Raw genomic sequence first — 72,089 nt, 5'->3', positions numbered from 1 at the left:
GCTACACTTCAAAAAGAAGTCTGCACTAAATAGCCTGCCTGCACACTATGTTCCTGCCACCTAAGCTAACCCCTATAAAGGAGTTCCTGAGACTTTCCCCATCTAATTGGAGTCATGCAGCTATATCCTCATTAGCATATCCACTGACAAATCAGAACAGCTCCATCCTGACCAAACAAGACATTGTTTTTTGGACCAATTAAAATGTGATGATTTGGAGTCCTAATTTGCATGAAATGGTCCAGTCAGGAACCTGAAACATGGAAGACGTATCACCAGACCAAAGCGGAATGTTCCTGTCTCAGTGGGGTGGAACAGAGCAGAGCAGAGGATAAAAAATATGGCCAAGGGAGAGACCTAGATGCCTCATGCTCAGAGGTGCCTCATAACTCTGCTATTCCACAGTCATGCTATCTCATAATTGAGCTATAACACTATTGAGCTGTTCCATAGCTGTGCTATATCACAATTGAGCTGTTTGCACTGAATAAATTCTCCTTCACCACACCTCAAATTGCTGATCCCTGTTGATGTTAAATTTGTGCCAGTGACTGCTGGTTTACAGAAGGTACTAAGAGGGAAGCAGCTACCTTTGAGTGGAGGAATTAGGGGAGGCCTCAGAAAAGAGGTGACAATTGCTTGAACCTTGAAGGATAAATGAGATTTCAACAGACAGAGGAGGTGGACAGATAATTTCTGGCAGTGGGAGAAGCCTGCACAAAGAAATAAAGGCAAGGTAGTTCAGAGCATGTTTGAGAGGAAAGGAGAGCAAAGTTTGGGGTGGGAACAGTATTTGAAAAATCATACAGTCCGACTATGAGGAGGCCTTGAATGCCTAGCTAAGAAGTTTTATCTTCATTCGTTCTGTTGGAAATGGAGAATTACTGAAGGCTTTTAGGTAGAAGAGACCAATGTTTTAAGTAACTTTCTGGAAGCAGTATGAACAGAGAAGGAGGCCATAACATCAGGGCTTTTCTAACAGTGTAACAACACCTATACGTGGCTGGCAATAGAGATTAAGAACCACCCAAAAGAGGTCTAGATCTAATGACACCTTGGGGGAAAAGGATACTTTTTGTGACTGTGATGGTCTAGTTTGGAGAAATAGGGGGTGGTTTCTAAATAATAAAATATAGTGATAAGAACACAGTCTATTCCATATTGGTGCATGAATGACGAGGTCAGAGAGACTAGAGAGAGAATGAGTCTTATTTTACCTAGTGTCACAAAAAAGAATAATCTGCTTGACTTTTCACATGGACATCTGCCCTGGCTGGGAGATGGGGCTAGATGATCTCAAAGGAGAATCTCCCAAATTCAGGATTCTTAGAATGTGAAATGGGCAGTGAGACCAGCAATATCAGAGTACAGAAAATGCTGAAAAAAAGAGAGGAACTTAAGCCAGGCTCTTCCAACAATTGAGCTGAACCAACACAGTCCTTATGCAGGAGAGAGGAGAGTTGGTAGTGAGGAAGCCAACTCCCAAAGGTACCAAAGATAGGTGCGTCCTACCCAGCATACCTGAGAGGAACCCACAAGCTCATATGTGGCCAGGAGAACTGATCGAGGGAGGCCTGCAGGGCTCCTCCTATCAGAGACACTCTCTTGGTCCTCCCAGGCCTCCAGACCAGTCAAGCACAAGAGAACCACTGGCTAGCCTTCTTTTCAAAGATGGTTCCCTGTAGCATAGAACTTGACTATTTCCAAGTATTAGCCTAACCTTATTAAGCTCACCTAATGGTTAGGAGTCTAGGTTTGAAAATCCTCTCCAATTTTCTAGTTTCTTTAGAGACGTGATGATTCCTTCAATGGAGCAATTGTTGATTCCTATGGCAGTCAGCATGTAGGGTGGAAGTGTGAGCCCTCTTCAGTGTAAGAAGATAGCAGAGGAAATTAACCTGGAGGATAATGTGGTCTCAACCAGAGCCCCACAAAAGTGCAGTACAACATCCCCAGATTCCTGTTAGCCCTGGGCTTCCGGATAGTCACTAGTAGCCTTCCTTTTTGGCGATCTCTTAGTATTTGCAGAAATCCAGTCAACATGTATCTACTTACCATTAGGTTATTTTTTATTTGTGTTTATGTGTGTATTGTAGCCTTAATACATGAAATCCACTTGTTCATTTGTAAAGGGCATGACTATCTGCATAGAGCTAGTTTGGTTCTGCCCAAAGGAAGATGGAAAACACTTAGGGCTCCTAAATATATTAGAGCTGGTATTTCTAATGTGAGATATGAAAAATAAACACACTTCAGCACAAAAATGAACTAATTCTACCTTTCTCTATGTAGCAAGGTGATCAAAGCAAGTTTATAAAGCTTAAATGCCTCACACTATAACTATTATGGGGTCATTATTTATTCTGCTTGTCAAAAATCAGAAGTAACTTTATGTTTCTATTACTTATAGGACTCTTTCTGAGTATATGGACATTTCAGTTGGTTTTCAATGGCCCTAAATCATTCTCCACCTTGGACTGATATATACACAATATATATACATAAATATACCATACTCACATATGTGTATAAATACACTTGCATGAACACACATCTACATGCAACCATACACAGATAGACACATGCACACACATGCATACAAACATACAAGCAGATAGATGGATAGATAGATCTAAATGTAGGTATATATACACACATATAAACATACAGATGCATATACACACATATACAAACAGACATATGTACTTAAAACCAATACTGTGAGGAATGTTGGTCATACGAGAAGGATTAGAAAATTCACTTATTTTCCTGTTGACAGATAAATATTTTCTCTATGTTTAAAAAGTTGTTACATGCTATTAGTGATAATAATGAATCCATTTTGGATTTTTCATGTCTACTTGAATTTTGCATATCAAATTCAGGTCAAAATGTATTAAGATCAATGTTCAAGTAAGTTAATAAATATTTCTCTTTGAGAATTTGAGTTTAAGGCAAAGGATAATTAATATGTTTTTAATTTTTTTCTTATGTGAGATTACCCAACAGAATATTAAATCCAGTTGAAAAAAAAAAAGCCTTGCCCATTCAGGCTTAAATGGGTGAATTGACTTAAACATAAAAATATAATAGTTCTTGATAAGGAAGTTTGTTGTTCTCTTTAAATAAGCAGAGGAGGAGGGCCAGTGTGAGTTAGTATACAGGTTGTAAGTGAAGAGTGGAGAAACTGTGTTTAGAAGGTATGAGGTTATCTATCAGATAAATTATGTTATGCTATATTTCCCCCAAAATAGAATACACTGTGAATGAATTGCTTTCTAATCTTCATGCTATAATACAAAACTTGTTATAAAAATAATGGCTAATATATTTCACCTGCTCAAACAAAGTAAATCAGGTTACTTCATAAAATATATATGTGCACCATATAACTTGTTTTAAGTACTACAAGGTAGAAACAGGATTTCTTAAAACACAAGTTTTTGTTCTGCATGATGCTTTAAAGTAATGCTGGGTTTAACCAAATAGATTCCAAAACTTTTCGTGTCTTTTCCTACCACAGATAATCATGACTTACTCTTTCCATGAAGAATTGATTCTTACATAACTTAAAATTATACTCTTGGTCAAAAATTTAAAAATACAGTTAACCTAAATGTAGACTATAAAAATTAGATATAATCCTACAACCAAGAGGTAATGATTATGAACACTGCAATCTTCCAATCTAATTATGTATATATAATTTAAATGAAAATTAGATCATATTATACATTTTGTTTTTAATATCACTTTCCCTTAATAATATATCATGAACATACTTATTCAGTGACAATAAAAATATATTTAAGTCATTATAATTTTAGTGGCTTCAGAGAATTCTAGTATATAGGTTGCCATAATTTAACCAATATTCTATATTTGGACATTTCATTTATCACCAGTTATCTATAATTAAAACTGTGATGAACATCTTTACATTGAACCATATGTAACTACCATTGTTGTAGGTTGAAAAATGGTCAAATATTGGCATTTTCATATTATTCAACTTTATATATGTACGCCAAACACTGATTATTTCATTAGGCCAAATTTCTAAATTTCTAGATGTAAAATTACTGTATCAGAAGATATGTACATTTCAAAAGCTTGGAACATATCACCAAATTCAGAATTGATCTTTATTACCCTTTATTTCTGAAGCATCTCTTCTTTCTTTCTGTTTTGTTTTTTTTGTGTGTGATATTGTAGAAAATTGAAGGAGCTTTAATCATCTAATGTTTGGACAATAGCTTACTATGACTCAAGGTGCAAATGTTTACAAAGTAAAAATAAACTTACATGTGGGAAAATAACATTCAAATAAAAAAGTTTTTAAAGAGTATAGATTTTTATGCAGTCTTTAAAAGGAAAGGAAAAAGATGTAAAGTTAGATCTAAGTTTTGTTTTCAGGTATCTGTATTGAATATCACAATATAGTAACAGTAATGGCCAGTTGTTCTAAGGTCTTTGAGCTAGTCCTAGAATATGAATAAATATGAATAAGAAAAAAGGAGAGAAGATTAGAAAGGTGTAGCAGTTTAAATAATTATTACAAATTCTTTTTTCACCCAAGAGGTTTTTATTATTTTTAACCTTTATTTTTTTAATTAAAGTTGACATTAACTATTATTTTGTATTATTTTCAGGTGTACAGCATAGTGGTTAGACATTTATATAATTTATTAAATGATTCCCCCGATTACTCTAGCACCCATCTGGCACCACACACAGCTATTAAAATAACATTAACTATATTCTCTATGCAGTAATTTACATCCCTGTGACTATTTTGGAGCTACCAATTTGTACTTCTTAATCACTTTGCCTTATTCACCCAGCCCCTCAACCTCCCCTCCCATCTGGTAATCACCAGTTTGTTCTTTCTATCTATAACAGAAATTATTTATTCCACTTTGCACCCATATCCTTTGCCCTGTGATTTTGCAGTCCATCCTAATAAAGGCCAAATGTGTTTTCCCACTCCTTGATTTTGGGCTCAACCATGTGACTTGCTTTGATCAATAGAATATAGACAGAAGTTACAGTGTGCCCGTTCGAAACCTAGACTTGATTTTGTTTTGTGGTGACTTCCAAGCTCATTAAGTGTAGAACCGGAAAGCAGAAGTTCCTTATTTCACTTTTCAAGTGATGGATTAATGATTAATGTTGGTTTAGTGATGCAGTAAAGAGTTAAAATGAATATTTTGGAAATGAATGTACAAGATTTATCTAAAATATTTAAGTCTATCTCTGTGATGTCTAACAGGGCCGAGATCCATAAAATTCAATGGGTAGGAGAGGAAGAGATGCTACTAATCCTTCATGGGTGGTTAAAGGCTATATAATGTTTATTGAAAGAGCAGTCAGACTTGTAGATATAGATCCTCCAACTCAAAGGGAAATCAATGTGAGGAAGCACACTAAGAAGCCATTTTTCCAATTTTATAATTGCCCAAAGGGAAAACTCTGCATTTACTTCCTAGGTTTTTTTCCAGTGCTAAATTTCAGATGTTCAGTGTAATAGAAAAGTTATAAGCCTGAGAAGCTGGTTATTCAAGCTTTCTGATAAGCAAACCATAACTTACAAATGTGAAATTGACAGTAGTTTTACCTTTATGGATACCATTGTATTAATGCTAAACTTTTTTTCATTTTAGACTAAAACTATTCTGTTGAAATTAAGAAAACATACATCATGCATTTGTTAGTAAGAAGTTGAGATGAATTTTTCCAAAGCCTGTATAGTAACTTAAAAGATTTAAAATATTAACAGGCTTCGTAGGTGATTTAGCATCCTAATTAGCCATGAAAAGATAAGTTAGTGCTTTATGGCATGAATTAATTACCAACCCCATGAGACAACACCTGCAGTTCTTATTTAATGCTTCTCTGCCCGCATCAACAATGTTGGTACAAACAGGATATTCTGGGTGTAAGCTTACAAAATTATTTTTTTATAATTTATTTTTTTAATTATAGTTAGTATATATAATGTTATATTCGCTTCAGGCATTCAACTCAGTTTCTCACCATATGTCCCTGTTGCTTTTCAAGCTACTGCTCCAGCACTGGAGCCCAGAGCGAGTGAGTTCATCAGCAAATAAATTTGCAGGCTGGCCCTTTAAGAGGAATGTCTGCTACACCAAAGGCCTTTTGTCTCACTCAGCTACAATCTCTGCTGGTTTTCACAGCCAGTTGTAGGGACTTCTCTTCCCAGTACTAGAACCCTGGGCTAGGGAGCCCGGTGTGAGGCTGGAACCCCTTGCTCCTCAGTGGGTCCTCTGCAGCCAAGATATTTCTCCCAATTCTTAACCTCTACATGTGGGAGTGGGACCAGCCTACTTCAGATCTCCACCCCTCCTACCAGTCTTGAAGTGGCCTCCTCTGTGTGTCCCTAGTTTTAGGACTTCTGTCCAGCTGGACTTCAGGTGACTCCCAATGATGGCTATTCTGTAGTTATAATTTTCATGTGGTTGTGAGAAGAGGTAAGCACAACGTTTACCTACTCTGCCGTCTTGACCAGAACCTGAACCTAGACTTTAAAAGACAATGCATCTCTCTCTCTCCCCCCATCCTCTTCTCTCTCTCTCTCTCTCTCTCTCTCTCTCCTCTCTCTCTCTCTCTCTCTGTACATTTCTATTGAGATATAATTCACATAACATACAATTCACCCATGTCAAGGATATAGTTTAATTAACTCTATGGTGTTTACTAAAACACAGTTGTGCAGTGATCACCATAATCAATTTTTAAATATTTTCAATGCCTCCAAAATAAGCCCCATATCCATCAGTAGTCACTCCCCATTCTCCCCATCCTCTTTCCCCAGCCCCTGGCCACTGTAAGTCTATTTTCTGTCTCTATGGATTTGCTTATTCTGGGCATTTCACATAAGTGGAATGATACAATATGTGGTCCTTTGTTACAGGCTTCTTACACTTAGCAAAGGTTCATCCACATTTTAGTGTGGATTAGTACATCATTTCTTTTTATGGCTAAATATTCTATTATGTGGATATACTACATTTTATTTATCCATTCATCAGTTGATAGAAATTTGGGTTGATTGCATATTTCCACAGCTATAATGAATAATGCTGCTGTGAACATTTGTGTTAAGATTCTGTGTGGACATATGTTTTCAAGTCTTTTGGGTATATATCTAGGAGTGGAATTGCTGGGTCATATGGTAACTCTCTGTTTAACCATTTGAGGAACTAACAAATTGTTTTCTAAAGCGGCTGTACCATTTTACATTCCCACCTGCATTGTACCATTTTTCACATTCTCACCAATAGTTTTTGATTATAGTAATCCTAGTGTGTATGAGGTGGTATCTCCTTGTGGTTTTGATTTGCATTTCCCTGATAACTAATGATGTTGAGCAACTTTTCATGTCCTTATTAAGGATTCGTATATCATTTTTGGAGAAACGTCTATACAGAGCCTTTGTCTAATTACCTCTTGTGCTGCCGCCATGGCCAGGAGAACAGCTGGCCCTAGGTAGCCAGTACACCTTCATCCTGAGCCCCAGAATGAACATACTTGGAGCAAATATGAATTAACCATCAGCAACAGTTAACCCCATAGCCAACCCCAGTCAGACCCATAGCTTGAAGTATAGCCTTTCCAACCCAGCTGCCTAGATCAGACACTCCCTTATCGAAAAATAAGAAATATATACTTATTTTTGTGTCCCACTGATATTTTGTGCTTTGTTGCTACTCAGAAATACTTGACTAATACTGGAGGGAAGGAAAATAGGTGACATTATTAGTTATAGATGGCAACATCTGTATAGAACTAGTGATAGCAATTCTTTGTCTCCTTCCTCCTCTCTGCTTCCAAAAATAAAATAGGAACATACCCTCTACCTTAGAGACACCTCCAACAGTTTTCTGGGTACCTTTTGAAACATCTCACCCCACTACATCGCTACTATTTTCTTTTAAGAAATGCCTGAAGAATAAAATTAATTCTATAGTAAAGCATTTTAAGTCATCTGACTATCAATAGTAATCTATCTACTTTTTTATAATCTTATCACTATTGATACTTAATTATGTCTTCCTTCTGCCCATCCACCATTCATACTTTTCCAAAGGGAAAAAAAATCCTGGATAAGAAAACTGTAATACATTTTCCTCCTTTGCTCTTTATTACTGAATATTCTGGGATATATCCATCAATCAAGAAGAATACAAGACAATCAAAGAATTTGAAATTGATTTACTTTGTCAGATACTGCTGTGTATTCCTAGCAACTCACTGCCAAATATCCTCACCTTGGCACATGAATTGAATAAATAGGAGACCTGAGAAGAGGGATGGAAAACAATAAGACAAACATGCCAGGTAACCAAAAAAAAAAAAAAGTTCACCAATGGAGTCTCTTTCAGTGGAAGGAGCTACTTTAAAACCCTCTCCACTGGTAGCTTTACTCATTATCCTAAAATTAAGTCACAATCAGCCATGAAAAAGAGCCATTCAACAGAATAAGCAAACTGACATCAGCTACTGTACAGCAGGACACTTACTACATAATCAAAGTAAACTTTCCAAGAGCAGTTGATCTAGTATGTCTAACACTTTATCACTTCCTTGACTAAGAAGTGCTGGATGTAACCTATAAGCACAGGATAATGCAAATAAAAAAAGTTGTAATGCTATCTCCTTAGAGATAAGGAGATAAATGGGGATGGTGTTTAGAATTCAGCAATGGAGTTAAGAGTAATTTACTGGGAGATCATATCTTTTATTCTGAAGATCACGCGCTTCCTGTAGCACAGAAAAATAAAGCTGGGTCTAACACAAAGTGGGCATGATAATCTTACTCTTTAAATGGAGTTAACAAAATGGAAATACAACAGATACATATTACAAGATATATAGCAAACAGTTTCCCAAAGCATTTATGTTTTAATACAGCCCCAAATCATGTTAGCTTTTCAGCTTTTGTTAGTACAAAAAAATAGCAAAAAAAAGGCAACAACAAAATACATTTTAAAAATCTTTAACTTTTGAGATAATCTCAGCAAATAAGTTAGGATCAAAGCTAAGCCATCATCTCTGGTTGAGAATAGTCAGTGCAAGCTTTTGGGCATTTCCATGAGTTGCTGAAACAAAGTTTAAGCATTCAAACATAAGTATAATTATCATATTAACAAACTAAAAAAGAAAAAACTCTCATCATTTCAATAAATGCAGAAAAAGCATTTGACAAAATCCAACCTCCATTCCGGATTAAAAAAAAATAATAACTCCTAGCAATCTAGAAATAGACAGAAATTTCTTTAATCTGTTAAAGAAAAATTATGAAAAATCGACAGGTAATATTGTAATGGTAATAGACTGAATGATGTCTGCTTTAGAACAGGGACAAGGCAAGGAGAAAATTGAAATAGTTGAAGCTGTCATCTTAATTTTCTCTACCTACCCCCAGTTTTCTCAGTCTATCAGTCTGATATTGTTCTTAGATATTGTTGATCCCAAGAAGGACTATACCTGGTCATTAATTGGATTCAAATTAATAATCAGAGTCCAACAGTCATTGCTGGCACAGGCCTCTCACACACATTGCATATCTGAGAAAAAGCCATAGACTGAGCCACCAAACCTCCTGCATAATATTCCTGTGGGATGAGACAACCCTTATAAAGGGGTTCCTGGAATCATTTCAACCAATGGACTGAGACCTGCCCCATTCGATCAGAGCTGTGCAACTATATCTCGTTTGTATCTTTACTGACCAATCAAAGTATCTCTGTAACAACCAGTCAAAATACGTGATTCCTGACCAATCAGGACAGTGCTGTTTGGAACAATCAAAGTGTGCAAATTTGGATTCCTCATTTGCATAAAACTGGACCAATCAGGGACCAGGGTAGGCATTTTATATAAGTGGGCCTCCCTGTTATTTTGGGGAATGGTACTTTCATTTTCCTCCAGAGGCTGCATTGGATTGGTGGCAGGAACCTTTGGCTGACAATAATGAAGAACTAACAAAGAAGGAAAAGAAACTTGGCTTTGAGCAAGTAATGTAAAAGCCGATTATTAGAATTGTTTGCTCTGCAATAATTCACTATACCCACCTCGAGGATTTCTGCTCTAGTGAGGCAATAGTTCTCAAACTTTGGTATGCATCTAAATTAACTGGGAGCTTATTAAAATGGATATTTCCAGGCCCCACCTCCAAAAATTTTAATTCGATGTGTCTGGAGTGAGGCCTGAGAGTCAGGGAATCCATTTTTTATAAAAAGATCCCAATCTCTGATACTGATGCAGGTGGTTCTTAGACTGCATTGGATAAATACTATAACAAGTGTTATGAGACATCGTGAATATGGTAACCTAATTTTGCTATAAGGGCATGGGATGATAACCCTATCTCTTAGTTCTCCAGTTGTAGGGTCATCTGTTTGTAGCATCCTAGGCCACAGAGACACACTTTTCGTCATACTTTCTCTGCACCTTTCTCCCATGATACCACTCTATTCTAGGATTTCTCCTATGGCTGCCCACTTGACAGTTTAGATGAAGACTAGCTCTGTATTGAGACATGGCATTCCCAGAGGAAGAGGCATTTCGTGGACCACACCCTGATGAAATCATATTTGCTTCTGCTTCTTCACCTTCCTGGTCTGTACCTACTCTCCTCAGTCTCTAAAGGGGTCTGACAGAGCAGTACCTGCTATAGAGAGCATCTTTCTTTTTTAGCAGGAATATCTATGTAGAAAACCATGGATCACATTAGGTATGTAATGAAAACCATTTCAGTCAAAAGGATTTGTGTGCAGCAAAAAGATAAACTGGTAAACTGGCCTAACTTGCAACTGTTTTCTATCCACATTAATTTTCTTTGTGCAGGCAAAGTACAGTTGAAAAAGCAGCATACTATCTAACAGGCCCTGAAAAGAGGCACTTGCTATAATTAAAATTGATCATTATTATCATTTACAGATTTATCCTCTTGAGGATTGATAAGAAGGAAAGGGCTAAAGTTGAAGCTGATGCTAATCACTTTTGGTTTTGTAACTCCTTGTAAAGTTATATTTTTCCCTTTGTTTCTTAGTCATTGTGTCTTCTTGGGCAGCAAAATAGTTAAATGATCTTTAATGATTTTACAAGTTCCCCTTTCTCCTTTTCATCAAATTTAGCATCTATAAGTTTGTTGCAACAGAAAACTTTCTTTGGACCGAGTTGATCACAAGCTTAAAGTGGGGAAAAGAAGCCAATAGAAACAGATCTTGAGGACAAAATAGGGATGGTGCCTAAGGTAAATTTATTATGACTTATTGGCGTCTTCTACTGTCGACATAGGTCTTAGAATGAATATTGGCCTTAGAAAGACCCTTGAAGGTCATCTGGTTCTATCTCTCCTTTTCAAATAGGAAAATAGAGGTCAAAGAGGGAAATGGCTTCCCAAGATCCCAGACATTCAAGTCTTGCCTTTCTTCTTCCCCCCTTCCCTCCCATTAGCCTTCACTTGTCTCTGGGACATCCTGGACTCTAACATTAGCCATTTAAGTCATGTTATGCCTTGAACCTGGGAATCCCTGACCCCTTTGACTTGCTTTGCCAGTCTCCCTAACTGAGGGAGGGATCTTGCTGTTTGCATTTACTGAATCATACTTGACTCATTCTTCAGGACTTGCACCAACCTACTGCCAAATCTAGTGATTCTACTTCAGCAGTAGTCTCCAAATCAACCCACGCCTTTCTAATTCCTGCTGCCAAAAATTAAGTTCAGGTGCTTATTGAGTCTTCTCTGAATTATCGACACAGCCTCCTAACTCTTCTCAACCACCAGTTTCTCCATCTCCAACTTCATCTCCACTGCCACCGTCCATACAACTGGAAGGCTAACATTCCTAAAACACCTCTGCTTGAAACCTGTCAACGGCCTCTTATAAAGAACAACAAAAAGTCCACACTTCTTGGCCTGGTATTCAAGGCTTCATAGGAATTGTTTTTCATTTATTTTTTTGGCCTCGTCTTCCATTCTTCTTGCTGTACCATATGCCGCCAAACTAGACTACTAGCCTTTTCCAAAATGGACGCATGATTTCCTGTATCCTCACCTTCACTATTAATCTTTCTTAGGACCATCTTAAATGTTACCCCTGCCACATAACACACTAGAAAGTCTCTCTCCTTTCTTTTTCATAGCACTTAAGTATAATAAAATTTTAGAAAGAAATATTTGTTTCTTATGCCCTGTCTACTTAAACTGTAAGCTTCTCAACAGAGTGAGCCTTGTGCTTAATCTCCAATTCAAGCAAAAGTCATGGTTTAGCATGCAGCCACTGGAGCGGATCTGTGCAATGAAAATATGTGATCTGCATATGTGATTTTAAATGCTCAAGTAACAATATTAAAAAAGTAAAAAGATACAGGTAAAATTAATGTAATTATATATTTAACTCTCAAAATATCAGCATTTCAACATGTAATAATATAAAAAATATTATTGAGATCTTTTTTTATTCTTTCATACTAAGTCTTTGCAACCAGGTGTTTTTTTAAAATTTACAGCACACTTCAATTTGGACTGGCCACATTTTGAGTGCTTAGTAGCTCCATATGGTTAGTGGCTACCACATTGGGCAGTGAAGTTCAGGAATCTTGCCATCAGGGCTTAAATCTCAGCTCTGTAGCTTATAGTTGTGTGTTCTAGACTAATTGCTTAACCTTTCTGTACCTCAATGTGAGTATTTCTAAAATAGAAACAATAAAAGTACTTACCTGATAGGGTTGCAGTAAAGAAAAATGAGAAAATATGAGTAATGAGCTTTACATGCAGTTTAGTGCACATGAAAGAGTGCCATTACTAGTATCACCTTTGTAGTTACTACAGGGTCCAGAGAGCATCTATGGTTGCCAACCAGTGAGTGTGTGTGTGTGTTTTTAATTAAACTCAGTTCTGTTTAGAATTCCTTAAATAGCAAAGGGATTAAAAAGTACTTCTTAAGAAAAAAGAACCTGAAAGTATGAGGTGTATTAAAGTGCAAAATCATGATGAAATATACTTGTCTTTTTTTATGTATTTACTTTTCAGCCTCTGGGTTCTCTTCACTTCTCTCTGGTCCCAGGGAAAAGGACCCACTGTTGCTAAGATCACTGCTCTACCTTGGCTGCATATTGGAATCACCTGGGAAGTTTTAAAATCTCCTCACCAACAATTCTAATTTCATTGGTCTTGCTGGGGCTTGGCCATTGTTAGTTTTAAAACTTCCCAGGTGATTTGTAGCCAAGGTGACCTGGATCACCTTACTTTGAGCCATGTTTCTCAGAATGCTCCATAGACCACCTGCATCGGAAATACCTGAGGCACTTGTTTAAAAGGCAGATTCCTGGGATCTATTGCAAGCACCAGTCAGCAATATCGGAGAGTGTGAACCACTCGTCTACTATTATAACGAGTTTCTCGGATGATTTTGCCTTTCTGGCGTTCTTGCCACCATTCCCTCTATTCACAGGCCCACAGCCATTTTGTCATGTAATGCTCTTCCAACTGCATATGCTTGGTTAGAGAGTGGGCTATTGCCCTTAGTCCCTGGAAAGAAAAGACCCTTTTCCTGTTCAGTGGGATGTCCTCACATCTACCCAAAGCCCTCCTCCCAAATGTGGTTTCTAGGAGGTTAAAATTTGATTTCACTGCTCTGACCCATCAGAGGACTGATTCTCCCATATCCCCCATCTCAGCAACACGAGGGCTGCCTTTAGACATGAGGAGCGTGAAATCTGAGAAGGTGAAATGGTCCTTGAGAGATATGACATGATTTCCTCAGGCAGAGATGGCAGACAGAGACAATAATTTGAGCAAAGACACAATTTATTTTGAGAGATTCAAAGTGTGGGCTTTGGAATAAAAAGATCATAGGTTCACACATTAGTCCTGCCCCTTCTTAGCTCCATCGATGACCCCACCCCTCTTACCCTAGCACTCCTCTAGTATTTTCTAAAACCACTTTAACAGCTACACCTGCTCAGGTAGGTACCTATGCTACTTTACCTCTAGGCAGGAAAAAAACCCTCTGGGATTAATAACCATCTTAACTCTCCACACCTACCCCTCCTATAGATGTGCAGTTGTCTAGTGTCAGCCATTTGTCTCACTTTCCTCCCAGTCCCCTGCTCTGACATGGCTTCCAGTGCTCTTCCTCAAACACGGTTGCTAAATTGTGAGAAATCATTCCTCTGACCAATGCATGACCAGTTTGGTGTATTCTGTTGTAGACAATTTATCCAGATTCTAGGGCTTGTAGCAACCTCACCTCAGATGTACAAACTCCACTGTAAACTTCAGTCCCAGTTGCCCCTAAGTCAGCTATATTAATTGCAAGATCTTCAACTGAATATGAAATCAGTGATTCTTAGTGAGGTCTGAGGAAGACAAGAATCAGAGTCACTTAGAAGAAAGCGTTAAAATATAGATTCCTACGTCACACTTAGATCTGCTGAATCAGAGTCCCTAGGCATGGAACCTGAAGATCTGACTTTTTTTTTCTTTTTCTAAGCACCTCTCTCAATTGCAAGTATACTTGGGGATGGAAAAAAGGGTAATGGGAACATGGAGACATCTATAAGAAAAAGGAGTGGTAGTGTCAAAGAAAAAAATTGCTCATCTCACTTATTTTTACTTATTACTCTTCTATTCCCCCTCAACAATGAAGGGCAGAGCCTAGGCAGTGGCAGATGTGTTGCTGTTTGTTCTGTCAAATCTCACTTGGAAACTTGGCCCCATGCCCAGGTCATATAATCTGAGGACTATTTGACTAATCAGGCTATAGTACTGTGTTAAAAAGAAGTAATGGAATAGCATGTTCCCTTTCCTAGGCTACAATCCTTTTAACAATATCTTAGCAAATAAATCAGAAATTCAGTTAGAACTTCAGTCTTATGGCAGACTGGTGGAAAGGAGAGGTTGATACTAAGAGTTGGAGACAGAATATAAAGAATTATAGCAATTCTGTTGATATATCATGTTGGCAGCAAACCTCTTAAGGAATCTCTGAGTACTGCTGTGTAGTGTTCTTGTTTAGACTGAAACCTCTGGCCTAGAGAACATCTCATTTCCAGGAAGTCGGTGCCCTTATAAGATCCTGTATGTATATGAATGTGCCTCCAGGAGTTCAGCTGGACCTTGGCAAAGCCACAAGGCTTGGTTAGCAAATCCAATGGAAGCAGCTGGTGGCTGCCCAGATCTATACGGTAGCCTTAACAATTCTTCCTTCTCTTGTCTTAGTGAGTATTTAGTTAAATCTACCATGATCAATTATAGTGTTTGCATAGGAAGGATTTTTTTTAATCATGAACGTTTTGCCTAAAGAAAAAGTAATCACATTTTAACTTGAAAAGTGGTGGTAATAGGCAGCCACCCTTATGTGTTCAACAGGAATCTACAAAGCACATATTTTGTATGCAGTACTGTGCTGTGCTGTCTCTTTGCCCTAGCACAGGGGTCCCCAAACCCTAGGCCATGGACCAGTACAGGTACTGTTGGGAACCTGGCCGCACAGCAGGAGGTAAATAACAGGTGTGCTAGCAAAGCTCATCTGTATTTGCAGCCACTCCCCAGCACTGGTGCCTCAGCTCCACCTCCGATCATCAGGCATTAGGTTCTCATAAAAGCATCGGTCCCTGGTACCGAAAAGGGTGGGGACCACTGCCCTAGCAGATCCCGTTGCCAAGAATGCATGACTGCCTCCTAATCTTATCTTTTAAAACAAAGCTTAAATTTTTTCTTAGTCTTCCCCAGTCTTAAGTGACCCATTCAACAATCTCTCCATCATGTTACCCAATTTTATCTTCCCCATAGTGCTTTTGAATACCTGAAATTATCCTATTTGTTTCCTTTCTGCCTCTACCTCCCTCCCTTTCTCCTTTTCTCTCCTTCTCTTCCTCATTCCCTTTCTCTCTCCTCCCCTCCCCTCTGTCTTTCCCCCCCACCCCCTAGAATATAAGCTCCAGGAAAGATAGTAGTTCTCGTCTATATCATTCATTTCAATGTTCCTAGTGAGTAGCCACTCAAAAAGATATTTGTTGAATAAATGAGTGAGACACTTGGAAGATAGGAATCTTCATCCAAGTGTTAAAGGACATGGCCGTGGATCAGAAGGGAAAACAGCTTCGAGGTAAGGAGACTAGTGTAGAATTAGCAATGACCTGAGGTGTCTGGGGGCTGAAGGGGAGTAGCTAGTCCATAGCCCAGGGGCCTGGCTAGGGAGAAATGAGTGCTGTCATTGGAGGAATGGAAATGTATGGAGAGAACAGGAAGGAGCAGATAAGATGCAAAGCTACAGATGATAGAATGAGGATATACATAATCCAAAAAGCAATGAGAAAAAATTAGGGGACGTATTAGGCAATATTTTTTAAATATTACCTTGTATATTCCTCACAGTAATCCAAATGATTTTTGTCAGCATTGCACAGCTAAAAAGTGGGAGAGACAGCAATGGGAGCCTAGTTTCTCTGATTCTAAAGTATAAGTAACAAAACAAAAGGCACTGTAGCAGCCTGCATGGTACGTGCTTAGAGCTGGCTAATTCATTTCATTAATTTTATTCCATCTCTAACATTTAATGCCAAGTCAAGTATAGGGAAAAAATTAAGTGAGTTATATATTTGAGAAAAAAAACATAAAGATAAAGATAGCTAACATATATAAATCTCAGAGAAAATACAATTTGAGGTAATTGGCTTCTACAGTGAAGAAAGTACTTGTCTCCTCCCCCACCCCCTTCCAGCCTCTTCACCACTGAGGCTGGAAGGGGGTGGAGGAGGAGACAAGTACTTTCTGAGTACTTGTCTGAGACTCTAATTATCTCTTATCTCTCATAACTGAGACTCTAATTATCTCCTATCTCTCATCTAGATCTCTCTCTGTAAATTCTATTCTGCAAAATAAAATAAGTATGATTGGTCTTACTAAAGCACGATGGGCTTACCATCCTGCTTAAAAGCCTGTCGATAGGCTCTAATAATTCCCTTGACCCCACATCTCCCTCCAACTACCCTCCATTTCTCTGCTCCCTTTCACAGTAAAGTACCTCAAAACAGTTTTCTCTACGCTGGCTCTCATCATTTCCTTAATTCCCATTATCTCTTATATCCATTTCATTCTGGCTTTATTAAAAAAATAGTTTTTAACTTGCTTATATTTTACATCACCAATGATCTCCATGTTGCCAAATGCAATGGACCATTTTCCTACCTCATCATAGTCTCAACAGCATTTCACTGGCTGTTTCTGGAAATACTTGACTAAACTCCTATTCTGATCTCTCTTTCTCTCCCCAACATCTAAACATTGGTGTCTCAAATCTTGGTCACAAGGAATACCTCCCTGTATTCTCTCCCTATATATGATTACATCCGGTCCTAGCTTGAAATACTAGCTATATGCTATTTCATAAATTACATCATTGACCAGACCATTTCTGAACTTAAGCCTCATTTATCTAACAATTTCTTTAATATTTTCACATGAATCCCTCAAATTAAACATGTCTAAAACAATACTTTGATTTTCACAGTACTCAATATTCCTCTTAGTTTTTCCATCTCAGGAAATGTCATCTTTCCATTTCTACCACTATCATCCTAGTACAGACTCCATCATTTCTTGCTTGGACTATACCATTTGCTTTCTGACAGCTTTCCCTGCTGTCAGAACATAGAACTTCCCTACTTAAATCTCTCCTTTTTCTCTACAAACTGCTTATATGTAATATGAGGAATAGAAATTGTAAGACACCCTAGCATCATAAGTATTTGTCCATATGTCTTACCCTTCTTAGATCCCACAGAGCCTTGCACATTACTAAAGACATAGTGAATAAGGGATCTGCACACTTTTCTGTAAAGCCAATATTTCGGGCTTTGTGAACTATATGGTCTTTATCATAACTATTTACCTCTGCCATGGTAGCTTGAAAGCAGACATGGACAAGAAATAAGTGAATGGTTGTGGCTATGTCCCAATAAAGATTTATTTACAAAAAAAAAACAGGTTGCAGGCTGTATTTGGCCCATGGATCATAGTTTGCCAGGCTCTGTACTGTGTCCTGAGTCTCATCTTGATAGCATCGAAGAAAAATGGATTCTGTGGTAGACATGAAAGCACATCACTTAGATCTTCCTTAAAAAGTGAATATACCTCAAGGAGTGCAATTATCTGATAGTTTCCAGCTGCAGATTCCTTTAGGGCCTACTGTTTTTTACCTGAGGCCATGCGCTTCTCAGGCAGCTCCCTGCCTATGACTGAGTCTAGTGATGGTACAAAGGCTGGCCATTTCTGGCCAGCACAGGACAGTCTGTGCACATGAGTAACCTTTTGCAGAGCTCCCCTTTCAGCTGGCTGAGATTTTCAGAGCTGCACTGTAATCTGAGGCTCTCCCTTTCCGATCCTCCTTCCTTCCATCTCTGCTTTCACAGGTGTCAGACTTGCATCACAATCTAGAGACAAGTAATGTGATGGCAGCTTGGACCTCAGCAGTTATAAAATGGTGGGGTGAGACGTGGTTCGATTTTGGACAGATTTTTTAGGTAAAGCCAACAGGGGTTGATGATAAGATTAGGTATAAGTTGTGAGCTAGAGGAAGGAGTCAGAGATGATGTCAAAGATTATTTTATCGGGTGTATCTTTGTTTTCTAGTTCATTCTACTATTTTTTATCACTTGCTTTCTATTCTCTTTAGTTTTATTCTGTCTGTTCTGTCTCTGAATTCTTAACTCATACACGTAATGAATTAATTTTGAAGCCTTTCTTCTTTTTTAATATAAGCATTTAATGCTATAAATGTCTTATGAGTACTATTTAGCTGCATACCATGAGTTTTGATGTATAATGTTTTAATTATTTCATTTGTATTTTTAATTTCAGTATTTTTCATTGACTCATGAGTTACTTTTTCAAACTTCCAAAGACATGGGTTTCTTTCTAATCATCTTTTTTTTTAACTTCTAATTTATTTGCATTGTGGTCAGAGAAAGTGGTCTGAAGAAGGCATTTAATTTTTTTTTTCAGACAAGCTTTAAGGCCTTGGTTTGTGGTCAAATATCATAAAAATGCTGTTTTGGCTTGCTGAGGATTCTATAACAATGGGGCATAGTGTTCTATAAATTCCATTCTGTTAAGCTTGGTAATTGTGTTGTTTAAATCTATATCTTTAGTGAACTTTTATCTTCCTGACCTATAAAATACAGAGAGAATTGTTTAAAACCCCCACTATGGTGTGGATTTGTCAGTTTCTCCTAGTAGTTCTGTAAATTTTGCCTTATATATTTTGAAGCTATGTTTTTAGTCATATTCAAGTTTAGAATTTCTGTATTCTTCTGGTGACATGAAACTTTTATTATTATGTACTGATGACCCTCTTTATTTTAGTAATGCTATTTGTACTCAGGTCCATTTTTATTGATAGTAATACACCCATACCACCTTTCTTTTGGTTAGTAGTTGGCTGATGTATCTTTCGCCGTTGTTTGATGGGAAAAAGGACCTTATGGGTCCTTATGTCATAGAGATGTCTCTTGTACAAAGCATTTGGCTTAGTTTTAAACCTAGTAAATCATTTGTCTTTTAACATCAGTTCTTTTACATTTGTTGTGATTTGGAAAGTAGGCTTTTGATGGTGAGTATAGTGAATACAAATATTTAATGATAATATTCTACATCTGAAAGTTATATGATGTTATTAACCAGTTACTTCAATCAAAAATAAAATAAGTGTATTTAAATTTATTTCAGCCTTTTCGTGTTTTCTATTTGTCCTACTTTCTCTATTTCTATTTTCTTTCTTGCCCTCTTTTGAATTAAAGTTTCTTTTTTTCTTACTTCATTTGTTCCCTTTACAGATTAGAAATTATAGTCTCTATTTTTATTTTTAGTAGTTATCCTTGAAGTTTAAATTTACTTTAAAGACTATGCAATGTCCTTTGAATATTTTTACTCCAGTCATCTTCTCCTGGGTTAAATGCTAATTTTAAAGCATCATATTGAAGCATAGCATATGTACAGAACATTGCACAGTAGTGTACAGCTCACTGAATTTCTACAAATAACATATTATTTCACTAGCCAGCAGCCATATCAAGAAACAGAACATTCCAAGTACCCCAGAAGGACACCTCAAATACTCTTACACCATATAGTATCACTCCTTTGTATTTTGTTTATTTTGCTCAATATTATGTTTGTGATTCATCCATATTGTCAGGTGTAGTTGTAGATCATTCGTGAGCAAGACTGCATAGTATTTCATTATGTGGATATACCCCAATTTATTTATCCATTCATTCGTTGGGTAGTTTGCAGTTTGGGAATATTATAGTATTGCTATAAATACTCCAGTATATCTTTTTGACAAACATACACCTTTCTATAGGGTACATATTTAAGAGTGAAGTTGCTGAGGATTAAGATATGCATATGTTCAGCTATAGTAAGTACTGCCAAGGTTTTGTAAAGTTCTGGTTTCCTCCTCCTCTTTGCGCACACTTGAGTATAATACTATTTTAAATCTATTCCACTTTTTGATATTTTTAACCCCACATAGTAGATGTTATTATTGTTTTAAATTGTTAATATTTAAATCATGTGAGACATGATTTAAATATTAACAATAATCGTTTTAAAAAGCTTCACCCTCATTTTTTCCCCCACTTTTTTATTAAGTATAATTGACAGTGAGATGCACAGATCTTAATTGTAATTGTCCTTCCTTCTTGAATGTCAGATCATCTTCTGAGTTTATTTTTCCACTTCCTGAAGTACATCATTTAGAAATTTGTTTAGTGAGAGTCAGTTGGTGGTAGCCTCCGCTTTTGATTCTAAAAATGGATTTATTTATTTTAAACTTTTAATTACTTAAAAAACTTCAAAGTCGAGTGAAGAATATAATTAACTCCCATGAACCAACTGCTCATCTTTAAGAATTATCCAATTATGTCAACTTTCTTTCATTTTGACCTCACTTTCATTAACCCTAGCTAGATTATTTTGAAGGAAATTCCAGACAGCATATGATTTCATCCATAACTATTTCAATATACATATATCTAAAATATAAGCTCTTTTAAAAATTTAAAGATAACCACAATATTATTATCACACTTGGAAAAATTAATGACAATTCTTTAATATTTAAGATCAATGAATATCTAGTCGGTGTTCACATTTTCCCTGATTGCTTTGTTTAAAACAATTTGTTTGAATCAGGAGTCTAATAAGGTCCATAAATTGAAATTAGTTTGTCTCTCTTAATTGATAGGATTGCCCCTCCATCTTCTTGTTTTCCTTATAATTTTTGTTCAGGAAATTGGGTTGTTTGTTCTGTTGAGTTTCCCAGAGTGTGGATTTTGCAAATTGTATCCCTCTGGTTTCATCTGAGCTCATTTGAACTCAAAACAACTAGCTACAGAGGATCCTGAACAAAGGAATACACATAGAAACAAGGCCATCAAAATTTACACTTTATTTCCTCCAGACATATGTAAACAAGGATTACATCATTTCCATCCAATGTGAAGTGGTAGGTAATCAGGCACTCTTCATGTTCACTTACTATTTCTTTATATGGGTTATATGTATAACAAATAGTGACTTAAAACAACTAACAGTATTTAAACAAAAAGATCAAGTTTCAGATGGAATTGGTAGACACTTTAAAAAGTGAGAATAACATCAAATACTTTAAGTAGTATATGCATTCACATGGAGAAAGCAAGATAGAGAATTTGAAAAATTTAACTAAACTTTATATTTATTTCAGAAATTAAGGAAAAGCAAGGCATCAAACTCCTTTGCTAAAAGTGGTGGTATTTTAAACTATATATGATTTATTCAATCTGAATTCTTTTGGGAGGTTTTTAAATGGTCATACTCCCAGTGGGAATACTTTTTAAAATAACTGTCTTATTTAGATATACTCACAGTACACTGATGACATTGCAATTTTCTAAGTGCAGATGAGAGAAATGGAATTAATACTACTAAGCAAACATGATATTTTGTTGTACTGTTATCATAGATGAGTAACTAAGTAAAATGATTAATTACAAATCAATGTTACTAGGCTCACTGAGCAAACATTCTTTCCTTACAAGGCAATTAGAAGGTCTAAATTTATAAGCTATTGAGTTTATTATAGATATTAGCAGATATAAGCATCAGAGTATTCATGCATATAATTAACCTAAAATGAGGACTGCCTTATAATATACTTTGGCGTATTTTTATCACATAGGGTACTATGTAAATATATAAATTAAATCAAACACTACAGATAAAATCTGGATAATGTAATACTAAGAGAACTAGTCTAGAATTTTAACATGTCACTATGACATCAAAGAATCATAAATTATCTTCATTTTGGAGAAAGGAGAGCCTCTTCAATAAATGGTTCTGGGAAAATGGAAAGCCACATGCAAAAGAATGAAACTAGACCACCATTTGACACCATACACAAAAATTAACTCCAAATAGATTAAAGACTTGACTATAAGGCCTGAAACAACAAAATATATAGAAGAAAACATAGGCACTAAACTTATGGACTTTGATCTCAGAGTGGTTTTTGTGAACTTGACCCCAAGTGCAAGGGAAGTAAAAGCAAAAATAAATTAATGGGACTATATCAAACTAAAAAAAGCTTTTACAAAGCAAAAGAAACCATCAACAAGGTAGAGATAACCATCCAAATGAGAAATTATGTTTGCAAGCAACACCTCTGATAAGGGCCTAATATCCAAAATATAAAAAGAGCTTATACAACTCAACTATATAAAAAAAATCCAATTAAAAAATGGGCAGAGAACCTGAAAAGACACTTTTTACACTTTTACCAAGAAGACAAATAGATGGCCAACAGATACATGAAAAGATGTTCAGCCTCACCAGCTATAGGGGAAATGCAAATCAAACCACAATGAGATATGACCCCATACCTATTAAAATGGCTGTTATCAATAAGACAAGTAACAACAAATGTTGGAGAGGTTGTGGAGAGAAAAAGAACTCTCGTTCACTGCTGGTGGGAATGTGAATTGATGCTGCCTCTATGAAAAATAATATGGAGGTTCTTCAAAAAAATTAAAACTAGAGCTACCATATGCCCCAGCAAATCCCTGTTCTGGGTATCTACCTGAAATATTTGAAAACACTTATTCATAAAAATATATGCACCCCATTGTTCATTATTCATGGTGGCCAAGAAATGGACACAACTGATGTGTCTTTCAATGGATGATTAGATAAAGAAAATGTGACACACACACACATACATAACACAATGGAATACCACTCAGTCATAAAAAAGATGAAATATTGCCATTTGTGGTAACATGGATGGATCTTGAGAGTATCACGCTACATGAAACAAGTCAGATGAAAATGGACAAGAACCGTATGACTTCACTCATATTAGTACATAACACAGAAAACAACAAATGAACAGACAAAACAAACTCAGACACAGACAACAGTATGGTGGTTACCTGAGGTGAAGGGGCCTGGGGGAGGATGAAGAGGTAAAGGGGGTCAAATATATGGTGACAAGAGGCTAGACTCTGGGTGGTGAGCACACAATGCAATATACAGATGTCGTATTATAGAATTATAAGCCTGAAATTTATGATATTAACCAATGTAACCTCAATAAATTTAATTAAATTAAACGATTAGCTTCATCAATTTGTAAATGGATTTGCTTCATTTTACAATCACTGGAACTCATGACCTTATTAAGTAGCATTATCATGACCTACATCATTTTGCAGGGAACAGGGATTTACAAAGAAACAAACCATATTCATTCTTTCAATAAATACTCTCTTAAAATTAGAGAGGATGAAGAACAATGGTGCTTGGATTTTTTAAATAACTCTATTTGAATTTAAATTTCCAATAACCTCAGATTAACAAAGCTATTATTAATATTAAATTAACAAGTTCTTTATACATGTTCAAGGAGCCATGAGGTTATAAAAATAAAAATGAGGACTAGTGGGGAAAATAAATAAACCTCCCTAATTGTAAGGCAGAATGACATACAAGCTATGTAAAGGTACAATAAACATTTTAGCAGTGCTTGGAAAAGTAAAACAGCCTCAGGACTTCTGAAGTGCCTAAATGTGGCTTGTGCTAGTCCATAATGAAGTTTTTACTGATCTGTAGCTAAATGACAAAAATAACAGTGTGTAAAAGCTTTTCAAATAGCTTTTTCATATTACTTTCAAATCCTTAACTTTCTTGACATTAAAAATAATTCTTTAATGAATGCATCTTGGTTCCCTGTTTTGTGGAACTCTGAAAACCAATACAAAAGAATACAAGTTGTTCAAGGACAGAGAATGTGTCTGTTTATTTACCACTTATCCCCTAGCACTTAACACAGTGCCTCACATAGCACCCAGCAAACATTGCTGGATAAATGAATGAGGAAGCAGCATCTGAGTTTTCTTTTGTAGGATGAGAAGGATGTGACAGGAAGTCATTTAATTGTATATTTAATAAATAATGCAATACTTATTTATTTCTGCATAACAAACTACCCCAAATTTAGCAGCTTAAAGTAGTATATATTTATTATCTCACAGTTTCTGTGGGTCAGGAATCTGGACATGATTTAGATGGGTGCTTGAGTTAAGGATCTCTTGGTCACCTCAAGGCTCCACTGGGGAGGATTCACTTCTGAGCTCACTCATGACTGTTGATAGGATTCAGTTCCTCATGGGCTGTTATACCAAGGCCTCAGTCCTCTGGTTCCTTCCCACGTGGATCTCTCCACAGAACATGTCACAGCATAGCAGCTTAGTTCATTGGAGTGAGCAACCAAGAAGATAAGAGTACAAGCCAGATGGCCATCACAGTCTTCTATAATTTAATGACAGAAGTGCCATCCCATCATTTTCGCTGTATTCTATCAGTTACAAGCAAGACACTGGGTCCGACCCACACCCAAAAGAAGGGGATTACACAAAGGTGTGAATCACCATGGCTCTTGGGGGACACATTAGAAGGTGAAAAAACTGAACGTGAAAGGAAAAGGAGTGAAAGATGATTACATTTGTTGAGGTTGCAAGATAGGATGCAGTCTGATCGTGGCATTAGCCTTACAGAAGAATATAGTTCACTCTCAATATCAGTGCTTTGCACGCATTACAATCACCTGAGAAAATTTTAAAAAGAGGTGCCCAGCTCCTTGTGAAAATGCTGATTCTAGTGCTAGAGCATCATGTAATGTCAGAAAATAAAGTGCTCAAAATACGAAAGAATAGGTCAAGGGACATTGGAGCCAACCTTTAAGAGTTCCCAATGTCCAAAGCTAGAAAAATCCAAATAAAATAAAATAACAGTATTTGGTTATAACCCAAAGTATGAAAATACTCATGAATGCATACCGATATGTGATTGAATAAATAAATGGAGAAAAGGGAAATCTTCCATAGAGAATTCCCAATAATATACATAAATACTTTACTCTCTAGAAGGTAGAGCTTATTTGCCCTCTCCCCATTGAGTGTGGGCTAGATTGAGTGACTTACATCCAAAGAACAGAGTATAGATAGGGAAAAATAAGAGCTTTGCAATGAAGAGCCCAGTGAGAGCTACCTTAGCAAAGTGGTCAAAGTTAGCATGCCTAGTGCTAAGTCATGTTGATAGTATGCACCATTTAGGATGAGGCAATGAAAATGGCACCTCGCCTTCGTGGCAATCCTCCCCAAGTCCCTAAACTCCATTCTAATCATGAAGAAAACATCAGACAACCCCAAACTGACTAATTCTCATATTTGTCAAGATCATGAAAAACAAGGAAAGACATAAACTGTTACAGACCAGAGAAAGCTTAGGAGACATTATGATTAAGTGCAATGAGGGATCCTGGATTGGATCCAGGAATAAAAAAGGATAGTAGTAGAAGAACAAATGAACTCTGAATAGTCTGTAGTTTAGTTCATAGTATTGTACCAATGTTAATATCCTAGTTTAGACAACTGTACCATAGTTATGTAAGATGCTAACATTAGGGGATCATGTAACTGGTATATAGGAACTCTGTCCTATCTTTACAACTTTTCTATAAACCTAAAATTATTACAAAATAAAGGGTTTTTTTTTCATGAAACAGATGTCCAGGCTTCATTGCTGAGACTCTAATTTGTCTCAGTCAGTGAGGGTGGTGATGGTTAGGCACCATTCTTTTCTCAAAGTTCCCCAAATGAGTCTTGTGTTCAGACAGAGTAGAGAATCTTTACTCTATCCTGGGGGATCTCAAACTTGAATGTATATTAGAATCTTTTGGGGAGTTTTGTTAAAGCACATTGCTAGGTCCTGCCCCTGAGCTTCTGATTTTGTAGGCCTGGGGTGGGGTCTGAGACCTTGCACTTCTTACAAATTCTCAGGTGATGCTGATTTTGCTGGAATGGGGTTCACACTTTAACCACTGCTTTATACCAAAATCTAAAGGTGGTGTCTCCCAAACCACTGTGAAAAGTAGCAGCAGTGTGATATAGTGGAAAGAGCACTAGTTTATAGCTCAAGGGATTTGGATTCTAGTCCTGAATTTGTCATTATTCACTCATAGAACCTGTACCAAGCACTTCACCTCTCTTGGCCTTAAGCTTCTCATCTGCAATATAGAGACTGGTTTATTGGACATTAAATCAAAAAGTCTACATGTCTTTCAAGTTTTCATATTATCATCTAGATTTGATAATTTTGTGAATCTAACCTAATATTTCTAAAACATTGGTGGAAGATTTTTCTCTAGAATACATGTTATGATTATGAAGTAATGAAGACTATTTTAATCAGTAATCAATATATTCAAATTAAAAACATCCCTATTATGAGGGGGACTAGACTAAGGCACAATGGTGGCTGTCCTTCTAGTCTGATGCCAGGTAATACAGACTTCCTCAGTATGAATCCCAGGGAAGCCTCTGACTCACCGCCGGTGTCTAGGGCTACTGATAAAGATACTGATAATTATAGTGCATACAGACTCATAATACCACTAATTAAAGCGGGAAAAGAAGGATTTATGGTGGAAACATATACAGGGTTTGTCAAAACTGCTGTGCTCTTCCATAATACGAGAAGGTCCTACTCCAAGTTTCAAGTCATCGCAACTGACGACTATGGGAAGGGACTAAGTGGCAAAGCTGATGTACTTGTCTCTGTGAACAAACAGCTGGCTATGTGAATCATTGTTTCTAGTGTGCCCCCCGACTCTAGTGGAAAAAAAGAGAATCTTACTGAATAATGAATTTTTGTTTACTTATATATTTATTTTCATATGGCTATAATTTTCTATTGGATTAGATCATTTAAATCATTATGTTTAGATTAAACATACATTTTAAAACACTGTCTAAATAATTTAGGTAGCTTTATTTGAAATATGTGAAGATTCTAAATACTTTCAAATAGGAATGAAAATTAGATGTGAGAAGATATTATTCAGAATGCTTTGATTGATGCATCAATATAACCTCAAATGCAGCATGTAAGAAATAAAACATAACATTGAGTAAAAAAATAAATCCCTATTCCAAGTTATCACCATACACCTAGTCCAATGATGCTGTCATTGCCCCCAAATTTTCTGGAACTCTTTTCTTTAATATATCAAAGCCAGTTTTTGGATGACAAATGAAAATCAGGCTTACTACTTTTAAAATCACACCTCATTGATCGAATGTAGCCATTTCTAGCTTTCTTAGCCATGTGAACCACCACATGACCCTTGGTTAGCTATTAGGGGGGAAAAACTCATTTGGGAACTTGATAAAAGATATGGAGCCCTCCCCAGAAAAATACATCAGCACGCAAAATAATTTGCCAACTATTTTAATCCCTAGACTCCAATTTCGAAACTCCTGCTATATGGAGATTAAGATTTACCACTACCAAGAAAATCCAAATGTTCAGAGAAGACTCAGAAGGAATCAGTTGAAGGCAACTAGTCTGAAGGAAACAAATGCGTAGTAGGAAAAGCACTGGACTTGGGGTGTGATTAAGGAACTTCAAGATCTGGATTCTGATTTAGCTATGTCAGTAAACAGTTTAGGGCAAGGAAGTCACTTTTCTGTGAGTGTAAATTTACTTCTGTGCAAAATGGAGGCAGGGAGAAAAGAGACTAAGTAAGCTACATCAATGGTTCTCTGTGTGTTCATTCAACCAGCAGCATCAGGGACACCTAGGAACTCATTAGAAATGCAAAGTCTCAGGCCCCACCCCGGACCTAGAGAATCAGAATTTCTGGGAATGGGGCATGGCTATCTGTGTTTTAAGCTGTCCAAGGGATTCTGATGTACGCTCAACTTTGAGAACCAAGCTGAATAACTAAAATCCCTTCAAGCTCTCCAACTTTATAATTGATTTGAAAAGTATAAACTTCGATAAAATATAAAACCAAAACCAATAGTCTCAGTCACATCTGTTAAAAAAGATTTCCTAAAATTCATTTCTAAGGGTTAAAAGAATCTCCATTTTTCCTTGTATCCCCCACAGTACTCTTGCAAAACTCTTTATAAATACTAGGTATTCGAATCCTTACCATGTGGGCCAATTTGGGGGAAAAAAAACTGGACCCAGAAGTAGGTGAGACAGAAAATAACTGGTTCAAATTATCTTGAACAGTTACTTCCCCTACCTCCTGCCTGCTATCCAAATTATCCTATGGCTTTATTAACAAAGTAGTAAGAAAACCACTGTACTTAAATTTTAGTCTAAAAGCAATAGCAATCTTACTTTCAATGAAAATGTGCTCACCATCAGGACTTATCAAGCAATAATAAAAACATTGTTCTGTAAAGAACAATCTGGGGGATGGCCGGAGGGGAGGGGGGCATTGAGGGGCTAGGAGAATGGGGTGAAGGGCTAGAGAACTAAAAATTAGTAGTTCAGAGATGGTCACGAGGATGGGGAGCACGGCAGAGGGAATGCAGTTAGCATTAATGTAATGGCTAGGTGGAAAACCAGAGTAAGAAAGAGCAATTAGGGGGATCATTTTATAAACTATATAAATGTCTAACCAATGTACTGTATACTTGAAACTAATAATAAAATTAAATTAAAATAATTATACTACCTTATTGCTGACAAAATACCGAATGACCTTGAAATTAATAAGACTAATGGTTATGGGTTTGATTCTAAGTAAGTAGGATATTTGATAAGGAATTTTTATTTATGAAGGTATGACATCATACTTATTTATAAAACTGTATCTTTATTTTCTAAAATATACTGAAATATTTAAAAATGAAATGTCACCTGGGGGCATTGGGGTTAGCTGTAGTATTACTGAGAGTTGAGGTAAGGTGAGTGGGTGGCAGGGTAAAAGAAAGTAGATTGGCCATGAGATAAGAGCTGAAGTAGATGTGAATATGTGGGGATTCACTTTACTATGCTACTTAAACTTTTTTTTTTAAGGCAAGACAACCCTTGGTTGACCTCACAGATTGCAAGGACCTTGTCAGCTTACAATCCCTTATTAATATTTTTGTTTATTTATACCTGGTCTTCTCAGGTGGTCTCCCATCGAAGTACAAACCAGGCCCAACCCTGCTTAGCTTCTGAGATCAGATGGGATCGGGCTTGTTCAGGGTGGCATGGCCATAGACGCTACTTGAAAATTTTTATGAGACAAAGCAGAAAATTTTTTAAGAGAGAGAGAAGAAAAAGCACATAATGGGATCCTGGCAACCAAATGAATAAACTGGAATGTTAAAAATGTAATTTCCCCATTACAAGGGAAAGTAATATTGTACCTAAATCTAGTATGTCGACCTATTACTAAGAAACATGAATAATATAATATAAATATCCCACCTACCATGAGATCTAAACTGATAGCGACAAGGTGGTGGACTATCAGATCCACGTAACAGTGACGATATTAAGGCTCTCACATCACAAGAATAAAGAAACATTCTGAGGGATGATTCTGAAATGGACATTTCTATTTATTTGTAAGCAAGTTTTTTTTTAATGGGTGTCTTCAAAAATGTATGTCCCATCATTGTCAATTAAAATTTTTGCATCAGAGAAAGATGGACTAAGAGAAAGCTGCATGTCAGCACTCTTTGCGACAATAAAAACTGAGAAACTGGTACCAAATTGCCACATTAACCAAACCTTAAATCTTATTTATAGTCAAAACCTGAGAAATTTCTCCATTAAACCATCAAGTTCCCAACTTTGGTAGTAGCTTTAATAAAACAGAAAGTGAAATTCAGCTTGCTGTCCCTCTCACACCAGTCACCTCCAACAGTTAACTGTGGGCACTGAGCCACTGATTACTATTCATTGGTAAAATACTGATAATGATCACTACATAAATCAAATCTCTAGGATCAATACTATTCAATAGAACTTTCTATGATGACAAAAAATGTTCTTTATTCTGCGGTTTCCAATGTAGTAGCCTTGCACCATCTGCAGCTATTGGGCACTTGAAGTGTCGCAAATGGGACCAAAAAACTAAATTTTAAATGTTATGAATTTTAATCCATTCGTTTTTGTTTTTCGTTTTCTAATTATTTTTTTTATGATGACATTGGTTAACGAAATCCAGTAAGTTTCAGCTGTACACTTTAACAGTGAGGTATATATATATATATATTTTTAATTTATATTTACACTGTGTGTTCACCTCCCATAGTTAGAGTTCTTCCTGTCACCACACATTTAGACACATGTGGCTAGTGGTTAGCATAATGGACAACAGAGCTCTGGAATTCCTGAGAAAAGAAAACATACACGAGTTTCACTTAATATCTAACATTTATTAAAATTGAAGATTGCAGAAAAGCATGAATGAGCCTGGCTCTATTACACAAGCTTAACTAACTTACTTTAGATTAATAAATGAAAGTACTTAATATCACAAAAGGAATTTTGAGAATTAGGTCGATTCCAACCTCTGAAATTAAACAAAAGAAAAGCAGGTGAGACATTTTCTGAAGAAGCAAGCAGTCACAGACTCCCTCTAGCGGCAAGAGATACAGTTGCTGCTGAAAAGCTGAACTGCTTCTGCTATCTATACATAAAACTGCTCACAGACATTTCTTTTATATAATTATAACTTTAAAAGATTCTAGGTCAATATACAAGAAAAATAGATCTTATTTTTTGTAAACAAAAGTGAGACCTAATTTTCACTTACTATGAATGCTAGCTAGTCTCTCTAGAAATCTGATCTCTCCAGAAAAGAATGATTTGCCAATGAAATTTGGGAAATTGGAGCTTTCATGAAACAAAAGTTTTATGAAGCCTTAACCAAACTGTGAGCAAAGGAAAATAGAGCAACTCTTCTCCATTGATAAATGTTCTGAGATAGAACATGAAAAGGAGTGGATTCAGAAGTATAAAGTAGTAAGCAGCAATGGGGCTTGCAAAAACTCATGGCACATCAAAAAAACAATTAACATCCTGCAAAAGCTCTTAATAACCAAAACAGCTCTTTTCATTCTTATATTCAGTTTCAAAAGACAGCTCTGCCACATCACCAGTCTTAACTACAACCATACATACTCGTTTAGATTTATCTATTGAACTACTACTTTTAAGTACAAGAAGGAACTCAAAATAGAAACTACTTGTGTTACAGCTAGTGTTTTTCCCTCACAGCTTCAAGACAGCTTTTATATACACTGTAGTAAGTACAGAATGTACAGAAAACAGTTATATACACAAAAGTGCATTAATATAATAATAAATTTAGCAGAAATACAGGAAAAAATCCTGGTTAAAATATGATACATTACAGTATTTAAGACTACTTGAAGATTCTCCAAACGAGTTAACTTCCTACGTGCTTTGGTTATGATACTGATGCTATAGAACTAATCTTTGAAACTCAAGAAAAGGAAATTTTTAACCATCTGTGAAATGTTTTACATATACTTATATTTATCTTAAATGGCCTTGACAAGTCTTATTAAACTCCCAACACGAATAACTTAAAATAGACAGTACCTATATCTAAATTAGAGTACTTAAAGAGAAAATTAAATTGAGCCACTAGAGGAACAGACATGATCTTCTCCATTCCTAAAAGCCTGCCTGAGCTAGTTAACCTACCCCCAAAGTCTCAACTTAAATCCAACTGGTCAGCTACCAGCTACCATTAAAGAGCAAGCAGCTCCCCAGAACAAGCCAAGGCTTCAGGCCACTGTTCCTTAGAATGCTTCAGAATAGGTAAATATTAACTTGTCATTTACACATGTTATGTCTACAGCTACCTTTATATAGTCAAAATGCATAAGTATAATTAGAGCAATTCTCCTCTTTTCCACTCCCATTCCTCACCACAAAAAAACAACATATACTTCCACAGGTTCCACCGACCACAAAGAGGTAACATCGAAACTTGACAATAAAGTACTACATATTGAAATCCAAGAAGACCAAACCAGTTTTTCTGCTTTCAATATGAAAGTCAAATTAAAAATTACCATAATGTGATCTAGATTGAAACAGTAATAACCTTAATTTAAAACTGTGAAAGGGGCTGAAAACAATTTTAATATCAGAAAAAGTATGAAAATAAAATTCTAGTGAGTCAACTCAGATTTTTCAACTATGTCATGAAACTTCCTTACACTTAATAGCCAGCTAATTAGAGTAATTTTCAGAGTTCCTTCTAAGCCTTTCAGAATAGTAAATTATTTTCCAAAAAAGAACAATTAAGCATTCTAAGGAGCTATGTTGCAGACACTATGCTGACAGAGGTGCCTAGGTCTAAATACCTCCCCTAGGTCTAAATATCTCTCAGATGCTTCTTACCTACTTAGCATAATTTCATCATAAAGACAAAATTTATCTTACTTTGTCAGAGTTAAAACAAATCCAAAGTTATAACAGTACATGTAAATACAAATACTTATTTTCTAACTAATAGTCCTTTTAAGGACTAAATTTATCTCAAAGTTTAGACAGGTTGACTGTCAGTATGCTCACCATCAATACTATTATCTGAATGCAACTGGGAATTTTCCTATCAACCATCTCAAACTATAAAGTGACTTTAAATAACCCTCTTCCAATTCCAAGCAAACATTTTCTTGAAGATAGGAATGCTAAAAGGTAATTTGTTCAAGGGGAGGGGAGTGTTCTGGCTATCATGCAAATGAATGCAAAGAATCCTTAAAGTTAAGAGAATCAACTTGCTATATGATCTCTGTTCTTGAAGTACTTTTACCTTGAAATTACCTTTCCAGATATTAAGAGTTATCTAGTTTTAAAAAGTATTCTGGCTTATGACTTTGTTCAGAGAAAAAAAAAGAATATATCCTTAAGTTATACGTTAGATAAATTTCAATGTTCTTCAATTACTTAGATGGGCCAAACCAAAGTTACGCAAACGAAATTTCAGATCTGAAAGTTTCTGTTTTGTTATACACCCTATTACCATTGATTGGTTTGATTTAATGGCTTTGCTTACTGATATCCACCAGCATGGGCATTTTATAAAACCAATTACAACACTTACAGTATTTCTGAGTTTGGAAAAGCCTGATAGTAACAAAAATTACAGAGTTCACCTTCAAGGCACATGAGGCTATATAGAGTGAGTCAAGGACAAAAATCTGTGCTAGAGAATCTGGAAATAAGAGTTCTACATTTGTCATGTACTAACATTTTTGGCATAAATATGAAGACATTTGATAAATTTCACAATTTGTAAAGCTCATCAGAATCTGGATACCTTTATACAGTAGTTTCTCGGATTTTTTCCTTTATGAGAGGATTTAGCACTTTTCAAGATGAAATAAAATGAGATGTCCGCCCAATCTACAAAATCATTAAATAACAAGTCAGTTTCTGGGATTAATTCAACAATATTTAGTTAACCCAAAGGACCGAGGAAACGGGCAAAACTGCCACAGGCTAACAAAAAAAAAATGAGACAAGTCTCATAAAAAAAAAAGGTTTTATTTTACTCCAAGTTCTTGTTGGGCTTGAATGAACTAGCCCTTTATCCTCCCCTACACATTATATTACACTATCTTACTTTAATTCTGTTGCAAAACTGCAGAAAGACATGCCATTTTGTTTAACTCAAGGTTCATACTTTAAAAAGCTGTGGTGGGGAATGACGAGTCTCTACCATATCTTTTTTTTTTTTCAGTTTTATTGATATATAATTGACATACATACAAGATCTCTAATAAAATGTTTCTGGATAAATCTCAGGGGACTTTATGATGCTCTCAGTTAACAAGCTTTATTTTTAAAAGGGGAGACTTATTTGCTCCAATGTCAAATCTCTACAGATGAGAACTGACAATGGAGCAAATAAGTCTCAATTTTTTATTAATTTTTTAGGGCTTATATTTGAAAGGAAAAGCAATGAGTTGGGTTTGTTTTAAATTTAACTCAGAAATATACCAGACTGAATAAGTTACTACTTATCCCAAGAAAGAAATAATTCAAACTTGAATTATTTACATGAGGCATTAAAACAGAAGTATAGCACACTAACAAAAACAAGAAAATTTTGTCTTTCTCTGCTGGTTTTATTTTGGGGGGATGGAGAAAGATTGCAAGCTCCCTCTTTAATCATAAGCAAACCTAAGTTGTCTTGCTTTTTTTTTTCTTTTAATCAGAGGAAGTATTTCAATTTCCTCCAAACCAACTTTATGGACTATCTCTATAGTTCCATAAAGACAGTTCATCCAGGCCTATACAAAATTTCATGCAGTACCTTACTATAAACTCTCAAACATTTATATACTTTTTAAATTGGCTTTGTGGTGCTTTGGTAAACTTGTTTAACAGTGATCTAAGTTAAACCTAAGGTATTAAGCCTATGTGATTATTGGGAGAGTAGAGAAATTGGTCTTACTACATCACAACCCTATTTAGGACTTTCTTTTACTGGTCACAAGTAAATTGTTTCCAAGTATTGAACAGATAAATGCTGCTCTACGGTCTCTGGAATTTTGCTTTTACTAAGAACAGACAGAGAACACAGCTGTATTTGCTCTTCTCCCTGTTTACTCTTCCTACATGTGAAAGGGAAAACACAACATGGTTCAGTTGCCCCTTTCCACCCTCCTCAGAGTATTCTAGGGTCTATTCCCCAAGCTCTCTCTGGGCCCTCCAAGCTGGTCAGGAGCACCAAAGAGGGGGTAAGAGGAAAGTCAGAAGGATTACTCCAACTGATAACCACATATATATGTCAGAAAATTTTTCGAGTATGAATTTTGTAGTCTTCAAATTGTTACAATCATACCACAGACCTCAGAAAAGCTGCAATATATCAATTTTTATCCTCAGTCTCAATTCTTTGAACTTCGAGGGACCAAAATGAAATCAAATTTTCAAAACACAAGATGGTAAGCAAAGGTTAAACATTTATATATAGATTAGGAATTTTAAATTAAGAATTTAAGTCTTTAATCTTTATAGTAACAAGCTATTTGATGTGATTAAAAAGTTAAAAAAGGAGAAATTCCCATCAACCTGATTCTAGTTCTAAAAAAAATAATTGATTACAACTCCTACAGTATCATGATTACCTCTCAAAAGTTATCCACAACAAACAACAATTATGAAAGTCAGAAAGCAGCTTGATTGTCAGTAGTATTCGTTTCCATCTTTTTTAACCCATGTGAATGTTTAAAGACATGTGGTAGAAGAAAAGGAATCACACTATTTCGAATGATCATGATAGCAAACTCTCCATGAAAATATTTAAAGAAACTCCATTTTTTCACATTTAAAATTAGTTCTATTAACAGCCAACAAGCTAAAGTGTTTTTATTTTGTTTTATTTTGTTCTGTTCTGTTTTTTTGGTATTACATCACTGTTCTGTGTATTTCTAGTGATTTATAGAGAAGTTTAGCAGAACTATAAGGGTCTTCTTTAGTTAATTCTGAACATTAACCTGTTCACATGCCAGAAGCTATTAAACCAAATATTTAAAAATTAGAGCTGTGCTGGAAAACAAATGACCTACAAAAAGAACTAAAGAGATATCTTCTGCCTCTGAGGCAGTTCACAGCCGAAAACTTCAGAAAGCAGTGGAAAAGTAGGATCAGTTCTTTTGCTCAATTGCTTTCTGCTTAAATATTAACCAACATAGCATCAAATCTAAAATTCAGCTATTAGTAATTAGTAATATTTCCTCAGTAGTCATCACTTACAGAAGAAATTCTTAATTTACATAAAGTAAAAAACAAAGACTACCTACAGAAAAGATATTAGGGCCTGTTTTTACACTTTGAGTTAACAAGAAATGAAAACAGAACTAAACCTAATAAAGGCACTATTGTAAACAGCAATCCACACTCTGCCTCCACAACCTCGAAAAAAGATTTCCACTAGGAGTTGAGAATTCTGCCATGGCCCATTAGAAAAAGTAAATTAAGAAACTGTAAATTAAGGAAAATGAATTATGATCTCTCCACATGTACATAGACTGATATAATGAACTATTTGTCAGCATTACTTTGAAATCTTCTAAACCGTGTAAGTGCTAGTCTTTGAAAAAGTCTACTTAACCACCCTAAAGTTTAAATAGTCAAAACATTTACTGTATCAGTGGTTCTTCAAATTAGAGTACACTGCAGAATAACCTGGTGCTTGTTAAAATACAATGCTGGGCCCCTCCCCTGGGGTTTCTGACAACTTCTCAGGTGATGCTGAAGCTTCTGGTCCAGGGACCATCTGCTGAGAACCACTGGCCTTAATTAACAATGGTATACATCAGCACAGCCCTAAACAAAAGTTTGGTCAAGATGCATGTAAACAAATAAGGAGAGAATACTTTAATGCTTAGAAAGAATGCTGAGAGCTTCACCCTTATTACATCAAAACATCTACATCTGCTTCATGGTCTTCCTCAGTCACTTTCAAGGATAGCACTTCTTCATTAAGGAAGAGCCCACTGAGCCGCTCCTTCCGAGCCTGCCTCTGCTCTTTCAGCTGCCTCTTGCGTAAGGCCTTCTGCTGCAACTTCCGCTGTTTGGATCGCTTCTGCCAAAATAAAAATTTCTAAATCAGTAAGGCTTATTTCTGGCCACCTCAAGAGAACTTTATGGATCAAAGTCTATATTTTCAGGATTTTAAAAGATATTCGAATTCCTCTGCAGTATGATCCTGGTTCCAGTACATAAGCCACTGGCTTATACTTGAAAATAATTCTTCAAGATTCTATTTTTATGGTCTTCGACCAATAAATCTTCTTGATTACTTTGCCAAATTTACAGCTAACCAATCATTTCAAGGCCTTTTTAAAATCAAATTAAGGTACATTGGCATCAGTGCAAAGTGAACGTGTAGTGAATAATACTGGACACAAATGTAGAGAATATTTCCAAAGGCTCTAATGTGCATGCTTTTAAGGTGCCTTTTATCCAAAAGCACTAGCATTACTGGGAAAGAATGTCGTTTTCATATTAGGCAAATACCACCTTAAAAAGCCCATTAGAACTCACTGGGTACTCTATTCCTTGTCACTGGTGAACTAATGCCAAAAAGGAATGACTACATATCCAGAGGTATCCCTTGGCAACCGACAAGGCTGGCTCTGTTTCTGCTACTTCGGTGAAAGCCAGAGAAAGAATCATGTGTATGTTCTAGTCACCACTAGGTTCTCAGAGGTAGAAAGACACCCTTATCATTCTTAGGTTGGCTCCAGACTGTCACCACTGAAAGGGACTGAACTCTCCAGCTAAACATCACAACCACACATATACTTATACCTCCCATTTTTTATTTGCCCAATAATATTATACAGAATTCCTTCAACTATGAAAAGAGTAGACAGAAATTAAGGAAAGCATTACTATATTTTTAAAAGGGCTAAGAAGAAACATTCAAGACTAAAGCATTAAGAAAATTTTTCATGCATACAAAAGACAGCATATTCTCAGGAGCTAATAGCAACACTGGCAACATGAAGAGATCCGCTCGGTAGTGAGCTGCAGTCAACATTGCAATCCCGAGACTTACTCATTGTTTCCAACAATTTATCTTACTTAAAACTGACACAAAAATCAGATAAAACTGAATGATATAGCTGTGGGTCAAAACAGTATTTCAAGCATTCAGCCTAGAGGGCTCAGTTCAACAGCAGAGCATTCTGCTCGTTCAATTAAAACTGAAACCCACAGGCATGGAGATAGCAGGATAAGTTTAACCCCAAGAAACGTATAGGAAGGAGTACTAATGTTAATACTGAAAAGTAAAAGTTTTGTATTGATTAGATGTTTTACTTTTGAATCCCGAATCCGCTCTGCTGCACTTGCAGATAGGTTGCTATCACTGTGTGCTCGACTCATGTTGGCACTGGAGTTTGACGCAGAGTTTCCAACGCTGGACCCACTGCTGCTTGCAGAACTGACCATGCTGGCACTGCTGCTGCTGGCACTGGCACTGGCACCGCTTACTCCACTGGTGCTTGCACAACTGACGTTGCTTCTCTTCCAGGCCTCTCTTGCAGGCCGTTGGCGAGGGCTATGCTCCTTGATGTAGTTTCTGACCTTGAAACACGTGGACAGAAACTGGTTAGTATTGTTCCTTGACATTCTACCCTCAGAATAGTGGAGAAAAGAATATTGCTGTACTTAATTTAAAAGACTGTCAACAAAAGTGCTACAGAGGTACACAAATAGAATATAAGGATACAAAAAGTTTCTTGACAATGTTCAAAATTCTAGATACATATTATGGAGCTAGATTTTAAAAGCACGTAAAATATACTCAGTAAATGGAAGACTACTGACCTCCGGAATTTAAGATTCTAAGATAATAACACTCAGAAACAGAAGCTAACAATAAAATAAAATAGATGAGATTAGGCATTTTTAAAGGTCCCCACTTAAGACGATGTAAGTAGGTTGCTAATTATATCTAACATTGGAGCATTTCATAACTCTTAACTAGAGGCCCAGGGTACCTGTCTTCAGATGTAAGGCATCAATTTACCATGCTAATAAAAAATGGGCTGAAATATAGAAAACTATAGTATGTCTGTTGAGAGAAATACTGACATGAGAAAAATGTTTCATAAATGATAAATACAAAAAAATAAAGTAGAACATAAGTATTCATTCAGCTATGTACCAGAGAAAAAGACACCAGTAAAGACTATTTAGAAGATAACAGAAATGCAGAAGGAAAATCACATTTAACCCTAGACGGGCTCAATTACTCCCTAAGACTACTCAAATCCTTCAGCTCAGATGTTCATTCAAGTATACCTCTCAATAATCAGCATTTTGATTCTGTCAGGCAGTCTTTTGTAAGCTGACTGAGAATAAATCTATAGTTTAGTATAACCACCCTTCATGTGGTAAAATTCAGTTTCAAAGCCTACACAACTAAAAATCAGGTTCTAGATCCACGTGATTCCAGAAAGATACTGCTAGGTGAAATGTAAATAAAACCTCTTAAAACCACGTGTTCTCAAATATCACCATCAATTTTTTCTAATGTTTCATTTCACAGCACTGATTTTGACCTAAATTATCTATGTATTTACATATGACCATTCGAGTACATGTTATAAAACAATGGTATTTTCGATAGCTGAACAATCTGTATTTTCTTTACATACCTGCTTCAATTTTTCATCTGTGAGACAGTTAAGTTCAATAATAAACTCACTGTCTGTAGGGGAGATTTGAGCAGAAGGATCAATTATTTTAATAATGTCCAGTTGCTCCCGAAGACCCATCTCAGTGCTGACTTTACGACTCAGATACTCAATATATTCCACCTGAGTAATGAAAAATTATAATAAACAAGATCAATTGCCAAAACCTCTGATCGTTTAGTGTGTCATTTATAATGTGTTTTACATATTGAAGCACTTAATATTATACTTGTTCCTTGCAAAAACAGTTAGTTAAAGCTCAAATTCAGATTTACTAAGCAATCCACATGTACCCACTGACTTTAAACAGACAATAAATTGAGCTTCACACATTCTCCACATATATGCTTTTAATTAAGAATGTTGAAATCTCTACCTGCTCATCATTTGTCATTGCACTCCAAGGAAGTTCATCTAAATTCCGGTGCTTGTTTTTCTTTTTAGGAAGTAGGCAAGGTGAATTTGGAATACTGGGTATGACATCAGAAAGCACATCACTCCCACTTGCAATGTCACTGCCTGGTAACTTTATAAAAACAAGGAGAAGGGGGTATAGAGAGAAAAATCTGTAATAAATACATTTTAAATACAACATATTTCACATTGATTAAAATTACTTTAATAAAAAGACTAACGACAAATACAGAATCAGAAGACATTAATTCTGATCCAATCCTATTTTAGACAAAGCAGCAACATCAATATATTCTTTGCATACAGTCACTTACTGAATGAGAGATATTTTCCAAAAGCTTAAAATCATAATCGAGACTTGTTAAAATGCTAACTTAAGGTTTTTAATGTGAATATAGGCTAGGGCAGTGGTCCCCAACCTCTCTGGCACCAGAGACGGGTGCTCCTATGAGAATCTAATGCCTGATGATTGAGGTGGAGCTGAAGCGGTGACGCTAGTGCTGGGGAGCGGCTGCAAATACAGATGAAGCTTTGCCACTCACGTGGTATTGTGCAGCTCTGTTCCTAACAGGCCACTGAGGGGTGCTGGTCTGCGGCCTGGGAGTTAGGGACCCCTGGGCTAGGGCTCACAAGGCATAATGAAAAAGGAGCACAGGTCTCCATATCAGGAGACCTGAGTGATCTTCCATTACCTGGCTCTTTGCCAGACACTGTGCTAGAAATACTGTCAATATAAAGACAAATAAGTCATGGTCCTTGTCCTCAAGTCTGTATTAACAACTTTGAGACAATAAAAATATACTGTTAACACAGAGCAAAACACTTTAAAATCCAGGAGTATTATAAAAGAAAAATTAGGAAAAAAAATGTAAGAGACAATGTACAAAGGAGAAATACAAGAAAGTCTAATACACAGAAAACCGAATCAGTTTAAAGTGAGAGGGACGGCAAAAATATGTGCTATAGTTTTGTATTGCCTATTATAAGCCAGTCAGAATGAATTTAATTTTAACAACTTTATTGAGTTCCAAGTGATACACAAAGAACTGTACATATTTAATGTATAAAATTTGATGAGTTTGGAACTACGCATATACCCATGAAACCATCACCACAATCAAGGTAATAAACACCAAAAATCAGAATGGATTTAATTTTAAATAAGTGTGTTTAAGTCATTCATGAAGATTACTGTAATCACATATATTTAGCTTCCTATTGTACCCACAGCAGTGTAATAGGTATAGGGGATTCAATGGCGTGTAAGTTGTGGTCTTTGCACAAGAACTTTATGCTCTACTTGGGAAAATAATACAATCACATAAATGTACAATTATACAGCATAGCAGATGATGAATGTTAGGAATGAGATGACAGGTCATCAATGGAAATATCTAGCAGTGAGCTTGAAACTGCAGGATTAAAGCTTAGAAGAGCTACAAGGGAGCAGGTATTGATTGGGTAGTCAACTGCACAGAAGAGAGGAATGAAGCCACAAAAATGGCTATGCAAGGTGACCATGATGTTTAGAATGAGACCGTCTAAGTTCGCTCCTACTTTTTTAAAAACCACACTTCACTTTGACAGGCATTAATGAATCCAAGTGCATAAGTAACTCCCAACAATTTGTATGACTTCCTTTAAAATCTCATTAACTACACTGTTTTAATTGCTCACCCTTAGTCAGTGTCTAGTCAGTGTCAGGCTTTAATGTCAAAAAAAATGTTTCGCTGTTTTCCCTTTGAATGACTTCAAATCAAAACATTACTACATTAAAGATCTCCCCAGGGTTCCTAAAGGAAAATGAGATACTCATCAGATGAAAGGCCTCTCCTACTTCAAGCTCCTTTGATAAATTAGGTAAAGAAAGGAACTCTCAAAATATCTACTTTCAAAATTTAAGAAAATTTTTCATCTAATTCTTTAGCAAATATCTATCACGCACCAGACCATATTAAGTACTTAAATCTGTGTCTTTAATTCTGTTTATGTATCTGTTGTAGGAGTGAGGGGTGCTAAAAAAAGGCAACCAATGATTCTTTGGCCCTTTTTTTTTTCAGTAAGAAGTAAAAAGATCCCAAATAGAGTTCAAATCCTAGCTTCACTGCTCACTAGCCATGTGATCTTGTGGAGTTTAGTTTGCTATTTTGAAACCTCAGAATCTTCAATATAAACTATGATTAATGTCATCCATCTCAAAGGACTGTTGAAAGGTTTAAATGAATTAACATGCCTGGAACATAGGTGACATTCAATAAATAGGCATATTTCGCTTTTTCCATCTCTTGCCATGGTTTTAGACCCTTAAAAATAGGTAACATAGACCCTAAGGGAATGCCACGTTACTAAAGTGGCTGGGTTAAGTTTCACAAAGTAGTCTCTCAGAATGGCCGAAGGAGTAAAAGGAAAAGGCATTCGCATATGGGGAATAATTTAGTAAAACAGATGGAAAAAACACAGGATGAAGTTAAGAAAACCAATATGATTAAAACAGAAAATCGTGCAAGCAGAGGAACCAGAAACTGTTATATGATATGTAGAAGTAAGCCAATAACATTTCCCAAGAAGTAACTCGATGAAACCGGTCTTGAAGGAAGATGAGTTCAAAAGCAGCATGGGGACAAAATAGAGTGAGAAAAGACTGGAATTAGATAATTTTTGTTTGATCTAGGCCCAGCAAAAATGGAAAGAAAAATGGGTTCATATAAAATTTCAAATGAAAAACAATTTACAAGGCTGTTTTAACTGAATGGATAGGAAAAATAGTCAGATAACCAACATGAGAGCAGCAGAAAACCTCAATTTTTACAGCAAGAGACTTGAAGCAGTGTTCTAGATCTTCAAGTCTAATACCCTCATTTTACAAAGAAGGAAAAGTGATGTGCAGGGAGGGTCACATGGTTAGTGGCAACATCCAAAGTAGGATACAAGTCCAGTGCTTTCAACTATACAAAGACATCTGGCCTTGCAGGTTTTTGGAATGAGAGAAGAATGCAATTTGGGATATGGAGAATTTTGGTGATAAGGACAGAAGCAAGTACAAGTGTCCTTTGAAATGACAATGGCCATTGTCACTACACTCTAATACATGTCACGAAGCAGAGTTTATTTTTCCCCCACTATGATTGGGAGTTTCATTGCTGATCAAGGACTTGGCATCAGATAATGGGTTAGCATTAAATAATAAGGTCATCCAAGTGGAAAAGTCAAGTAGTCGATTGGAGACATGGGGTGAGAGTAGCAGATGTACATGAAAATTAACTGTTTTGGCTCCTGTATATTTATTAGGCCAGCAATTTTCTATTTCATTACTGATAAAATATTTCGGGATAAAAATGCTTAATAATTCTCATGCCATATTTTTCACAGACGACAATATCTGGTGTATTTATATAATAATCAGTAATTGTGACACATAGGAAAAATTAAATCAAACCTCTGCCATATTTTCTGCAATGTGCAGTAAAATTTTACGAGTAAGCTCCTATCTGTAACAGCTGATGTGCAATTTCAAAATGCACCTCTAGGTTTCAAGCGGCAGCTGAATTATTCTTTAAATGTTCTATGCTTTCCTGCTCAACAATAAAATAATTTCTCAAGCTCTAAGACTAGTCAAATATATTTTTACTAACAGAGGGACTGCTAGCAAAGAAAACTATCAGCAAAGCAAAATGCTTCAAGGCTACTTCAAACGCTAAGATGCTACTTCGTTCTAAGGTTAAAATCTTGCCTTATTAAGTAGTTAGTATTTCTCTTCCCAGAATCTATGAATCATTCATAGTTACTTAGTAATAACTGAAACATCTGTTAAAAAGGAAGATTTCAACAGATGCAGTTTTTAATCACAACAGAGGTAACATGAATTTTTTTTAAACTACAGTCAACAATTTTTAGTCTATATTAATCCTAACACATAATTCGCAATTATCTTCTTGGATAATTTACTGCTCATCATTATGAAGTCCCACAAAGACAAGAGAGCATTTTAAACCTTTCAGCATATTTAAATAGCAAATATCCATGGCAACAGAGTACCCATACTCTGATTTCATAAGTGGGAAAACACATTACTGAGGCAGGCCTGCTTTTTGTTCCAATGTTGTAGTCAGTCATGTATATGAACAGTGAGTGGTTGAGGGCAGTTCTGCAGTTTACTCATGAAATGACTGAAGAAGTTGGCAATTAAAATTAAAACAAAACAAAACAAAACAAAACCTTGCCACTTTGCAACATTATAAAAACTCTAAGTAAATCGCATGAAATAAGCAGAACACTATTTCTCAGAACTATCAGGACTCCATCTGATTACATTTTATTAAGAATCCTTATTGTCTGATTTTAAATACAAAGTGAACGCTTAAAAAATGAGGCACTGAATAAAAAGGTACCCAGATAAAGACGCTCACTGCTACGTTATCTTTAATAGAAAAAAAAACTGAAACAGATGTACATAGAGGAATGATTTCACAAGTTCTGGCACATCTAGGATTGGGAATATTATGTACTCATTTAAAGAGTCATAATGAAGGTCATGAAAATGTTTATGTTAAATGAGAAAATCTTACTGCAATATTTTATGCAGAAAAGAGAACACTTCCTAATTCATTCTATGAGGCCAAAGCCATACAAAAGAATCACAAGAAAACTACAGACCAATATCCCTTATGAATACAGATGCAAAAATCCTCAACAAAATCCTAGCAAACCAAATCCAACAGCGTATTAAAAGTTATATACCATGATCGATTAGGATTAATTCCAGGAATACAACATACAAAAATCAATATAGTGTATCAAAATATTGAATGAAGGAAAGGACCTGCATGATCATCTCAATAGATGAAGAGAAAGCATTTGACAAAAATCTAATACCCTTTCAGATAAAAGCACTGAACAAATTAGGAAGAAAAGAGAAATTCCTCAATATGTTCAAGGGAATTTATGAAAACCCTACAGCTAACATTATACTCAATGGTGAGAGACTGAGAACTTTTCCCATCACATCAGGAAAAAGACAAGGATGCTTGCTTTTGCCACTTCTGTTCAACACTATACTGGAGAACTAGCCAGGTCAATTAAGAAAGGAAAAGAAAAGCTATCCAGATTGGAACGGAAGAAGAAAGACTATCTCTTTTCATAGATGGCATGATCTTAAAAACCCTAAAGAATCCATATAAAAAAAAACTATTAAAGTTAGCAAATGAGTCCAGCAAAGCTGCAGGATACAAAATCAAATTACAAAAAATCAGTTGTATTTCTATATAATAGAAATGAACAGTCTGAAAATGAAAATGAGAAAACAATTCCATTTACACCTGCTTCAAAAGAATGAAATATGTAGGAATAAACTGAACCAAGGAAGTACAAGACTTGGACACTGAAAACTACAGAACATTATAGAAAGAAACTAAAGAAAATCTAAACAAAAGTATCCCATCTCACATTCACGGACTGAAATATTTCATATTGTTAAGATGGCAATACTCCCTTAATCGATCTACAGAATCAATGCAATCCCTATCAAAATTCTGACTACTCTTTTTGCAGAAATGGACAACCTAATCCTAATATTCATATAGAATTGCACGAGGGACCCCAAACGGAAAAAAACAATCTCGATAAAGAAAACAAAGTGGGACAACTCTCACTTCCTGATTTCAAATCTTACTACAAAGCCAGAGTAACTAAAACAGTGTGGTACTGGCATAAGGATAGACATATATATCAATGGAATATAAATGAGAGTTCAGAACTAAACCTATACATTTATAGCTAATTTATTTTCCACAAAGGTACCAAGATCATTTGATAAGGAAAGCATACGGCCTTTTCAACAAAAAGTGCTGGAATAACTGGATATCTACATGCAAGATAACTAATTTAGACCATTTTACACTATATGCAAAAAGTAGCTCAAAATGGATCAAAGACCTAAATTTAAGAATTATAACTCTAAAATTCTGAGAAGGAAATAGGTGAAAATCTGCATAACCAGTGATTTTTTAAAAATATGACATCGTAAGCACAGCATCCAAGAAAAAAAAAAGATAAATTGGACTTCATTAAAACTAAAAATTTTGTGTGTCAAAGGACATTTATCAAGTGAACAGACACTATCAAGTTGAAAGACAACCCACAGAAGGGGAACCTTTTTGCAAAATATGTATATAATAAGGGTCTAGTAGTCAAGATATAAAGAACTCTTATAATTCAACAATAAAAGATGAATAACACACTTTAAAAATGGGTGAAGGATCCGAAAAGGTATTTTTTCCAAAGAAGATATACAAATGGCCAATAAGCACATGAAAGGATGCTCAACATCATTAGTCATTAGGGAGATGCAAATCAAAACCACAATGAGATACCACTTTACACGCAGTAGGGTAGCTATAACCAAAGACAGACGATACCAAGGATTGTTGTCTCCAAGAATAGGGAGAGATTGGAACTTTCATACACAGTTATGCTCCATATAACGTTTCACTCAATATATGAGGGTGGTCCTATAAGATTACAACAGAGCTGAAAAATCCCTAGTGTCGAGTGCCATCCTAGCTATCATAATATCATAGTGGAACGCATTACTCACGTGTTTGTTGTGTTGCTAATGTAAACAAACTCACTGTACTGCCAGTGGCATAAAAGTATAGCACACACAATTATGCACAGTCTGTAATAATGATAATAAATGTTACTGGTTTTTCTATTAACTATACTGTATTTTTCATCATTATTTTTTATTTAAAAAGAAAAGGTGGCCGTAAGACAATACCATGTTGTGTCAGCAGCAGCCTCATACATCTTGTGTTTACCATACCTCTAGATTGCGCCGTTTCCTCTAGTGCTTGATTTAACTGTTGTTTTGTACACTAACGTGCTATATAGACTTGTAGCCTAGGACCAATAGGCGATACCTTATAGCCTAGGTGTGAAGTAAGCTGTACCATTGGTTTGTATATGCATTCTCCGATGTCTGCACGACAAAATCGCGTCACAATGCATTTCTCAAAATGTATCCCTGTCAAGTGGGGCATGACTGTATTGCTGGTAGAAATGTAAAATGGTATAGCCACCTTGGAAAACATTTTGGCAGTTCCTCAAAAAGTTAAACATAAGTTATCAGACCCAGCAATTCCACTCCTAAGTGTATATCCAAGAGAGTTAAAAATATACATCCATATAAAAACTTGTACCTGAATGTTCATAGCAGCCCCAAAGTGGAAACAACTCCAACATCCATCAGCTGACGAATGGATAAACAAAATGTGGTGTGTCCATGAAATGCTATATTCAGCCATAGAAAGGAATTGCTACGGACTGAAGGTTTGTGTGCCTCCCCTGCAAAATCTGTATCTTGAAGACCTAATCCCAATGTGATGATATTTGGAGGTAGGGCCTTGGGGAGGTTATGGGGTTTTATATAATTCATGAGGGTGAAGTCCCCATGATGGAATCGGTGACCTTACAAGGGGATAAAGAGACCAGAGTCGCTTGCTTGCTTCTCTCTCTCTCTCTCTCTCTCTCTCTCTCTCTCTCTCGCTCTCTCTCTCTCTCTCTCTCTCTCTCTCTTTCTCTCTCTCTCTCTCTCTCTCTCTCTCTTTCTCTCTCTCTTTCTCTCTCTATTTCTCTCTCTCTCTCTCTCTCTCTCTCTCTCTCTCTCTCTCTCTCTCTCTTAATCCCTTCCTTGTAAAGACAGAGCAAAAGGCATCTATCTAAAACCCAGGAAGAGGGGCCTCACCAGAACCTGCCCATGCTAGCGTTTTGATCTCAGACTTCCAGCTTCCAGAACTGTAGAAATAAATGTCTGGTGTTTAAGCTACCCAACCTATAGTATTTGTTATAGCAATTTAAACTGACTAAGACAGGAATGAAGTACTGTTACATGCTACAACATGAACCTTGAAAATATCATGCTAAGTAATAGAACTCAGACACAAAAGCTACATATACAAGTCCATTTGTACGAAATGTCCAGAAAGGCAAATCCACAGAGAAAGTAGATTAGTGACTGCTAGGTGATGGGAGCAGGGGGAATTGGGGCTATCTGCTAACAGGTATGGATTTCCTTTTGGCATGATGGGAATGTCCTGGACTTGGTGATGATGGCTGCACAGCATTATGAATATATTAAAAACTGCCAAATTATACCCTTTAAAAATACTTAAATGGTGAATTTTTTAAGTTTAAAAAAATCATAATTTGTACTCAAATCATATTTATAACTATATATAAAATAGAAGCCTTTGCAATTATATAAAATAGAAAAATAGAGGGGTTGTAGATTATTTATCCTCTTTAAAAACTTAATTTTCAGTGTAGCATTGTTTATAACAAGAAAAAAACTGAAACTAATCTAAATATCCATTATTAAGGAACTGTTAAATTATGATGCAGCCATCAAAAAGAATGAGATATATTAGTTGAAAAAGCAAAGGGCCAAACAGTGGCTTAAGTATCATCCCATTTGTGTGTGTTTTCAGTGCTATGCAACTATACTCACATCTGCACAAGCTCTTCACAGTGCTAACCACAGTGGAGTGGGACCTAGAGACTCCTATTTTTAAATTTATGCCATTGGATATTTTTTTCTTAAAAAATTGTTGGAAATAAAAAAAATAATATTTGATTCCTCTTTTGGAATATGACCTCAGGTATTTAGATGGCTTGCAAACACAGTAAGCACTCAGGTATCTGTTGAATATAACATTTGATGTATGCAAGGAAAGCTTCTTTAAATGTTACTGTTTTGCCATTAGAAAATGGATGTTGTAATTACATGATCTACATTTTCTGAGAGACTGCGCTCTTTATGAGGAATCGGTTCTGAACAATTTTCCACAAAGTCATTTTACATGGTATACATATGCCACAAGAAGAAAAACAGGCAAAAAACATCCTTACGTAGGAAGAGAATATCAAATGAAAACTTATATTGTATGTCTGATAACAGGACTCGAAATTATATATTCATTATAATAGTGGTTTGTGATCCTTAGATATGCAACATGACCCTGATGTAAGGATACTGTGCCTATAAGGACATGAAGTTTTTTGATTAAAATGTTGAAAGAGTAAAGTGGCTTAGATTCATGCACAGAAAGGTACTGATGATACATAATAATGGGAACATTATACAAGTATTAAATTACACGAAAATCTACAAAAGGATATCTATAGCATCAGAAGCCTAAGAGGTATGTTAGCAAAACTAAAGGATACATATTCTATCTAATTCTTAATGATATCAGAGAATCTGTAGGATCGGATAAACGCTGGAGAAATTTGTTTTGAGGTAGAGATGAAAACATCAAAATATAAATTCATACATCTCTTTAGGGAGTAATGATGGCAATATAAGGGGGAAAAAAACCTACCTGCCATTCAAACTCGCTATCCGACCAATCCCAGTACGTGCTAATAGAAGAAGATACATCACTGCAGACACTCCCCTCAGGAAACAAATCAAAAGAAGTGAAATCTTGATCATCTAACAGGGAATAGCAATCATCTTGATCTCCAACAGAAACTGATGAAAACAGCTCCTCACTGCATTCTGAGCTGGCAACGCTTGTTCCACAAGAAGTTAAGTTCCACCTTAAAAGTACAACACAAAAGAAATAACAACAGAAATTACAGAATCCATCCAATTAAAAGATATTAACAGTATATATTTATGGCATTTATGTTTTTAGGTATAATGATATTATGATTATTTTCAAGGGCCCTTTTAAGGATACATGCTAAAATATTTATGAATGAAATATGTCTGGGATTTGTCTCAATAAGGAAGAGACTGTTAAATGAGTAAAGGTATTGATAAAGCACACCGCCATATGTGAATAATTGTTGAAGCTGAGTGATGGGTACATAAGGTTTATTACACTAGTCTCTCTACCCTTCTACCTGTCTGGAAATATTTCAATAAAATATTTTAAAAGAAAAAATGTATTTAAATTAGGAACAAAGTAAAACCTTCATCCACAAACAAAATACATAGCACAGTGGTTATGAGTAAGCTCTGGAGTCAAATTGAGTTCAAATTCTTGCTCTGTCACTTGCCTGCTTTTTTTTGTCTTAAGCAAAACACACCCTTCTCTCCAAGCCTGTATCCTCACTGTAAAAATGCAGCTATTGTGAAGATTACATGAGGACACATACAGAAGACTTAGCGGACCTAAAAAAGTGCTCAGTACGTGGCAGCTCTTATTATTAAAGGAAGAGGATAGCCATTGCAGGGCCAGGAAAAGCAGCAACAAAGTACATAGGTAGAAGCTCAAAAGTGTTTCTTATATTTAAAAACTTTTACGTGTTAGTGTTATACAGGATCATTGCAGCGATGTTGGAATGAGATAGGAGTAATTAAGAAAATTAAAATGACCAATAATATGCAGTAATAACTAATCCATAATGTTTTGGTATTTTCTGCATGCAAATATATATATTTTTTACAGGATCAGTATTCGGCATATATTTTAGTGTCCAGCTCTTTTTTTACTTAACATTAGATACTGAACGTTTCCCAAAATATATTACTTGAAAACATTTCAATGCCATTGATTAAATGCATCACAATTTATTTAACCTTATTCCTTCAATATATACTTAAGCTGTTTCCAATTCTTTTGGTATTACAAATAATATTGAGACGAAACTTTTTGTTTATAATTACTTATCCAAATATATAATCTCTCAAGGTAGATTACTTGAAAGGAAAGTACTGAGTCACAGAATGCAAACACTTCTAAAGGTCATAGTATACTTAGTCAAATACCTTTCTGAAAGGCTGCACTGACTTATACTCTCCAAAGCAGTATATAAAAGTGCTCATTTCACCAGAACCTTAACAGCACTGGAATTTTCATTTAAAAAAAAATTTACCTAATGGAAGAAAAACGTTTTCGCATCAATTTTTTAATTCTTTGACTACTGGTGAGATCAAAATTAAAAATATTTATTAGCTATTTCACTACAGCATTTTTCTCTGTTAATGTTTTCCTTATTGATTGTGTAAGAGTTCTTTATGCATAAAAGATATTAACATTTTGTCTGTAGTTATCTGTTGCAGGGATATAGTTTTTTGTTGTTGTTCTTGAAATCTATAAATCTGCCTTATTTTATAAATTTCCACTAGCTTTATGCCAGTAATGAGACAATCTTCATTGCTTTGGCAATAGCCTAGGGAATTAATATTTCTAAGATAATGATTTAGTATATCTGATACTAAGATACTAGTAAGATACTGAAATAATGACTTCCTAAAGAAATGCCTGTTATTTACTTACTATTAGGTTGTTTCTTATCCTTTATTAAATTCAGCTTTTTCTTGAATTGTGTATTTCATTTTTTTAACTCCCCCTCTTATTTTGTATGACTCAGGTTAATTCCAAAGTGTTTGATTTACAAAATTCGGGCAACCCAACAAATTTTATAGCACCTTTTCCTTTGAGCTAAAGGTAGAGTATTTTAAAGCATTGAAACACACACAGAGACAAACACTCTAAACTATTATGGTTCAGTAAATATAAAAGCAGATGACAACAAATTTTTATGAGTAGACAAAAATTTAAAATTCATCTAATAATCCAAGAATATACCTAGTTTCACTATTACCTAGTTTCATCGCATGACTGCTAGGTGGGCAGTGTCCTCATTTTTAAAAAATCAATAAACTTAGTAGAATTAACCAAAATTTGCAGATCATGCAATAAGACAATATAAAAGCTATGAATAGCGATTGTAAGTTCTGTCCTGGACACAGGTAAACCATATCTACATTGTGTCCTGGGGAAACAATTTTTTCTCGTCTTCAAATTGCACATGACATTTTTTAACCTTTTTTCACCACCGAATCAACAAACATTTAGTCAGTATCTTCTATGTACCAAGTACCGTGTTATGTGCTAGGAAAAGCTGTTAAGTAATTGTTTTCAATGAGAAGTTTTTTTCAGCTTGCAAAGCTTCAATAGAAATGTCTGTCTCCCTCTACGTGTAACAATGACTTTCCTTTTTAAAAAACTGTGCCATATTTAATAATCTGATGATCAGATAACTGACAGGGGAGTCAGGAATTTGCAGATTTGATTTATTGTTGGTTTTATGTTCTTATCTTAGGGCAAAATCAGTATGTTCCTAGTTTTGCAAATCCATGACTTTATAACAGATATAACAGGGTTCTGTGTATTCTTAGAAGCCTTTGCTCTTTTTTTTCTTTCTTTTTTTTAGTTAACAGTGGCAAGGAAACTGGGCTCATACTTGAAACAAACCACTTACAAAACAGAAAAACAGTACTTTTTACTATTAGAGATTTTTTTTAAATTCTAATTTGTAAATACTTTTATTATTATTTTAAGGCAATGTAGATAAAAAAAAGTAGGAAGTACCTTTATCCACTGCTGGTGAGAGTGTTAAATTGGCATAATGTTTCTGAAAAGTAATCTGGTAACATATATCTCAAGAGCTTTAAAAAGTTTCATTCTTTTAGACTCAGTAATTGCCCTTCTAGGAATCTATCAGCTTCTCCAAAAAGAAATTTGGGGGAAAAATCATGTAGGTACAAACATGTCCAAACAATATTATAATAGCCAAAAGAAGGGAAAATAAATGCCTCTAAAACATAGGGGATAATTGAATAAAATATATGAATAACAGTGTTTTTATAATTAAAGATCATATTTTCAGACTATTTATTGAAAAGGAAAACACGATATAAGTGCAAATAACCTGGCCACGAATTACGTATATTGCCTGAGGCTGATTTTTAAAAATTATATAGGTACATAGAAAGAACATTAAATGTAACATCAAAATGTGGACAGTTATCTTTAGTGAAAGGGATCATGAATGGTCTTTGTAGTTTTGTATATGCCCACAATTTTCTATAATGAGTTTTCAATAAAAATTTGAGTGTGATTCTTTTAGACTGTTCTGTAGGTTTCAAATGTGCAACAAATGATCACTGTGTGCATGTGCTTAGCAATAAACTATTCTAAGTTACAAAGCCATAACATTACATCAGATTCCATTAAGAGAAAGCTACCTAAGAAAATCCTAGCTATAACCATAAAATTATTCACAAAGAAGACTTTCTCCATATCTTAAAAAAGTTGAAAAAAACCCTAATGAAATGGGTGTAATTTGATAACTAGGCTTGCTGACCATATTTTAATTACAAGAAAAGGTAAAGCTGAGAACAAATCCATGCCATGCATTCATTCTCAAGGGACAGTTCCCAATCATCACGTGTATTCATGTGGCTCCCTGCCAGAATCCCCATACAGCCACCCTAACCTCTGCTACTCCTCTGGAGTCCAACAGACCTTTAAGGTCCCAGGTAACAGCAGATGACACAATCTCCTTACCTACTCACTCCAATTCCCAGCTCTCCTCCAAATGACCTCAATTGTCTTGGGATCATTACACATCCCTCCTACCCTCTCTACAGTCTCGACAAGAAATATTTCAGTTCATTTCTAAGACTAATTCTTTCATTTGGACTCCTGAGTTCATCCCATCCATCTCGTCATCTCGCCCTCTCTTATATTTTCAATTTCTCCCTTTCCTATGGGATGCTTCTAAGGAGCTAAAATCTCTATTTTTGGAGAAGAAAAACTAACCAAGGGGAAAAAAAAACACACAAAGAAACTTTGCTTTACTTTTTCAAATATCACCACACTTCCTCTCCTTCCTTTCCTTAAGTTTATTGAAAAGTTTCATCTACCATTTCAACCTCCGTAACTCAGTTCTACTAGTGTCATCCTACTGTAATTTCTGATTATTCCCAAATCTACATTTCTAGCTTGGATAATTCCCCAAACCCCGATTCCCATTCTTAACTCATCTCAACAAGTCCCCAAACCAAATTCCTTTTGTCTCTGTAACCTGTCTCACTTTATGGAACGTGGTTCTCCCACTTGCAACTCATAGCTCTTCTGCACCTCTAATTCTACATCAAGATAGAAAAACTGTGGGTGGTACAAAAGGTAAAAAGTAGTCTTGTTGTTTTTCTGGTTGAAAACAGGGTTCAAAAATCATATAACTGAGTAACTGCTTTATACAATCGTTCATTTCATATCCTGCCAATAGGGTATACAAAAGTGAGGCGCTGTCCTCCCACCCACTTTTCATATTTGTTCAATGTACAATTGTTGATGTACTCCTGAAAGATAAAGAGAATAACTCATTGAGTAGTTCATATGAATCACTTTCATCCCTCAATTTAATTAAAGGATCTACTAATATCATTATAATTTTTTTTCAATTTGCTAAATGACATCCTTTTTTGATGATGGTGGAGGTTGTGGTGGATAAAGGCTAAGAGAAGATCCACAACTACATCAGAAAAATCCTGTCCCCAAAACCAAAGAAAAATGTCTTAAACACTATATATAGTCCATACTGACATTTCAATTAAAAAAAATTGTCTTTTTGCTTATTGAAATTTATTTCAAAATTCCAGACAAACCCTACTTGGTCAAAAAATCCTAAAAGATACTCCTAGGAAAGTATGAATTCTTAGGAAATTGGCTGTGTTCATATAATTTATGAACCAGTGAAACAATCTAATTCACAGGTGACTCTAATCTGAACACTACCAACATTCATAACCTTAGGGATTACAAGTAATAGTGCCTGACTCTCCTGGTTAATGAAGGTTGCAAATGTCATCCAGAGTCCAATAAATGAACAGTCACAAAACTGTCATCATACTAAGGCCCTTATCAAGAGCATTATTTAAACAATCTCCAGTTTTCTTATCAAGTAAAAAGGAAGAAGCAAAATTAAGGTAAATCAAGTGTCAACCTGCTGACGAGCTTTCTACTTTCAATGAAATTTATTTTATAACGACTAAACCCAAAGTAGAACATCTGTACTTAACTATTCAGATCTGATTTTTAGATTGTTGCTTGAATTGGTGAATGACGTGATGTGAGGGAAAAAATGTGACACGTAAAACTCCAAAATAAAAGAATTCCCCAAACTTTGCCCACATAACATAATTTAGCTCTTTGCTTCTCCCTGAAAAGAAATGACTAGAAGCATATGATCCTCTCAAACACCATCTTGAGAAGGGATAAGAAGGCAGAACATTTTGGAAAGAAAAAGGATTTAAAAAGCAAGGTAGCCCAGGGCAGAAATATTATCTGCTATAAGTATTGCTAATTCTGGTTCCCCTAATCTCTGCTAAAAAGGATACAGAGTAAAATACATTAGACCTCCTACTGCCTAGTTCAAGTCTTGTGAAAAGTAGGGTTTGGAGAGGGAGATTTTTAAAAAGCAGGCAGTAACTAGGAAAAATAATGTTTGACTTGGAAAAACAAGGGTTCAACAGGAACCTCCAGCTCTATTTTTACTGCCCCATTCTGCAAAACAACCTAGACTTTCTTGTGGTCTCTAAGAAAATGGGTAGGAAGGCACAAGGGAAAAAATGGGGAGGTGAAAGAACAGATGAGCTGTAAGATATGTTTTCTTCTCCTTGCTTCAGTCACCATCACCTCAACCCATTTTGGCAGTGCTTACCCTTAGCATCTGTCTCCACTCCTTTGCCCTCAGCCTCAGAGCAACATAATTCTGAAATCATTTCACTTTCCTGTGTATATAACTTGCTACAATGCTACAAAACTACATATCAAACATGTGCAAAAGTATTCTATTATACTATTTTCCAACACATACAATCTTAAGCACACTTAATTTCATGTATGTTGCATTCAAGATCTAGTCACTTCACAGGTTAAAAAGGCTTCTGTGAGACAGTCTAAGAAACTACAACAACCATTTATAACACTGAAAACGTTAGCTCTGCTCCAAGTTTCAGCACTGGCTCCAAAGGAATAGTCCTGGTTTTTGCCTAACTCAGTTTTATGACCCTGAATTCAGTCTTTTCTCTCTGGGCTTCAGGTTCCTCATTTTTGCAACTGGGATTTGGAATAGTCATAACACATTTACTACCTCTTCCTTTTCAAATGTGTCATACTCATGTTCTAAACGACTGTTTATAACACCTTGCTCCCTGAGTATATAATATACTTTTTTTTTAGGTAGGTAAGAATCATGTTTTATACATTCCTTGTATCTGTGTAGACTGATGTTAAGAGATGGTGGGGGTCATAAAAAATGTGGAAGGATTTGTTCATGCTCATATTGTAAACTGGATCAGAAATCGGAACTAGACTCCTTAATTCAACTCCAGTATTTTTCGTAGCTGAACTCCTCTCCTCCCTTGTTCTCCACAAACCCTCCCAGGCCTCTGAGTATGTATCTCAAACGTACACCTATATTAAAGGTTGGGGTTACGTCTAAAACATCTTTAAATGCCCCACATTTGGAACAACGCATAAATGCTTGCGTGAGAGGACACTCCTTTCTAATGAAACCAGTTAGGAGACGCACCCTTTGAATAAATTTGTATAAGCAAGCCCATCCTAAACCTAACTCCATCCTTCCACTGAGGCAGCAAACAGAGAGATACACCACATGAAGGAATCTTCCAGATTTAAGCTTATAGTTTTTGGCAGGGCCTAAAGCGCGAAGGCAAAGAGTTAGTAAAGGAAGGGGGGACAGGGAGGGAGGGAGCGATTAAAGAATTGTCTGGTTTCCCAGAGCTTCACTAAAAAAGGGGGGGGGAGGATGGGAGTGGAAATAGGGTTGTAAGACAGGTTAATAACCTGAGAAAAGGGATATCCTAGCTTAAAAAGTGCCACCTTTCAAAAGATCCATGGATCGATTTTGAGCCATCTGCAACACACCCTATAGCATATCGGAAATGGAAGGGGTTAAACTTTTGCCGGTGGATGAAAACACCAGAGCAGCTAAAAATCAAGGGTAGGGGTTTGGGATTCAAAGGGGACAGATGGGGGACGGAGTTGGAAGGCAGGAGTCGCTAACGTCAGAAGATAAATTGGGGGGGGTGGTCGGGGGGAAGAGAGTAAAATGCCAGCCAAAAGGAAAATCGGGAGGGCAGGGGTGAAAACAGGGAGAGCGAAAGAGCCCGGGAATGAGCAGTGGTCGGAGAGAAAGATGGGGGAGGGGGCGAATAGAAGCACAGACCCGGGGCGGAGCGCCAGGCTCTTGGGCAACCCGGTAGTCCCCGGCTTGAGACAGGGGTGTGGGTAATCCGCCCTCGTCCCCAGCTGCAGTTTGTACCTGTTGGTGTGGAAGCGGTGGAGCGGGTCGGTGCGATGGCAAGAGGACAGCTGGCAGCCGAAGTCGCTGATGTCTAGGCAGCCCGGCTCCTCGCTCGGGCAGGTGCCCAGCCCGCGAGGGGGTCCCAAAAGCGGGAAGGGCTCCTCCGGGGTCAGAAACTTCTCGTACGAAGTAGTGGCCGACGCCTCGTCGGACATGGCTGGAGACGGCAGGGCTCGGGCTCCCTCTCTGGCCTCGGGCTGCTGCCGCGACCGCCCTTGCCCCGACTCTAACCTGTCCCTGTCGCTGCAGCGCCGGGGTGTGCCCGCGGCAGCTCCCTAGCAGGCTGAGCGCGTCTGCCAGTCGCTACCCCGGGGGTGCCGACGACGCTGCTCCAGGCCACGGCAACCCGCCGGTCCCCCGTTAGCCCCCAGTGGCCTCTGCAAGCGCCCCAGTGGCCGCCGCCGCTGCCCAGCCCAGCCTCGTCAGCGCTGCACCGCCACCACCCGCCCCGCTCCGCCCCACTCTGCCCCGCCCACTGCGCTCACCGACCGCGACTACTGCAGTCCGCCCCGCGCTCTACCCGAGAACAGCGGCGGTAATCCGCTCCCCGCGCCCTCTGCTGGAGCGGAGGAAGAACTGAACCTCCGGCCGCCCGCACGGCGCTGTCCGCCCCGCCCTCCACGCGGCCAATCAGAGATTCCAGGCGCTAGAAAGTCAGGCGCTTGGAGCCGATCCCCTCCTCCCGTGGCTGATTACTAAACAGCAAGCTGCAGCCCTTAGAAAAGGGACTTGGCCAAGGTCACACTGCGGGTGCGTGAGAAAAAATCCAGATGCCCTGGTTCCCAGTACTGTCGATCACCCCGTCTCAACTAAACAAGTATTTATTGAAGTCCTGCAGTTGTGTGCCCAGCACTGTGCAATGAGCTTTAAGGAAAACGGGCCAAGTAGAGAAAAATAGTCCCCATCTCAGTTCTGATCATCTAACCCCAAGAATTCTACGCAACAAGCCACCAGGCTGCTCAGAGCTGCTAGACACGTAGAGCTTTTTTTGTGCTCTGTGCTGTGGGTCACATTATAAATTCTGTTTGGAATGGCCTGCAGTTTCTCCCTTGCTGATCTATGAAGCCCCAGCTCAAATGTTACCTCCTCGGTGAAGTCTTCTCTGACTCCCAAAGAAGACTTAGGTATTCCTGCCAATACTCCTTTAGAAAGGGCATTTACCTTGTTCAACCTAAATCGACTTACTAGGTGTTACACACTGTTTGTTCTGTTTTTCTCTTTTCTCTTACTCTAGACTAGTAGTTCCAGATCTTAGGCACGTAAGTCTTTTGAAAATATTTAGAGGAAAATACAAGATTGCCAATTTTCTTATTTTGCCAACTGAAGGCAATTTTTAAAACTGCCTACTACTATTTTTAGAAAAGAAAGTACATTTCACATAAAATGATGAGTATAATCTCTCAACATAACATTAGAAATCTTTAGCTTTATTGAAAAACTACATTGAACCTGTCAACAAAACTCACTGCCACCAATCCAGTGCCAACAGGAGTCCTGAATCCGGGATGAGGTGAAGAGAGGAATTTTATTTAAGTGAAATCGCTCCTGTTTCACAGCTCAAGTCAGGGAAATGCAGCAGAAAGTACACTCCCTGGAGACAGAGCGAAGGCTGACTTATACAGGGAGAAGTTCCCAGCCCTGATCCCTGATTGATCCGTTTCTAGGCAAATGGTGACCCCGACTTCACACAGTTTGGTCCAAAAAGCACCATCCTAACTGGTTTTTAAGAAGCCCCTCTGGATGGTAAAGATGCAAGTAAGGATCCAGCTGCATAATTCCAATTGGACAGGGAAGGTTGCAGTCTCATGGGTGGAAATACAGTACCAGATGCTGCCCTGTAAGGTTTGGCTCAGATGGCAGGAACACGATGTAGGAGGCTTAACAGCCTAGTTCATGGCTTTTCCCAGATACAGGGTGTGCGTGAGAGGCCTCTGAAAATGTGGCTACTAGACTCTCTTTACGAATTTGGGTCCAGTACACTACAAGGAGTCCTTCTTAGCAGGTACATTCCTTCTTGAGGTTCGCAAGAGTTTAGAGTCTACTTCTGAACCCAGAGCCAATAGTGCCCATATTAAAACAAGGACATAAATATCATCCCTAACCTGAAGAGTCTACCAAAGTAGCTATGAGGTTATTCTCTGATTTACCTAATTCTGATTTCCAGGTTTACTTCTGGAATTTTCAGTAGTATTAAAGATCTCAGAGAGATCAGCAGGGATGTAAAAACAAGATTCTACTGTTAAAATAGCCCACGTTCTCTCTCAAAAAGCCAATCTTATATCTAAAAAAGCTCTCTTCTGAACCACAGCCTGTTCAATTTCATGAATTTCTGGGATAAGAAGTTCTATAGCCTTAGAGACTATATTAAGCTTCCTGAGAGTGATGTAACAACTTTCCACAAACTTGATGCCTTCAAATAACATAAAATAACATATTCTCACAGTTCTGGAGAATAGAAAATTGAAACTAGCAGGACCACAGTCACTCCAGAGGCTCGAGGGGAGAAGTGGTTCCTGGCCCCTTTTTGCTTCTTTTTTTTTTTTTTAAAAATAAGTTTATTGGAGTAACATTGGTTAATACAATTATACAATTTTCAGATGTACATTATAATTTGACATCTGTATATTTTATTGTGTGTTTACCACCCAAACTCCAGATTCTTTCAGCTACCATATATTTGATCCATTTACCCACTTCACCCTCTACCTACCCACCTATATTTGACCCCAATTAACCATCTACCTCCCCCCTCTCCACCACCCTCTACTCTCTGGTTACCACTAGTGTAGTCCATGTCTATGAGGCTCTGTTTCTTTGTCCTGTTCATTTGTTCCTTATACTTTTATATCCCACATATAAGCGATATCATGTGATTTTCAACTTTTTCTGTCTGGCTTATTTTGCTTAGCATGATTATCTCAAGGTCCATTCATGTTGCCACAAATGGCAGTATTTCATCTCTTCTTATGACTGAGTAATATTCCTATATACATGTACTACATATATATGTACAGCTTCTTTGGACAACCATCTATCGTAGGACACTTTGTTTGTCCTGGCCACTGTGAATAATGCTATTATGAACATGGTGTGCAAATATCTTTTTGGATATGGGTTTTCAAGTCTTTGGGGTAAATACCCAGTAGAGGGATTGCTGGATCATATGATAGATCCATTCTTAGTTTTTTGAGGAACCTCTATACTGTTTTCCAGAGTGGCTGTAACATTTTGCAGTCCCTCCAGCAGTGTATGAGGTTCCTTTTTCTCCGCATCCTCTCCAGCATTTGTTATTACTTGTTCTGTTGATTATAGCTATTCTAACAGGTGTGACATGATATCTCATTGTGGTTTTGATTTGCATTTCCCTAACAGCAAGCAAGTGGAGCATCTTTTCAAATATTTGTTGGCCATTTGTATTTCCTCTAGGGAGAAGTCTGTGTTCAGGACCTCTGCCCATTTTTTGATTGGATCATTTGTTTTTGTTGTTGTTGTTGTTGTTATTGAGTTGTATGAGTTCTATGTATATTTAGGAAATTAGGTCCTTATCAGAGGCATTACTTGCAAATATATTTTTCTATTTGGATGGCTGTCTCTTTACCTTGTTGACAATTTCTTTTGCCGAGACAAAGCATTTTAGTTTGTTGTAGTCCCATTCATTTATTTTAGCTTTTACTTCCCTTGCTTTTGCAGTCAAATTAATAAAATCTTCTTTAAGTCCAAGGTTCTTGAGTTTCGTTCTTACATTTTTTTTCTGTGCATTTTATTGTTTCAGGTCTTATATTCAGGTCCTTAATCCATTTTGAGTTAATTTTCATATGTGGTGATAGACAACAGTCTAGTTTCATTCTTTTGCAGGTGGCTTTTTTGTTTTCCCAGCACCATTTATTGAAGACACTTTCCTATCTCCACTGTATTTTTTTTTTGGATTTTTTTTTTGTTGAAAATTATTTGCCCATATAAATATGACTTTAATTCTGGACTCTCGATTCTGTTCCACTGGTCTGTGTGTCTGTTTTGCTGCCAATACCATGCTGTTTTGATTACTGTCACTTTGTAGTATAATTCAAATTTGGGCAGAGTGATGCCTCCAGCCTCATTCTTTTTTCTCAGGATGGCTTTGGCAGTTCGGGGTCTTTTGTGCTTCCATACAAAGCTGATGATTTTTTGTTCTATTTCTTTTTTAAAAGCCGATGGATTTTGCCGGAGATTGCATTAATTCTGTTTAATCCTTTAGGTAATATGGTCATTTTAACTATGGACGTTCATGTAATCCAAGAACACAGAATATCTTTCCATTTTTTTTGTATCTTCTTCAATTTGTTTTAATAGGATCATATAGTTTTCATTATGTAGGTCTTTCACATGGATCGTTAAATTTATTCTTAGGCATTTTATTCTTTTTATTGCAATTGCAAAAGGAATTATTTTTTCCACTTCTTTTTCTGACACTTCATTATTAGAGTATAGGAATGCTATGGATTTTTGAACATTGATTTTGTATCCAGAGTCTTTACTGTATTTGCTTACTGTTTCTAGTAGTGTTCTTATGGAGTCTTTAGGGTTTTCTATATAGAGAATCATGTCATCTGCAAATAGTGACAGTTTGAATTCTTTGTTTCCTCTTTGGATGTCTTTTATATCTTTCTCTGGTATGATCATGCTCACCAGGACCTCCAATGTTATATTGAACAACAGTGGCGGTATTGGAAAGCCTTGCCTTGTTCCTGATCTTGGAGGAAAGGTTTTTAGTTTGTCACCATAAAGATTAATGTTGGCTGAGGGCTCCTCATATATGGCCTTTATTATGTAAAGGTACTTTCATTCTATACCAATTTTGTGAAGTGTTTTGATCATAAATGGATGCTGTATCTTGTCGAAAGCTTTTTCTGCATCTATTGATATGATCATATGATTCTTACTTTTTAATTTGTTTATGTGGTGTGTCACATGAATCGATTTGCATATGTTGAACCATCCCTGTGCCTCTGGGGTGAAGCTCACTTGATTATGGTATACAATCTCTATTTAATAAGTTGCTGTATTCGGTTCGCTAGTATCTTAATTAGGATTTTTGCATCTGTGTTCATGAGAGACATTAGTCTGCATTTTTCTTTTTTCGTGTTATCTTTACCAAGTTTTGGTATCAGGTTAATTTTGGCCTCATAAAATGAGTTAAGAAGTATTGCCTCCTCTTCGATTATTTTTGAAAGGATTTGAGGAGAGTATGTATTAAATCTACTTTGATTGTTTGGTCGTATTCACTGGTGGAGCCATCTGGACATAGACTTTTACTTTTTGGTAGGCTTTTGATGATTGTTTCAATTTCCATACTGCTGATCTGTCAATTAACATTTTCCAGGTCTTCTTGTTTCAGTCTAGGAAGACTGTATTTTTCTAAGTACTGGTCCATTTCTTCTAGGTTATTAAATTTGGTGTCATATACTTTTTCATAGTATTCTTGTGTGCTTCTTTGTATTTCTGCGATATCAGTCATAATTTTCCCTCTTTCATCCTTGATTTTGTTTATTTGTGTCCTTTCTCCTTTTTCCTTAGTGGGTCTAGCCAGCAGTTTGTCAATTTGATTAACCTTCTCAAAAAACCACTTCTTTGTTGACTTTATTTTTTCTATTGTTGTTTTTTTGTTTGTTTGTTTTTGTTTTCAATTTCATTTATTTCTGCTCTACTTTTGATTATTTCTTCCCTTCTTCTGACTTTATGCTTCATTTGTTCTTCTTTTTTTAGTTTCTAAAGATGAAGTGTTAAGTTGTTTATTTGGGCTCTTTCTTATTTTTGGACATAGGCCTGTAATGATACTAACTTTCCTCTTATGACTGCTTTTGCAGTGTCCCAAAAGTTTTGATATGTTGTACTATCATTATCATTTGTTTCTATGTATCTCTTAATCACTCTTTTTATTTCTTCTCTGACCTAGCTATTCTTCAGTAGCATGTTGTTTATTCTCCATATATTTGTGATTCTTCTTGATTTCTTTTTGCAATTGATCTTAATAGCAAAACATTACGATCAGAGATTATGATTGGTATGATTTCAACCCTCTTACATATGTTAAGGCTATCTCTGTGTCCCAGTATGTGGTCGATTCTTGAGAATGTTCCATGTGCACTAGAGAAGAATGTATAAGCAGCTGTTTGGGGATGGAAAGCTCTGTAAATGTCAATGATGTCCACTTGGTCTAAGGTGCCATTTAAGGATGTTATTTCCTTAATGATTTTCTGTTTGAATGATCTGTCAATATCTGACATTGGACCCTGAGTACAATAGTGTTTTAGTCTGTTTCTGCTTTACTTCTGTTAGTAATTGCTTTACGTATTTTGGTGCTCCCTGTTTGGAAGCATAGATATTAATAAGTGTTATGTCTTTTTTGATTCCCTTTATCATTATGAAGTGTCCCTCAGTATCTTTCTTTAACATTTTTATTTTGAAGTCTATTTTGTCTGATATTAGTACCGCTATTCCCACTTTTCTCTGAATGCCATTTGCTTGAAATATTATTTTCCATCCTTTCACTTTGAGTCTATATTTGTCTTTGGAACTGAGATGTGTCTCCTGGAGCCAGGAAAGGGTTGGGTTTTGTTTATTTCTCTTTCATATCTATAGGAGCTTTAGCTGGATATATGATTCTTGGCTGGTAGTTCCTTTCATTTAATAGCTTAAATATTTGAGTTTACACCTTTCTGGATTGTAAGGTCTGTGCTGAGAATTCTGATGATAATCTAATGGGTTTTCCTTTATAAGTTACCATTTCTTCTCCCTGGCTGCCCTGAAAATTCTGACTTTGTTGTTGATTTTCGACAATTTTAATATAACGTGTCTTTGTGAAGGCCTTTTTGGGTTGAGATAATTGGGTGTTCTATTGACTTCTTGAATTTCAAGCTCCAGCTCATTCCTTGGATTTGGGAAATTCTGGTCCATAATTTGTCTGAAAATGCTTTCTAGTCCCTGCTCCTTTTCCTCGCCTTCGATAATGCCCATTATTCGTATGTTTCCTCTGCTGATGGTATCAGCTAGTTCTCGAATTTCTGTTTCATTATTTGTCATTCTTCTGTTTCTCTCTTCTTTCTGATTTATTTCTAGATTTCTGTCTTTGATATAACTGATCATTTTCTCTATTTGGTCGACACTATTTCCCAAGCTTCTAGTTCATTGTTCAACTCTTGCAGCATGTTCTTCATCTCCAGAAGTTCTATTTGGTTCTTTTTGATGGTTTCAATCTTCTTGCTCTGCTCATCTAGGTGTTTTTTTTTTCAATTCCTGAAATTGTTGATATGACTCATTTCAGAACTGAGTGTTTTTCAGAAGTGCCATCCTGAATTGGGTCAGTTATGTTGCATATTTCTATATCTATAGTCTTATTTTCTGGAGTTTTTCTCTTTCCTTCTGAGATGCCTTGAAACCTTGATTGTTCATTGTGTTTAATGGACTATTTCTCTGCCTGGGCATTAATGGAAATGTAGTCTGTTTTTTTTTTTCTTCCAGAAAGATTTATTACATAATGGTCTCTCTTTAGCCTGCTGCAAAGAAGGTGCTTTTCTTTTGGTTTCAAGTAGGTGGTGTCTAAGCCTCTTGGATTCCTGCTTTATATTACACCTTAAAAATGCCTTTTTACTTTCTGATAGATATTTAATCACACTCACTTCCCTCAGCTTCAGTCCTTGTCAGTGTTAGCGACAGTTTCAGTAACGTTTGCTCAGATTCCCCTGGGGCTCCGCCATGTTCAGGTTCAGAGGGTATTGGGGGAGGGGCCCTCTGGCTTGGGGGTTGGGGGCTGCAGTCAGCCTTGGTTTTGCAACTGCACCTGGTAAAAATCAACTTTAGTATTGTCTGCCATCTCACTTTTGTGGCTTCTGCCCTGATGACTGGGCCCTGCCACTGGCTGGTGCAGGGAGCTCACAGCTTTCCCAGGCAGGGCTGTTCAGGGAACTCGCCGCATCTTCTGCCCTCTGCCTCCTCCTACAGGGAGCTCCGGCGGCTGTGAGAGGCAGCTTCTTTATTTCTCCCAGTCCACCACCCAACACCCAGGATTCTAACCTGTGGTAGCTCTTATGTGCAGATCCCACACTCAGACATGCTGGTGTGCAGTCTGGGTGATTTTTGTTGAGTTTTAGATATCCAGTGTATTGTTGTTTCAAGGGGAGAGATCTTGGGATGTGTCTCACTCTGCCACGTTTCCAAAGTCTCCCCTTTTAGCTTCTGGTGGCTGCCCCAGCATTCCTGGGATTGTGGCTTCATCACTTCAATCTTTACATTCATCTTCACATAGTCTTCTCCTCTGTGTGTCTGTCAAATCTTCCTCTGCCTCATTCTTATAAGGATACTTGTCTTTGGAATGAAGGTCCACCCTGATAATCCAGGATAAGGTCCTCCTCCCAAAATTCTTAACTTAATCACGCTTTTCCCATATATGATAGTATTCAGTCATTTGCCACATAAGGTAATAATCACAGATTCCAGGTATTATGAAGTAGGAATATATTGGGGCGGGGGGTCGGAGGGCTACCATTCAGCTCACTGCAGTGGCATCAGCTAAATTGCTTGTTATTCTCTGAACCACAGGATATAGGATTTGCTCTACTTTATGGGCTTCTTGTAAGGCAAGAAATTAAGAGGGCTGAGAGGAGAAAAAGAAATCCAGAATTCCTCTAAAGTACTTAATGTTTCAGTTCTCGAGTTAGAGCCCTCCTCTCTTTATTTTCTTTCTTGGATTAAATTATCTACCGATCTTTTTTTCTTAGAGGATAAACCATTAAGCAAAAATGTGTGATATTAGAGTCAATCTCAGTAAAAAGTCAGTTCCCAAAGTTTAAACCAAAATATCTGTAAAGATCATGATTGAGCTTATTTTCAATGAAGACCATGAATGTTATATTTAATTACAAAAAAAGTGGATGAACATAATTTTTATAAAGAAAAAAATCTTAAGATATATAGCAATAAAGACATTGCATACATTCTACACCATGAATATACCAAACATACAGGAAAAACACATACATATTGAGCAACTATTAAGAATATCGACTAAATAGATTCAAGTCTGGATCAAGGATACACAAATTTGTGTTTTAATTAAACTCTGATGTACATCCTCAATTACGAAACATTGGCCTTGAAGATGCTAAATTCAAAATAAGAAATAGAGTTTTGGTCAAGTAAACATTTTAAATAATAATTGAAATTATGACTGCTAACAGTATACTGCTGTTGCCTAATATTCCCAGGCAAAACACCACCGAGACTGATAAATAGAAATATCATGGAAACTGAGGGCATTGAGAAATCTCTAGGTACTTACCATGCGGCATATATTTTCTGAAATTTTTATATTAATAACATTTTGCCCATACAAATTTAACCTGAGGAAGGCTGAGTATCCTTTCTGATTGGAAAGCTTTCTCATGCAACTCATCATCAATAGTAACATTGAATAAACATAATAGTTTCTAGTACCTCTCTTTTTATAAGATGAAAGAAAAAATCTGACTTTCCCAGGGCTCTCTGGAGAATCTCAAAGATAGCTTTAGGTGCCAAAGAAAGTTAATTTATTTCATCTTACATTTAGGATTCAATCTTAAGAAGGACAAATAATCAAAAGTTGTCAGGATACGTAAACACTTAAAATAAAGCAGTTGGTTATAAGAAACAATATTTCGCTATTCGTAGAAAGTTACAATAAAACATTTAAAAATAAAAAATATAAAGTAACATGATTATCAAGAACCTTAGCTCTTTCATAAGTGAGGAAGCTTTGTTTCCTTAAATAATTAAGAACATAATAAAGTCAACATAAAGCACAGAAAATTATTCTGGTAAAACATAGAATCTTTTTCATCTAGGCAGATTACTCAGAATAACCCTTCATATTGTAGGTGAAGGAGATATACAGCAAACCACTGAGTGTCTTATACTGTGCTAGGCTCTGGAAATGGGAATTTAATGTGACATATGCTAAACCTTCCAGGAATTAACAATCTAGCTAAAAAAAAAACAGATATGGCAAAGGTAGGGTCAGAGATTGCTAGTTGACTATCACATACCCTTTCTCCCTATTCTTTTAAGTAACAAAACCTGATTTTGCTGGGGGAAGCCATGTACCCAAATGAAAACATGTAATTTCCCAGCCTTCCTTTCAGATAGGGGCACCTATGTGACTAAATATAGGGAAATGGTATGTGTGGAAGTTGTAGGTGGGGCTTCCTAGAAAGCTTCATAATTTTGTCTGTGTGTTTGTGTGTGTGTGTGTGTGTGTGTGTGTGCGTGCGTGCGCACATGTATATGCTGGAGTAGGGGAGCAGGTGTGGTAATGTCTACGAGGCTGCTAAGCTGGGGGGCCCTTTTGTGTTACCTTTTTACTCATCTTTGCCCAAGATATGGTGTGATAGCTGGAGCTACAGCAATTACACTGTTATACTGAGGAAAACTTGAGCTAGGAAGGCACAGCTGGATATTGGAAAACAGCAGAAAGATGACAGGAGCCACCATAACAATATTGAATTGCTTACCTTTGGATTTCTTCTATGCGATAGAAAATAATGGGTTTTTAATGGCAGCCAAACACAATTGCTAACTCATGCAACATATAATTATAACGTAGTGAGATACAAGGTCTAAAAGACCTATGAGTGCACATTTAAGGAGAGAATGAGCTCTACCTGGGAGAAAGAAAATTTAGGAGGGACTCACAAAGGGAGTGACATATGATCTGAGCTTGTAGAACACGAGTAGCTGTCTACTAGGCTTGGAAAGATGAGTATTTTAGATGAAACAGTCCAATACTGAAATTCTATATAATTTCTGTGGTAAAACTGGTGAATTTGAAAGATAGATGATGGACTTAGAAAACATTTTTGATTAGAAGTGAATGATGTGACATTAATCATAAGCAATCATGGAAACCCTCAAAGGTTGAAAGCCAAAAATATTTTGGGAAATATAGACTAAGGGGACTATCATAAAAAAATTACATACTTGACCTCATATAATTTTCTTCCTATTTCTGAAAAGAAAACAAGATATATTGTTCCCCTGTATAATTCTATCCATCCTAATGTTTAAGTACTTAAAGAATTTAAATGAATGGGTGATTCACCATTTTTAAATTGCTCTTCACAAGCCTTCATTTAACTAGTGTTACAGATAAGTTAGGAAAGTCCTATTTCCTCTTCAGTATACATGTGTTAAGCAAGTAAGTATAGTATTCTTTCCTACGCTATATTGAAAGTCTTGTGCACAACTAAAATACTGCACAAGATCTATAAATATTGTGATTTATTAAAAAAGGCTTTCTTTTCAGAAACAACCAACATTTATCACATCAGTAGAAAATTTTAATTAATGATATTTTCTTCTAATGAAATAGAGAATCTTTATTTCAGTTACATTGGGAAAATCAAAAGCAATCAATTAAAAGACCCTCCATAATCTGAATATTTTTGGAGGAAGGAGATAATCAATATGTTTTGCTAAATAACAAACTTTAAATATAATACATAAATAAATATATGTAAGTAAATAAAAGTAATAATTAAGGAAATTAATTATGAGAGGCCATACCAAAAGGAATGTATTCAAATATGCTCAGAAATAGGTTTTCAGATATGTTTGGGTTATATGTTTGAGAAGTGAAAGAAGTAGGATAGGGCAGGGGGAAAAAAACTAAGCTAGTTGGAGACCTCTTCAGCCTGACCCAATAAGAAAGGCCAGCTGGAGCAGAATTTTCACCAGGTAGAATTGGTCTACCTGAGGCAATGTGGCTGGCATTATGAACCCTAGTCATCTGTCATTGACTGCAGGTTTGCAGGGGTATGTGAGGAGTGGGGGTGTTGTAGAGTACTGAAGCTATTGCTCTGTAGAGTGCAATTCTCCAGAGAAGAGAGTGGATGTATTTAGCAGCTAGCAACACAGCTTCTGGGGGTGAGTCTATCTGTTTTGTAAAGGGAGCCTGAACTGGTCACCAGCAGTGTGTATGTACATTAAAGTACAGAAGCACTGCAATATGTATGTTAAGACCCCAGATCAGCACTTAAGAAACATACTTGAAACACACTACAGAAAGGCTAAGAACTTGAATGCCTGAACTGTGTGTGATTTTTTTTTTCAAAAAATATATCATGAAAACAACCGGGGATGCTGGGAACATACCTCCCTTTATAACATTCAGTTTAGGAATATCCTCTCCCCTTACCTACTCTCTCTGCTAAGCATTAGCAGCTGATGGTGGCTTCCATGATTTTTGCCTAGCAATGAAAGAACCAGGTTGGTTAGGAGAATTTAAGGTAGATGAGGTCTCTGGAATGGGGATATGGAGTTTAGGGTGAAAGAAGCTGTGAGGGCAGGCTCTCTTGTCTGTGTCCGAGATCTACACCCCAACCTCTCCTTCTTTGTTTATTTCTACTGGCTCTAGATCCACCCACATCTGCTTATTTTCCCTCTGTCCACACTTTTGCTTTGCACCAAGATTTTTATCTTTCCAGGCCTCTGGAACTGGACTTTTTGCAGCTTTACCACTATGCTGACAATTTCTAATAGTTTGACAGCTAGAAATATAGGGAAAACTAAGTGAAAAGCCCTCTTATTTTATCTCTCTTCTTTTTCTTTTTAAACTTATCCACTTTAAGTAAGACCTAACCCTAACATGTGTGCTATTGTTGGGGATGGAGCGGGGAGACAAGAAGTTGATTCTTCTACATTTCAAGCCCAGAAGTGTGCAGAGTAATGGATTCTGAAGTACCAAGAGATCAGGAAGTTACAAAAGTTGTACAGGGGTGGGTACAGGCAGTGTTTGGTTTACCTTCAGCAAACTTGGGTGTTTACCTTCTCCTCCTTTCCAGTCTCTTTACAATCACCAGCCCTTCCGAAAACACTAGTTGTGGACTGCCTGATGATAAGTTGGGAAGTAGCAGTAGATGGGTTTGCAGCAGGCATAACAAGACCCTGGGTACTGTAGGCTCTGAGGGAAAGGAGAGAATTCTTTTTTTGCTTTACTCTGGAAAAGAGGATATTTCCCTGTGTTCTTGGGCTGAGGTAGAAATACCCGATTCTGTAGACTGCTAATATGGAAAATAGTACTGGTTTGGCTGAAGCAAGGATAGTATATTGAAAAGTCTATGGTGCTTTCCTAAAACAAGTAAAATCTTTGATAATATCCAAGCTTTGCAGAATGGTGGGATGAGGTGTGGATCTTGCATCTTTATCTCTGGTGGTCTTAGGCAGTATAGGCAGTAATGGGCCTGTGTAGGACATTGGGGCATGATAAATGAGCTAGTTATTACAATTGCTATTTTAGTCATCACCTTTGCTGCCAGCCTTGCAGGGGGAAAGACCCTTGCTTTATTGCCTTCTGCCCTTCTGGCTTTGAAGAGAACCTAACCTTCCTGACTTGCATGGTTAATGAGGCAACTCTTGGGGGAAAAGAGCACTAGAAAAGAATTTATGGTTGTTTTCTCAGTAATATTTGAGAAGGACCACAATATATGAGTTTAAGTCTTGGCTCTATTTGTTACTAGCTCTGTGACCATGGGCAAGTTATTGCGTTATCCACTGTCTCACTGACCTGAATTTTCTTAGCTACTTTAGAAAAACAAAGAGGAGGGGAGGGAAGGACAATACTTGTAATTACCAGCCATAATTATGAAGATTAAACAACAAAAAAGGAGTTTAGAGCACTTAACACCGTATCTAGTCCATAGGTCTTCATATGTTAACCATTATTATCATTTATTATTTATTAACTAGAAGGTCTTAACAGAGAAGACAGCTCCATCAAAGCAATAATTACAATTTCTATTTCAAAATATTGCTTAACTCAGTGCCAGGCAATGTTCTAGGTGCTGCTCACATGTAAACGTTTAAAAGCACACTGCATTTCAGGGAAAGGCTACAGATTGAGCTGCCAGCTTCCTGCACTATGTTCCTATTGGCTAAACTGACCCTTATAAAGGCACTCCTGGAATTTTGCTTTAACCAATAGGATTGAGACCTGCACCATCCAATCAGAACTTCGCAGTTATATCCTAATTTGAACCTATACTGACCAACGGGAGTAGTTCCATAACGACTGATCAGAACATGCAAAGCTGACCAATCAGACTGCAGTTTTTGGTTCCTCATTTGCACATAATGGACTGGTCAAGATGCAGGTTGGGGATTTTCTCTGTAAAAGGCAGCCTCCCCTTTGTCCCCATGGGGTGTACTTTTGGTTTCCACCAGAGGCTTCGTTTCCCCAGTTTGCAAACCGTTCTCTTAAATAAGGTTTCTCTTCTTTCCACACCAATGATTTGTGGCTTTTGTTGACATTAGATTGGTGGCAGTGAGCTTTTGTTGACAGCAGGTACTATTCTACAGATGAGGAAGCCAAGGAATAGGGTACTTAAATCACTCGTCCAAGATTCCACAGTTGGATAGTGGTAGAGATTCAAACCCAGAAATTCAGGTTTACAAAGACTGTGCTCTTAACCATTGAGGTATACAGGTAAGTAGCCAGACAAGAATGAAAAAGAGATGGAAATAAAAGGTAGAAAGGGCACAGGTGCAAGGTGAACAGCCATAAATTGCCAATTCCGAGTTTGGTTTGATCTGGAAATTTAAAGGTATCATTATGAACTGTTCATGTTGCTAACTTAATAGTTAAGATCCTATTTTAAAATGTTAAGCTTACGAGTGAATTTACAAGCCAATTAAGACAAGGTTCAATAGATGGCTATGGCTAAGAGGACAGACCTGTTCTTTAATGTTTTTTAACAGATAAGCGACATGGATCTCCGAACCGAGCAACCTTAGTGCAAGAGGAATGGATGGATCTCTGAATGTGGACATGTAGGGGTTAATACCGAAGTGAT

The 72,089-nt window shown here is 36.6% G+C and overlaps 1 protein-coding gene and 1 pseudogene across 1 annotated transcript; both read right to left on the bottom strand.

The window, feature by feature from the left end:
* Positions 1–29,526: 29,526 nt before the first annotated feature.
* On the bottom strand, positions 29,527–29,646 carry LOC118608359 (annotated as a pseudogene).
* A 1,143-nt stretch (positions 29,647–30,789) lies between these two features.
* FAM199X (family with sequence similarity 199, X-linked) lies at positions 30,790–57,708 on the bottom strand. Its single transcript, XM_036226978.1, has 6 exons — positions 57,193–57,708; positions 49,425–49,644; positions 40,010–40,159; positions 39,595–39,756; positions 38,252–38,518; positions 30,790–37,010 (listed from the first exon to the last, which is right to left on the bottom strand). The coding sequence occupies exons 1-6, from the start codon at positions 57,387–57,389 to the stop codon at positions 36,840–36,842; spliced, it is 1,167 nt and encodes a 388-aa protein (XP_036082871.1). The 5' UTR covers positions 57,390–57,708; the 3' UTR covers positions 30,790–36,839.
* Positions 57,709–72,089: the final 14,381 nt, after the last annotated feature.

The sequence above is a fragment of the Rousettus aegyptiacus genome, unplaced genomic scaffold (genome assembly GCF_014176215.1).
Source record: "Rousettus aegyptiacus isolate mRouAeg1 unplaced genomic scaffold, mRouAeg1.p scaffold_m13_p_9, whole genome shotgun sequence".
Taxonomy (NCBI): Eukaryota; Metazoa; Chordata; class Mammalia; order Chiroptera; family Pteropodidae; genus Rousettus; species Rousettus aegyptiacus.
This window is presented reverse-complemented; position numbering and strand designations above follow the sequence as displayed.

What these genes read in the sequence shown, in the direction of transcription:
- FAM199X (XM_036226978.1), bottom strand. Translation starts at nt 57,389, where the DNA reads ATGTCCGACGAGGCGTCGGCCACTACTTCGTACGAGAAGTTTCTGACC. An exon ending in ATAGCGAGTTTGAATGGCAG is followed by an intron (nt 40,160 to 49,424) that starts GTAGGTTTTTTT and finishes GTTTTTATAAAG; the next exon opens with TTACCAGGCAGTGACATTGC. An exon ending in AGCGGATTCGGGATTCAAAA is followed by an intron (nt 37,011 to 38,251) that starts GTAAAACATCTA and finishes TTATTTTGGCAG; the next exon opens with AAGCGATCCAAACAGCGGAA.